A 71,864-nucleotide genomic window follows, 5' to 3' on the forward strand; every position below is an offset into this window, starting at 1 on the left:
CAGCACAGCAAGGAGACCAAGGCCACCTGTGTGGATGCCAAAGTGACGGCAGAAACAGGGCGAGTACATGTGAGTTAAGAAAGACACAAAGCAACTGCAGGAGGAATTGCCAGTGAAAAGCCACAGAAAAGGAAAGGGGGAATGAGAAGATGGAGCCCACAGAAAGAAAAATGGTGATAAATAAGTCTAAATAAGTCATATGAAGAGCAATGTCTATTGGCTCTCTAGTCAAAGGCAGAAATTGTCACATTGGATTTTATTTTTAAAGCAAGGCCTAATTGTTTCCTAAAGACACTTCAGTTACATATAAAGGTATAGTAGAAGTAAGCGCTGGAAATGAGAGGCCGTGCTACAATCAAGGATAATATGAGAAAACTGACAATAAGAAGATTGACTGACAAGAATACTATAAGGAAAATACTCCAGAATAAGACATGCCACACAGAATAAAGAATCGTTTTAAAGGGGGATCCGCCGAAGAGCACTAGCTGCCTTTCCAGAGGTCCTGAGTTCAATTCCCAGCAACCAAAAGGTGGCTCACAACCATCTGTAATAAATCTGGTGCCCCTTCTGGCCTGCAGACATACATGCAGGCAGAACACTGGATATATATTAAATAAATAAAAATTTAAAAAAAAGAATCATTACAAAATGATGACAAAGTTGATTCCTTAAGTAATCTAAAACATAGTTGTGCACCTAATGTTAAAGCTTCAAAATATAGGGAGGAAAAACTGATAGAGATACAAGGAGAAACATAAATATATATAATTATGCTTCTATATTTTGATATTCCATTTCAATCATTGATGAAACAAGTAAACAGAAGCCAGCAGTGAAGGTGCACACCTGTCGTCCTAGCACACAGGAGGCTGAGGCAGGGGGATTCTGGATTCCAGGAGAGCCTGAGCTACATAATGGGTCCCAGGCCGACCTGAAATACATAGAAAATAAACAAAACAGTAACCAGGGCATAGGAAAGCAAAAGAGCACCAGAGCCCGAGCAGGCCTGTTAGTCAACTGGACATGCGTGACGTGTTGACAACACGCGGTTGTGTAACAACAGCAGAGTACGCGCTCTTTTCTACGCTCGTTTCTACACTCATGGAACATTTACTAAGATTTGGATCAAAAGAGCACAATACATTTTTAACTTACTCAAATCAAAAGAAAAGTATTATTTAATTATGAAGTGAGAAAATTAGGTATTGCTAAGAAAAAGAGATCTGAAAAATCCCCAGCATTTTGAAACAAGAGAGCGCATTTTTAAAAAAGCAATGAGTCAAAGAAAAGTTCAAAAGCATCTAGCTGGCGGTTCACCACCACGTGCAAACCCAGGTCCAGAAGACCCGACACTCTCTTCTCGCCTCTGCAGACCCTTGCCCACACGTGGCACACACATACACTCGGGCGCATACCCAGGCACATAAAATAAATATATATAATTAAAAAATATGTGCATAGGTGTTTTGCCTGCATAATGTTGGGCATCATGTGTGTACCTGGTGTCTGTGGAGGACAGATGAGGGAGTCAGATCCCGTGGAACGGGAGTTACAGATGTTTGTGAGCCACCATTGAGTGAATATTGAATTGGATCCTTTGGGAAAGCAGCCAGTGCTTTTAACTGCTAAGCCATCTCTCCAGCCCCATACATGTATTTATATATATATATATATATATATAGATATAGATATAGATATAGATATAGATATAGATATAGATAGATAGATATAGATATTTGAAGAGTGTGAGAAAGGAGACAACACTACAGACCTTATGAACATTGCAATGTAGAGAATATTATAAATTCAATTTTGAGTCCTACACAATGCAATAAATCCAATAATCTAATCCAGACAATGCAATAAATTCAACAATTTGGCCCTAGACAATGTCATAAAGCAATAAAAAGGTATACTGAAGAGGTAGGTGAGGGTACCTATCCCCAAGCTTGACAACCTGAGTTCAGTCCCTGGGACCCACATGGTAGAAAGAGAATCAACCCCTGCCAGATGTCCTCAACTCCACACACAAACAGTGGCACATGTGTGCTTGTACACACACAATAACTAAATATAATTTTAATTTTTTAAATTATTATTGAAAACGTAATTTTAAAAGAGGCATAATGGGAAGAAGGAAGTAAAGTTTCATTCTCAGCTTGTCCAGTCTTCACTGTAAAAAAATCACAGGTGTCTGCTAAAAATTAATGAATAAAACTAACAAGGCCACTGAAACTTGTGAGCTTAGCAATGTTATGTCGTGCAAAGAAAAAATCAATGTATTTCTATGCATTAGCACCAAATAATTAAAAATTGTAAAGCAATGATCGCTATATAGCATCAAAAGTAGGAAGCAGGGCTCAAAGTCAAAGATGCATAAGATGTCACCTTGAAAATCATAAAATATTACTGACAGAATGCAGAGGCTCCCAACAACTGAAAAGACACTGAACGTTCACTGATCAGAAGAGTCAATATTTTAAGGTGTCTACCCTCCTCCAAACAGATCAGAGTCCAAGGTCCCATGAAGATTTAGAGAAATTTATATGAAAGCAGAAAGAAAAAGTGGTTGGGGAAATTTTTACAATGCCTTATTGTAGGATTTATTATAAGTGGGCACTTTATTATTACTTAGTATAAACAAAATGGGCAAAGATTCAAGGAAGCAGGTCTGAGGAAATAGTGAGGGCAGATAAGCACAGGAGAAAAGACCCCAGGTACCCCACATCATCCTGGGAAATGGGAAGGATTAAAGCGCCCGACTGTATAAATCCTTGAATAACTAGATGAACACTTTAGAGTGACGGTGACAGGGTCAGATATGAGAGAAGTTCAGTGACATGATGGAAATGTCATGCCGAGGCCCCTTGCTTTTCATGATAACTAAAACAATTAACAATAAATGAATGGCTTGGCGATATGACAGAAAACAGTCAGTTTGCTCGAGGATGGAGCTGGAGAAGAGAGGAGGAATGCAAGCAACCTTTGGAAGCAGTGAACAATTGCGAGCTTTTCATTGCTGTGTAACAGATTACTAAAATGTCAGCTGTAAGCACAAATAACAAAAACCCAGATGCAGATATTGGGGGTCAACCTGAAGATCAGAAAAGCAAAGCAGCCAAGCCACTAGAGAGCTCTTACCTTTAAGAAGTCCTCAAACTGAAAGAGAGAACAAGTTCCTGTCTCCTTCCAGTTTATATTCTTCTAGTGCTGGATCAAAGGTGTGTGACTCCCCAGTACTGGGATTAAAGATGTGAGCCACCACCACCTGAATCTGTTTCTGCATTGATCTTGTTTAACCCAGGGTGGCCTCTGTCTCCCAAATTCTGGGATTAAAGGTGTGTAATACCACTGCCTGGCCTCTAGTGGCTTAGTTTTATCTTCTGGTCTTCAGGCAAGCTTTATTTACAAAACGTAAATAAAATGTCCTGATAGTTAGCATATTATACAATGCCTATTGGTTGCCCCACTATTTCTGTGGATTAGGAATACAGAATGGGTTCCCGGCTTCAAGCTCCCTTCTGGCTACAGCCACGGTGCTGCCAGGGGCTACAGACCCACCCATGACCTGACTGGGAAAGGGTCTTTTATTCCAAGGCTATATGACTGTTGGTGGGGCTTAGACTCTTGTGAGTTGGTGGAGCCAGAGCCTTAGTTTCTTATTGATTACTTGCTGGAGGCTACCCCTCCATATAGATCCTTGGGACAGTCCATAACACAGCAGCCTGCAAAGGAGCATGTCCAGCAAAATGGAAGACAGTCTTAGATGGCACTGCCATGAATGTGATACCCTAGCGCCCTTGCCATACAGTGTTCTATTGGTGAGAAGCGTGTCAAAATCCCCGCTCATACAATACACCAGGACAGACAGCTGGGGGTGGGGTGACTGGTCTCCATCTCACAGTCTGTGCCACAGGTAAGTTCAACACTTGGTGAAGCTACTGGCCTTATGTGGGTACAAACGTAAGCCCATACATGTCAACTGTGTGTGCTTGAAATGTGCAATTATTGCACATTGCCATAGTTGTAAAAAGTTTACAAACAAAACCCGACTGGCCGATCATAGACAAATACAGAAGAGCAAAGCATCAATCCAGTCATGACAGAGGAAGGAAGTCCCACCCGAACACGTGAAATCTTTGACAGTGTGGAGTGCGGTGTTCCTACAAGAGACAAACAGTCCAACGGAAGGGACTGAGGACCTCAGAAACTGACCCGCGGGCTGTGGAAGCCTGGCTAGCAGCAGAGCTGTTCTGAGCGAACGGTGCTGGAAATGACGCGGGCACCAGTCAGCATCCAGATGGAGAAGAGGAAAATTATAGCCCTCACAAAAATACATTCCAGGTGCAAGAGACACTCAATTGCATCCACAGCAAAACCTTCAGGAGGAAATAGGAACATGTCTTTATGTCTTTCATATTGGGAAGAATATTTTAAATAATACCAGAAGAGCATACAATTGGAAACTGTAAGTTGTTAAAAAAAAATTACCAACCTAGATTGTCTTATATTGCAATCTGTATGGCAAAAAATGCAGCCAACGAAAAGACAACACTACATAAAAGAGAAATAATTTATAACTGAACAAAGGATCTGAACACATAATTAAAAATACCCTGAGTTAACAGGACAAGTATAAGCCTAAAGGACAAACAGACAAACATATAAACAAGCTAGTCACAAAAAAGATGCTGCGTCTGTGAATGATCCCAGCTTTCTCGGAAAATCAGCGACGTGCAAATTCCCATCACACTGCAAAACTTTTTCAAGTTTGACAACAGCAAGGCAGTGAACTTATTCACCCCTGGTTGAGACATAACTGCAAAAAAAAAAACCACACTCTGGAATAGCCATTTGGCAGTGCGCGCTGAGCTGAAGATGGCTGAAGATGCAGGAATCCTCATCCCTAGATCCTAAGGCAATTCACAGGGTTGAAAAGAAAGCTTCACCTCCGCAGCACATTTTGTGGTGAAAATGATAAACTCAAGTGTTTGGTGACAAGAAGACACACGGAGTGGCAGGTGTGGGGCCGGAATCCCAGCACTCAGCACTCAGGAGGCTGGTGAGGGAGCATTGTGAGTTCAGGGTCAGCCTGGGCCGCACTGCAAGACCTCAGAAGTCACGAGCAAGACGAACTGAAGCTGTATGTGGCAGGTATGGAAAGTCTTAGAGCCATGGTGTGCCAGCCAGTGGTGGCGCACACGTGTGATCTCAGCACGTGGGAGGTAGAGAGGGAAAGATCCAGAATTCAAAAACCTCACAGAGCCCAGGCTGGCCTCAAACAATCCGTTTTACAGGACCTAGAGAGATGGCTAATTGGTTAAAAGTACACCTAGCTCCAGCCGAGGACCAAGTTTGGTTCCCAGCACCCATGTCAGGCAGTTCACAACTGCTTGTAACTCCAGTTCCAGGGGCTCTGACACCCTCTCTGCCTCCTATGGAGACCTGTTCATTTGCACAGAACATGTAATTAGAAATAAATCTTTTAAAAAATCCATTTGACACTGGGCACGGTGACCTTATGGGGAGAACTGGGACGAGAAAACACAGAAGAGAGGAAAGTTGCAGCCAGGAATTCTTGCCTGAGCTGATGGCTTATGCTAAGCAGCTTTATTAATAAATACAACATCGTCTATACAGTTCACAGGAGAAAAACAACAGATTCAACAGAAAACTATCAGATGATTGGACCATGTCATCAGAAAACTGATCAAGTGCAAAAATAACACACAATATGTCAAGCTGTTGTTATTCTAAGTGTGCTACGGACTGAGTGGTCAGTGGCCTTGGGATTGATAACCACACTATTTAAGGAGGAAAACATCAGATTATCAACGCCTGAAACTGCCACTCCTCAAAAGCCATTGCCCAAGGCTACTACTGACTTTCCAAGCACAGTCTCAGTTTTAGACGTGACCCTCAACAAACACGTGAGAGACTACAGGCCCAACCAGAATCCATGTGGTACCTTACCAAAAGAGGCATGGTAAGTGGACCATAAGGGCAAGGTCTACATCAAGAAAGCAGCCATCTGGAAGCCAGCAAGGCATCACCGAGAAACCTGTGCAAGGCTCTCATGGAGGGGAGAACACCAGCTTTAAACACGGACTGGGGGGACAGATCTCAAGGCGGCTGTGATGTAAGCTGAGGAAGGCTTTCCTTGTCCTTTATAGTTCCTCCCTGGCCAAGTGACAGTCGGAGAGGCCGTCTGAGCCACAGCGTCAAGTAGGAGCACACATGAGATGCAATTCCTCCAGATCTACTGCAGCTTCTGGCCATTTTAATATCCTAAGAAATGAAGAATTGTGGAAATGAGCCCAGGTTCACAGCAGCCACCGCAGACACCCCTAAAATGGAAGAAACAAGTCTATTAACACATTCACCCCTTCCTCATCCCTGAACCTCATAATTTCTGTTTGTTCTTGCCCTCCTGCCCTGGCATGCTTGGTGCACCCCTAAGGGACTGGACAACACACCCTAAGTCTTAACTCTGGAGTAGCATCAGTGAGGTCCCTACACTGGTTCCCTGTTCTTCGCTTCACTATAAACTGCCACCGTCGCCACCATCGAGGTTTGTGCTTTTGGTAAATCTCATCAATTGTTCACATACATGGTCAGGGATCTGGGATGGATGTACAGCCTCCCTCGGCCTCAGTCACAAAAAAACGTTTGCTTTCTTAGAGCAGAATGCTTTCTATGAGGGTTTTGGAGAGACATAAAGTACCCACTTCTTCAAATGAGGTCCAGGAAATCACAGGAAGCCAGGTCACACGTGCTCTAGTGTGCTCTAACTAAACACAGAGAATGCCCTCCTTAGAACAGAAGGTCTCCAGTGGGTAAGCTGGACACCAAGTGGCGATTTTGACAGCACAAACTGAAGCATACACAGTAGAAGCTTCCTGACAAGGGACATGGCCGGCCTGTGCGTCGAACTGTTACCGTCAAGTAAGTATTCACGGCTGATAAAGGAAGGAAAAGCTAGGGAGTGTTGCTCTGGCTTTATTCTTGCCTAAGCAGGTGTCTATTCTGCCCTCTGAAGACAGGATCTTAAAGACATGGAACCTTCTCCAGCCCTCCTTTGGTGATGTGGCCTTGGCAGCTAATGCGAGCAATTTACCGAGGACACATTCACTCTCGGAGCTAAGGAGGGGCTGTGGCAGTGGAGCTCTGGAGTCATCCTGGCTCACAAGAGCTGACTGTTAAATTTTCCAGAACTCTGTGAGCTGCTTGTTAAAGACATACATCATTTGAAATTAAGTTACATAAACTAACCATTACCTCACACTGAAAACAAGGACGCCGGCTGCTCGAAACTGACCGTCGTTAGTTGGTGTTTTCTGTGGACCTGTGCTCTGGAGATCATGGGATTAATGGCAATGTCACAAACAGAGGACCACTGAGGGTCCTCCCCACTGAGATCCACGGACTTCGCAGGCCATAGAAGCCAGCCCCCAGCCCCATAGTCTCTGGGACCTGGGTGATAAACAGTTGTACTGGAGACCAGGGGCCTGAGGGAGATCAGCTAAAGTAACCACATCCTCCAGAGCCTGCCCCGGCTCAGCCCTGGCGTTCTTTCCTCAGTGCGTTTGCTTAAAGGACGCGGTGGCCAGATGGTCTCCCTCAGACAGAGAGGCTAAGGAGCCGGTTGAGGAAATATTTGTCCAACCTGGCCTGGCTTCCTTTTCCACAGGAACAAAACTGGTTCTGAGGAGGGCAGCTGGCGTGTAAGTAAACAGGGCAGCTGTGAAGCCAGTTCCAACTGGAAAAAAACATTTAAGAACGGTAACTTATGTGTCTGGCTCGCATAAAGAGAAAGTGTATAGATCAGACACTGGGGCCTCCTGCCCTCCCACCTCCCATGGCAGGCCCACAGTGTCGGCACCACCCGCCCCGCTCCCTTGGGTCAGAAGCAGCACCTGGCTGTGCCTTGGCTCCTGGACACTTCTTTCATGGCAGAACCACTCACCTCTCCACCCACAGTGCTCAGTGCCTCACCTCCAGGTGCCCTTCCAAGGTCCCCATTCCAGGGTCTTCTGCCCTGAGCTGGACAGCCCCCGTCTAAAGCTGGCCATTTCTCTTGAGTGCCAGTGGTCAGCCAAAATGACCATGACCCAGGGGCCTCAGGAATCTGCCCCTTCTAAGCCCTAGGTGTTTTCTTTACTGGTAACCACACAGAACCTAGCAGGTTTAGGAATTGAGCTAGATTTCTGACCCTGGTTGGAAACATATGATTCCCTTTTCCACCCTAAACCTGGGAGTGGATTAAATTCACATAACTATACCGTGCATCAATGAACAAGTCGGAACACCGCAGATATGGTTCTTTGTACTGGTCACTATTTGTTCTAGTGTGAACTCAGGTGTGCACAAATCATGTGTGTGACTGTGTATGTGTGTGTGCACGTGTGTGTGCTATTTCATGTGCACTTGAATGTGTGTCACTGTATGAGTCCTGCTGTCTGTGTCTTGATATGTGGAAACGATCGAGCACAAGCCTGGGGGAGCTTTTAAAGAATGTCATCATCCTCTAAAAATAGAGGAAGCGAAAGTCTTTGAAGAAAGGATTAAAAACAAAACAAAAATACAGCCTCCCAATACACCCTCCCAAATGTATTTCTTTTTTGAGATTCACTGTGTTCTCCCAAATCCTATGAGCAACAGAAAAATACCAAAGATTTGCATTTTTCTTTACACTAAGGGCAACTGACTTCATGCAAAGACAGCATTGCATTATTCAGCCGCAGCAGAGGGAAGCAGCACACATTCCCAGCTTCCCTTGCTTCTCCAGCTGCTGCCTCTGCAACACCTTGATGCCTCTCCTCACACTTGGGGTGGGGGGCTGCCCTTCCCCCAAAGCAGCCCTGAGCTCTTGGAATCAAGGAGGAAATGAGAACCGAGGGAAATGTTTACCTCCAGCAGCGAAGATAAAGGCTCTGGGAATAGTGCAGAAGTCTCCTAGGAGACTAAATCTGCAGATCAGAGAAGTTGAGCCCAAGATTTTGAGGGTCTGCCAAGAACTCACTTGGGGAAAAAGTGGCCACTGGTCAGGAGTATCACAAATTAGCAGCAGAAACAAAGACAAATTGTCCCCAGGGAAAGTACCTTCATTTTAGTGTGCTGTGATTTTTAATTTTTTCTTTAGATTTATTTCTTTTATTTTATGTGCATGAATGTGTTGTTCATATGCATGTCTGTGTGTCACAAGCATCCTGGAACTGGGACTGTGGACTGTGAACTGCCATTTGAGCGCTGGGAATTGAACCCAGATCCTCTGCAAGAAAAAGTATTGTAGCCGTTGAGCAACCTCTCCAGACCTTTGATGGGATTTTCAAAGATTAAAATCAACTGCATATGAGCCCATTATTAAAGATTACCAAATACCAAAGAAACCAACTTCGATGGCCAGCTTAGCTCCACATCCTACGAGGGCTCAAAATGGTATTAAATGGGTATTCAAATGGGCTGGAGAGAGCTTCATGAGGACCCAGTCCTAGCAGAGGAGCTATTGACAGTCGATGGCTTCCAGGGATGGGGGAGTCAGCTTTCTTTAGAAGCGTGGTCCTGGGTAATTGTCCATGCTCTAGTGGATGGCCTTACACCGTGTGCATACGGATAGCACAGAGGACAGAGACAGGAAAGGGAACATGAAGCTGGGGAGGACTTGATAGGAGACTGGGAGGAGTTGGAGGCGAGAAGAGGGATTAGATACAACCAAAATACATGAAACTCAAATAATAAAAATACTATATTCTAAAAACTGCTGATCTAGACTTTTTTAAAGTGAAGAACATATGTGCTAAAGAGATATGATATTGAAACACAATAAAAGTGAACTCTGACACCAAAATTTTAAAAAGAAAGTTTCAGGTAGAGAATATAGAGTCATATAAATGTTTTGATACACTTGAGCCAACAGAATGACAAATGAGCACGGTACCATATGACCAAAAATGGCCAAGCTCGTGTGGGAAAGAATCAAGCAGACACTTCACAGATGAGAGAAATAATGATTAAGATTAAAACATGATTTAAAAAAGGTCAAGTAAAAAAAAATCAAACTTGGCTGAAAATAAAATTAGTAAACTAGAAGATAACTATGAAGGAATTATTAATAACAACAAAGGAGAAACATTAGAATGTTTGGAATGAACACATCAGTATGGAAGTACCATGGTTTGCATACAACGTGACTGTAAGACATCCAAAGTCAGAACATTTTTCTAACGGAAACTCGTGATTTGCATTGACTTAGGGCTCACTAAACTCCAGAGCTGAAACTCTGGAAGTGGTCCTCTACGAAGGCCAAAGAGACCAGAACATGGTTTCTGTACCCTAGTGGTGGTGCGCAGCCAGAAGGGAAGAGAGAAGCCCTGTGTGGACCTGGAGGGCCCAGTTTGGTGAACACTGCACCTTTAAATGTCACGTCACCAGAGCCGGCAGACTTATAGGCACAGTGCTAATAAACTCCTGTTCCCCTCAGGCCTGCAGGCTGGCTTGCTTTTGACTTCCATTTTTCTCAAGGTCACAAATGACTTTGTAGTTTGCTCTGCCCCATTTCCCTTTGGATCAGTGTCTGTTGGCTTTTAACTCTCCCTTGATAGCACCAAAGGAGTCTCAGCCAAGGCTCCTGGCCTTGATGGCAAGTCCCCCTCCTCACCTCCCCGAGAAGCCCTGAAAGATTTGCTTAACATTTATTATCACAAACATGAAAGCAGCTACCTCCAGCCAACTGGCATTTGAACCTGCCTTGTTCCCTCCCTGGGGCTGGCATTTCTGGAAGGTCTCTTAGTCCTCCTCTTCACTAAGTTGGCGAGGTCTTCCTCTAGGCAGGAAAGGGGAGAAGCAACCACAGAACAAGGGTGTAAGTAGAGAGGCTTCAGAGCAGAAATGTCAGGACTGACACCCAGGGGACCTGAGGAGTTGGGAGAAGGTCGGCTTGGTCTACCTCAGCTCCCCAGGGCTTCTTTCCCTCATCATTTCCCCTCCGTGCTTATCCCCGCTGGCTGGAAGGCCTATACCTCTAATCCGGCCCCTAGTATGGGTCCTCCCCCGGCCCACCGGACCCCTAGACAAGAAAGAGCTTTCCAACCCTCTCACTCCAAGCTCCAGGAACAAACATCATGGAAGAAAGGATCACGGGAAGCCAGAGGATGGTTTGGAATGTTGGGAAATGTCATCTTCTGGACGTGATGTGGCCGGTGCTCTCACGAACTATCCGCAGCTCCAGTTACCCGCACAAGGTCACGCGGATGAGATCAGTCAATGTTCCCACAGGCAGCGCTAATTGGACTCAGTGGGTTATAAAACTTTAATTTTTTGCTTAAAAAAAAAGATAGTACATGAAGGTGGGAGGGGGCATGTTGGGGGATACATGATACATTTGTTACATGTATGAAATTATCAAAGAATAAATAGAAGATACTAAGAAGGGTTCCCTTCTAGAGACTTTGGCTTTTCTCTGCTCTCGCCTTTGCCCTTACTCAGGGTCTCTCAGGGTTGGGTTCCTTCACACCCTATGTACTCCCTGCCTCAGCTAAGATGTAACCAACTACTATAATAAAGAAACCTAAAAATGCGGATGGCTCAAATATGAGAGATATTTATTTCTTGCTCACAGAAAGTTCAGGTTTTCTTAACTGGCAAGCAGCTGTCTTCCAAGTAGTGGCTGGCATCCAGCCTCTTTCTCTTCTGTGACTCCGCCATCTTCCCGAATCTTGTTCTTTGGCTCCCGAAGCAGGAGGAGAAATCTCAAAGGACAATGGTGGGTGGGGACTGCTAGGGGCCTGGAAATGGCGCATTTCCTCATTCCTCATTGGCTAGATCCCTCACGACTGTGAGGGACTCGCAAAGGCTGCAGGGAAGAGTAGAGTAGCTGTGTTTCTGGCTAGAGGAGGCTTTGCCAAGGCCGAGCCTCTCACGGTCTTCGGCAGCATCTTCCGCAGGCACCTCTCCAGGCTGGCTCTACTGTGTAGGTAGGCCCAGCTGCTGCTTTGCTCCCTTTCCTGGACTGGGATGATAGTTCAGTGTCACCTCCACGCGGATTTCAAGTGTGGCAGCCACTCCCTCAGGCACTCACTCTCTCAAGAGGTTTCTGAGGCCTCACTGAGCATCAGGTGCTAGCACTGACTGATAGAGTGGGTGTGGCGGCAGTGGCATCATCACTTCCGGTAGTACCTCTCTAGCGCACCACCGGGGTTGCTTTCCTTTGTGATTGTGTGGCCTCAGTGGCTTTGTAATGGTTAACCTGATAGTCAACCTGAGGGATTGAGAAGTGGCTAGAAGGTTGATTAAGCACAATTCTAGACTGATTGTGTTTCCAGAGAGGATGGCGGAAGGGAGTAATAGTGGGCCTGGGGCATAGCTGGGGATGCAGATGAAATAAATGCAGGGAAAGAAGGAAACGGTCACTGCCTTCTCTCTCTGCTTCCTAGTTACCATAGTAGGAGCCTCTCTCCCCACTGCACCGTCCTTGCCATGATACACTGAAGACTCCAAATCTGCCAGGCCAGGTAAATCTTTCCTCCCTTAAGTTGTTTATATCAAGCATATTGTTAATATGATTGTTATATATGAGTGTGCATAGTTGTCACATATATTGTATATGACTATATATTATTGTTAGTATAATTCTTATATTGTTAGCATACTATAATTAGTCATTGTTGTTACGGCAGGAGACATGACTAAACATGGCTGTTGCCATCACTTTGTGTTACCTGTTCCCCTCAGCCCTGGTGGGGGGAATGAGGGCTTGCAGAGAATTACCGTACTGGATGTCTAAGCAGGTTCAGATAACAAAAGGCCTTTGAAAGCAACCCTGTGGTCCAGGCAGCATGGAAAAGTGGCATTGATGGCCAGAGGCAGCCATGACGAAGGAGGCGGCCCACTAGAGTGAACAGGAGGAACTGAGGAGTGGTGGAAGTCTCCGCTGCCACCGTGAGATCCTCTCTGGCTGGTGCAGGAAGCTGAGGTCACGCAAAGTCACATTTGTGAGTTTGGGCTGCACACATCATTGGGAGAGCTTCGGAAGTGGTACCCTGTTACTGTAAAGGCCCACATCCCTTCCTGATGCTGGAATCTATGCAAATGCATGCAAATCCCTTCCTCAACTGTGCTTCTATCAGGTTCCAGGGCTCTTGGGCTAATCCTGAGAGATGGGAGCATGAGGGCAAAGACGATGTTCCTATGTCTTAGGGACTATGTCCCCTAAGGGGAAGTAAATGGTCTTATCCCACACAGGCCTTGGGTTCATTAGAAATGCCTGTTACAAAATCAAAATAGCTGAGACTGGACCCAGAACCACTGATTCCAATCTGCAGAAGCAGGGTGCCTCAAGTGATCTGGATATGTACAAGTTTTGAGACTGATAGGAGCCAGGCTCTGCAGGAACTGAGAGGAGAGCTGCTCCAGCTAGACCAAGATCCCAAATTCTGTAGTGTTGGGAGTAGGCAGCTGCATACTGGGGGCTGACTCCTGCCGTCCACTGGGCATGCAGTGCTGGTGGCTGGCTCCATGCAGCTGCAGTGCTGGCTCCTGCCGTCCACTGCGCATGCAGATGCAGCTTCTGCAAACGTCACATGGATGAACTTGTTTTCCTCTCTCCGTAGAATCAATTGCTACTTATCAAAGTAGGAGGGGGAAAAGTCAGCACTCTGGGGTCCTGGGGAAGTAAAAGGGGTTTCTCAGGGTTTGAGCTCCAAAAAGAGAAATACTCCAAGGGTTGATATGTCTGTCTTTGGCACAAACTTGCCAGTAACTTCTTTACATAATCTCGTTGTTTATGGGAGGTGGGAGGGTCCTACTCCAGATGAGAGAAGCACTGAACCAGATCTCAGCCCTGAGCTGTTATACAAGATTTGTTTGGGCCTTAGAGTCTTCTGGCATCACGCTGCTCCAGGGAGTTAACTGTGAACCCATCGCGACCCCTTCTGTTCTCAGGCAGGAATGTGCACAGGCCCTGCTCAGAAACCTGGGGTTTCATGAGGATGGAAGGCTGGAGGGTGGGTAGGATGCTCAGCTTTGACCGAGTCGATGCACAGTTGCCTTCTGACACCTGAGATGAAGCAGTGGAGTCAGGAGTTCCAGCCAGGCACCGAGGTCAAAGAGGCAGAGGCAGCCCATGAATTTCCCCTGTGGAAAGCCAGGTGTTGGGACAGAGGGTGGAAAAGTTAATGGCTCTCCCAGAGCCTGGTTATTTACTTCTTCAGACACTTCCCAAATGACTTGTCCAGGCCTAGCTGGCTTCTCAGTAGAGCCTGGATGGTGGAGAGGTGAGCAGTGCCAACAGGCCTCAGGAGCCCCAGAGATCCCCCTCTGTCCTCTCTCTGGTAAGCAGTCTAGCCTGGTTTCCATTTCAGGGGCCATGAGACAGTTACCATCTCATGGTCTTGTTCCTGTCATTTAAAGTGCTCAAGCCCAGAGCTATGGGACTACGTGTCATATACCTGTCTTCAAGCCCCTTTTCTGACACCCAGGTCTTTGCCTTTTTCTTGAGTCCCAGTTCCTTTCACCATAAGAGCCCAGATCACATAATGGCTCCTGGTAAAGAACCCCTGATTCTGTAGCCTGAGTCTTCTACTCCTTCCCAGGTACTGCAAAACCCCACGAGGCACATGGTTGCCATTCCCAGTAACCCCAGAGGGCTACCACCAATCTTTTAGACCTATATGGAAGCTGAAACTAATTGCTCCCAATGTTGCCAGCTCTCTCCAGCTTCCAGAGTATTCCAAGCAGCTAAGAATCCTTGATGGATGAGACAGCCATAATTTCCAAACACACACAGGGCAACTTTGTCACTTTGGTTTCAGACGCTCACTTCTAAGGTTGCTGCACCGTTATTTGCCGCATCCATCACTGAGCCTGCTGGGATAGACTCCGTCCAGACCTTGGAGCTTATGCCCTAGCAAGGACCACTCCAGGCAGAAGCAGACTCGTGTTCTGTCTGTCTCATCGGAACGTGCCCGCCCTCAGCTGTGTGATTGCATTTCACCTTACTAAGCAAAACTTAGGTTAATCATGATGTTAATTTTTTTCCCTTGTTGTAACTTTGTCTCTTAATGTTCCCTACAAGTTGTAATAGAGGAGACATGATGGCCTTACGGCCAATTCTGAACTTAGGCTGGCCAGTGAAAAATGATTAGCGCTCTTCCGTCAAATTCATGACCTTACATCTTGTAACTGGCAACAGCGACAAATATCAGTCTTGCTAACACCTATGGGAAGGGGTTGTTAGACACTTCCTTTGTTTATTCTCCTCCTCTGGAAAAGGCAAAACTTCACTGACTATTTCTGTGTTAACTAAACACTCAGTAAGAGTTATAATAGTACTAACCGTCTCACTTTTTGTTTTGTTTTGTTTTGATCTGGTATGCATTCCTAGTGATTCTGGAGCTCACTATATAGACTAGACTGGCCTCAAATCACAGAGATATTTTCTCTGCTGGGATTGAAGGCACATGTGGTGGTTAGAATGAGAACGACTCCCACAGACTCATATATGTGGACATTTGGTTCCCAGTTTGTGGACTGTGTGGGAAGGATTAAGAGGTGTGGCCTTGCTGGAGGAAGTGTGGGAAACCCCAAAGCCCATGCCAGGCCCAGTCTTCCTTCCTCTCTTTCTGCCGGCAACTGTGGATCAGACGTCATCTCTCAGCTACTTTGCCCTTGCCATGCCTGCCTCCATCAAGCGACCTGCCCTGATAGAAATGTAAGCAAGTCCCCGGGGAAATGCTTCCTTTTTTTTTTTTAAAGATTTATTTATTTATTATGTATACAACATTCTGCCTCGATGTATGCCCGCACGCCAGAGGAGGGCACCAGATCTCAGTACAGATGGCTGTGAGCCACCATGTGGTTGCTGGGAATTGAACTCAGGACCTCTGGAAGAGCAGCCAGTGCTCTTAACCTCTGAGCCATCTCTCCAGCCCCCCAAAATGCTTCCTTTTATAGGCTACCTTGGTCATGGTGTTTTATCACAGCCATAGAAACCCTAACCAAGACAACGTGCGTCACCATGCCTGGGCAGCCCCGTTTCTGTCTGCTGCAGGTGTGTCTCACTCACGCACACCACTCCTCCCAGGAAGCATTCTGTTACCATAGGGCTGTCATATGTTCTGGATCCTTACCATCTGTTAAGTTTCATCATGGCGCCCTCTGAGATATTCTAACCACTGCCCTTTCTCCATCACCCCTTTTACCAGCTATGAAGCAGCTACTAGAGTGATCTGTGTTCCAAATACCCTTGCAGGAGTTTGGGTGACCTCTGAAAAGGGGATTCACGATCTGTCTAACTCATTCCTTTTCTTGCCACTCTGGGCGTTTCCCCAGGCCTCGGAACTAAAACAGCTGGACTGTGGAGTTCTTTATCAATCCATCATCCCTATTATGCTCTGGGAAAACCTTAGAGAATTCTCAGATCAGCTTGAGGCTCTGGCTGCTGTGGCACTCCAAAAATTAAAGAGGATAATCCCCACTCCTGTTTTTAGCCTGTCCTCAGGGTCTGGGCCAATAACCCCAAAGCCTCAGGAGGGCTTAGAAGCCCTAGACTTTAATAACGCCCAAGGGCTGATAGGATTGGGGAAGCTCCTGATAAGCTCAACCTACCAACTTCCCTTGTATTTATCATTTCAACTCATGGGTCTTAGAGGCTGCAGAGGAACAGGCCTGCATGAGGATCCTTCCATTCCCAAAGTCCCCTTTCCGACCTTATAAAACCCTCAAGTCCCCTGCACCTCAATACAGGCTACACTCCCACAGGAGACTGCTGCTCTTCACTGTTCTGATTAAAGGACAATCTGCCAAAAAAGAGAAAAGAAAAAAAAGTAGATGTGTCCTAATAGAACAGAGTTTGGGAATGCTAATTAGGATTTCAATCCCTGTCCTGTCTCAAAGGGGCATTGCATTATTCTATCCATTTGAATGAGAGAGGCATTTAAAGGAGCAAAGAACTCTACCACACCCTCCCACCCTAACTTTGGCCTTCTGTGGAAAGTGGGGGACATCCCCTAATCAGCCCAAGCAAAGTCCCACACTGTGACGACAAAGACCACCAGCCTACAAATAACTTCTCACCCACTAGTAAAAGTAAATTAGCAAGTCTCTGTCCAGCATAGGGGCAGCCAGCTTCTAGCTAGCGACAAGTACTGTCATGTTGCTAACACAGAGGTGTTCCGTCAGTGCTGAGGAGCTTCTCGGCGGTAAAGCATTCACCTGGGAAGCCAATGAGCATCCTTAATACCACAAAAACAGAACAAACACAAAGGCAAACCAGAGAAATCCATCAGTTTGATGCTTCCAAAAGTGCCTTTGGGTTATACCAATTTAATAGTATAGAGCCAAGGCATTGGGAATCACCCACAACCATGGAAAGAAATATTCATGAGCCCTACTGTCTCCTGACTGAAAATCCCCTGGGTGAGGGCTTGAGACACTGTGTCTAGGACCCCTTGGACTTTATAAAGTGTGGTCCCAGAGCAGCAACAGGGGACCTGAGAATATTAATGCAAGCTCTCAAGTGTATTACCTTGACTCCTCTCAGGGACAGTCACTGGGACCCACTGTCTATTCCCGTCACCTTCATCTTCTAACCTTAACCATCATGTGTGAGTGTGTTTCCATCTCCCTTAGCTAGGTCAGGGTCCAGACTTGTAATGCCTGCTGGAACTAAACCACCTGGAACATGGCAGCTAGCTTGATGGTACCTTCTGTAGTTAGCTAATGCTAGCACGTTCTCGGGGCAGTGTTTTAGACCTGCGGCCCACAGTCATTGATGAAGCTTGCACGAGTGGCTACTGTTGACTCTTCTACCCCAAGCAGCTCATTGTGGGCAAGGAAAGTGTTGCAATGACTACACCCATTGAGACGACACCATTGGCAAGGAACTCACTAACGTCATCTTAGAATGAGCAATGCCCAGGTCTTCAGGATTTCTTGGATGCCACAGCTTTGAGGAGAGAACAGACTCTGGGTTCACAACCTTCTGGTGAATATCCTTCTGATGACTGCAAGCCGTCCGAGCAGGACGTCTCCACTCCCAGACTGTGGTTTCATCAGCACTATCCACATCACCCTGGAATACTCTGGCTGTGCCTTCCTAGAGACTCCAAGGCTAGCAATGACATCTGCTGGAGGTGTCTCAATGCTGAGCACCCACCCACACTAATCTTCACTGTCTGTCTAGCCAGATTTAGCCATCTATCGCTGCTTCTCTCAGACTTGAGGAAGCCTTAGATGTTGATATGACAGAATTCCAGACCAACCTGGTACCTTACTGCCAGCATCTACTTCCCTAGGGCCACGTGGGCCCCCGCCATCCATGCTGAGAAAGCCCACCATGAGCGCAGCTTTCTATAGCAGAGATCACCATGCCTGCTTTGAGCCAACCAGCCAGATGGCAAAGTGGAACAATAGAGATCCATAGCTTGTTACCGTGGTACCATGGTGATATGGTTATCAAAGGTGTCAATATTTCCATTGTCACCACTGAAACCAATTGCAGTATCCAGTTTGTAGACTGATGCCCTACCAGCTTCAAGTACAGGGAGGTAGGAGACAGGTGGATCCCTGGGGCTCACTGGCCACACACTAGCCTACCTAGCCAGAGAAAAGCCCTTTCAAAATCAACAAAAGAAGTAGAGAAAACATGTGAAACAACACCCAAAGTTGCACACACACACACACACACACACACACACACACGAGGGAGAGGAAGCTAAAGAGGAGGATGAGGAACACTGCAAGCTCTCCTCTCCTGCCCAGACCACTGAGGCAGAGCCTGTGGAAATGCGGCCTAGCATTTCCCATTTTAAGAACCTTCCAGACTCATGTTTGAGAACCACTGTGCTGTATGATTCCGAGTTCTGTGTCAAGTTTGTGGGTGGTTGATGCAAAATTCAGAGTCCAGCTATGGCCGCCTTGGAGCCTACCAGGCCAGAGCAAGTAACAGAAAACACACAGAGAGACACCTCAGTCTCCTGAAGGTCACTGGCCTACTGGGAGGCGAAGCCTGGAAGAGACAACTTCTCCAAGGCTGGTGACATACCTGGCGGCCGTTTCTGTTGGCTGCTCCGCAGAGCTCGGTAGAGGCCCTTCTGAAAGGTTCTATTCAAGGTTGTTTGATGAACAAACAAGCTACATTTGCCTTTCCTTGCAGACGGTGCTACGACCAGAGCCAGGAAGTTGCAGCTATGGCCCAGGACAGGGACTAGGAAACAGACTGAACCTCACTTTCTGGAGAGCCAGGCCTCTGTGGAGGAGCTGGCTGGCAGATTCCAGAGAGGAAATATCTACCAGAAATGGGGTCCTGGAAATAAGAAAACTGGTTCTTCCTGCACCCCAAGCCCTGTCCCTGAGCACCAGGCTGTGATGCCTGCTCACCAGATGGGGGTTCTGAGGAACTCACTGGGACAATGTGGACAGGTCAACCACTCACTGGCAATCCAATAGGGATGTTAATACCAAGATGACAACCTAAACCGTCTAGGGTCTGGGCACTTGAGGGCTAGCACTGAAGACTGCAGTGGCAGAGCAGAGGAGCTGCGGGCATGCATCTGATTCAGAGCTGCGGGCATGCATCTGATTCAGAGCTGTCAGATGCGAGCCTCCTGGGGAACGATACAGCCCCGCTCCCTTCCCAGAGAAAGTTCTAGCTTCTGCTTTGTTAGTTAGTTAGTTAGTTTGGTTGGTTTCTGAGATAGGGCTTTGCTGTGTATCTCTGCATGTCTTAGAGCTCACTATGCAGATCAGGCTGGCCTCAGACTTAAAGGATCTGCCTGCCTCTGCCTCCCAAGAGCTGGGAGTAAAGGCGTGTGCTACCCACCCACTCAGACCTTGGTTTATGCTCCTAACTACAATTTATCTTTCATTCTTCAACTCATTTGGGTGCCAGGGGTTAGCCTGGTATCTAAAGTATCTTATGGGGCTGGAGAGATGGCTCAGTGGTTAAGAGCACTGACTGCTCTTCCAGAGGTCCTGAGTTCAATTCCCAGCAACCACATGGTGGCTCACATCCATCTATAATGAGACCTGGCTCCCCCTTCTGGCTTGCGGGAACACTTGGAAGAAATGCTGTACACATAATTAATAAATAAATATTATATAAAAAATAGTCTCTACCTTCTAACAGCAGAATTTCTGCCTCTTGACTAGCAACCACCAGGTTTTCTCTAAAAAAAAAAAAGTATCTTATGGACAGGATGGAATTTGAACCTCAGAACGCATCATCGAACACTATCACTTCTCATACTCCAAAGAAACCATTCATACTAGCACGTGACAGTCTAACGGGATTGTCCTTTCCCAGACTCGGTTTCCCCTGTCTGAGGAATAAGAAGGATGCCATCAATCTCAGAATTATTTTTCACCTTATGAATCCAGTGAGGGAGTTCAAGCTTCCTTTCAAGTTCAATTTTCCTTCAAGCCGAGAAGCCGGGTAGACACAATCATAAAATGGTAGAAGTGGGCCTGGGTTTGCATTTTCTAAATTGTGTCCCCAGAAAGAGATGTTGAAATCCTGTCTCCTCATGAATGTGACCTTATTTGGAATGTAACCAAGTTAAATGGAACCTGAGATACCAAAGAACGCTGGGAAGCAAGGCCAGATTCTCCCCGGAGCCTTACCAACCAACCCCCCATCAATAACTTGATTTCAGACACCTGGCCTCTAGACTGAAATAAAATAGATCCCTATTGTGTAGCTTCTCTGTTTATATGAATTTGTTTTGGGAAGCCTTAGGCAGCTTCTGCTACCTCTCCCAAGCCAGAGCACCGCCACTGACCTTCCCTCAGCTGGAAAGCAATTGTTTCCATGTGAAGCCTGCTTTACCCTTTACAGAGTAGGGACAAACTCCAAGTTTCCCTCTGTGCTCACAACAACCCTGATGGGCTTGTTGACTCCGTTTTAGGAAGAGTAGAAACTGGTAACAGGGGTCAGCGCTCTTGTGATCTCGTGACCAATAAGCAAGAGACCCAAGCCTGAACCCAAGCACTCTACATACGTACTTACTTTCAGATAGGTACTGTATACAGCTCAGCTCAGCCTTGAACTTGTTAGCCTTCTGTCCCTGCCTGAGTGTGTGCCACCTCGTCTGGTTCCCATCAGACCCTTAAGCCAGGCTGCTTTTCTTAAATGTTTTGATTGGGAGGTATAATACCTCGCTTACAGCAGGATGCACAAACACAAACAGGGCAAGGAAGCATCAGAACTTGCAGAATCGCCCCGGTAGGGGTAAAACCTGAACTTGGCCCACATCCCAGGTGCCCCTGCCTCTCCTTTCCAAAGTAACTAATATCCTCTACCGGATCAATGCTTTTAACCAGACCGCACACCCCATTCTGACTTGTGTGGCTTTAGAAACTGGAGGAGGGAGCAGAAAAGAGGCAAAGCCTGTGTGAGCCCTGGACAGGGGAGATGAAGGGGCATCCGAGGCTTGGGCTGTCCCTGAACTCTTCCCAGTCCTCTTATTTGGAGAAAAACAAGGTAAAGCAAAGCTGCCAACCCCTTGTGACATTTTCAGAAGCATAAAATCCAGAGGTGACCGCCACTTTTTGGAGAAATCAAACCAGAGACTTTTAACGAGAAGGAAAGGTGGAAGGGAGGTGTGAGGATGGGCTAAAGATACAAGTATCAAGTTCCCTAGGACAGTTTGTACACCGAGGCATCTTCCTGCCTTCCTCCCATCAGGGTTTGTCTTTCCTGGCTGGGGTTAGCAAGATCCACTCCAAGATTAGGAATTCTGCTCTGAGGTCATTCCTGACCTCAGAGCTTCTAGTTCTTTCCCACTGAGTGCGGCCACCTTTATCTCCCCAGGGATCTGGGATCCTGTTCTTTTAGAAGGGTAGAGCAGGAAGGAGCTCTCAGAGAGCTGCAGCCAGGAACTTGAGTTGCTTTTCTGGAGGCCTGCGCTTAACTCCCTGGGGCTTCAGATCCTACCCTCTGAAGCCAGGGCAAAGCTTGAGTTGCCCACTCCTGTCCTCCGCCTCGGGAGACTGGGTGATGCCCATGCAGATGTGAGGCGCTCACTCAGGCTCCCAGATGAGAAGAGGAAAGCTGTCAGACCTTCAGGAAGAGGCCAGCCTCTGGGTCACACGACCCCAGGCTGCCAAGGGGGAGGCTCCATTTGGCAACTTCTGCAGATGGGGCCCAAGGGAGTGAAACAAGGGTGCTGATGGAAAGACAGGAACTCAGAAGACATGCCTGCTCAGCTAGCTGTCAGCTGCAATCAGTGACGCTCTGCCGGGTGTCCCAGCTATAACAGTGAATCCCCTAGAGAAACGCAAACAGTCAGTGGAGGGCTGGGTGAAAGGGCTCTCTCCTAGGGCATCCATGGACCAGATGGATTAGAGCTATTGTAGAGAACAGTACAATCCTTACCACAAAGGGATAAGAAATAGTTGGTTCTGGAGTCAGATATGAGTGACCATGGCCCCAGAGCACAGATTTAGGTTACCCCAAGTTCCATGTTCCAATGAGATACCAATTTCATGAAATTTTTAGAGAAACATGGCAAAGTCATAAATCAAGACACTGTTCAAATACATTGGTGGAAGCGTCTGACAGGCGGGCCACAGCAAAGCAGGGGAAACCTCTGCTATCTGACGGCGCTCTTAGCTTTAGAGCTGGTAGGCAGCAGTAGTCTGCAAAATTTAAAAGGGTTTTCACCTGACAGCCTCATGGATGCTCAGTCAAGTGAGGAGGTAGGAAAGGGCGGTTAAGAAGAGAGGGAAAGACAAGTCAATTGTAAGTAGCCTCTGGGCCTGCAAATTCCAATCTCCGGACAATCTGAAGGCTCTAAAGAGTTGATCTGCTTTGTAGAAGGTTTAGCTTCTCTTCTCCCCAGGAGTCTCTGGAGGCATCGAACTGGGGGATTGATTTTTAGGGAGAAGCTGTGGGCTGAATGCCAAGAAGATTGGCTGCTTGGACCAGGAGTTGGAAGACCAAACAGCAATTCGATTCTGGTTCTGTAACTGAACTGAAAGACCTCAGTCTGGTTCTTATCGGTCATTTAGAATACTCTTAATCACTGCACCTGCTAGGCCTGTTTCTGCTTCTGATGATAACTGTAGTCACAGCAGTTCTTTTACAGAGCAGGTCTGTGGCAGAGGGATTCTCAGAGAATCCAGTGAAGAATGGATTTCCTCAGAGAGTTAACAGAGTGGTCAGTGGCCCAGCAAGTCACTCCAAGTGAGTATGTACTGCAGAGTTGGAAGCCGAGAACTTCACAGATACTCGTTCGTGCACATTTATAACACACGACCCACAGAACCCAAAAGGTGGCAGCCCCTGGAGTGTCCACTCACAGACGGAGGAGCAAATGTTACCGCAATACACAGTAGAATATTGTTCAACCACAGAAGGAAAAGAAGAGACTGGAGAGATGGCTCTGCAGTCAGGCCCCTTTTTGTTCTCTGAGAACCCAAGTTTGGTTCCTATTACCCACATCGGGTGGCTCACAAGCTCCTGTTACTAGTTCCAGAGGTTCCCACAGCCTTGTCAGGCACATGCCTGAACACACACACACACACCAAAATAAAGAAAAAATTTAAAAATTAAAAAGAAAAGAAGTAGCCCATCAAGATAGCTCACATCTGTAATCCCAACACTTAGGAGGCTGAGGCAGAAGGATCGTTGTGAGTTTAAGGTCAGCTTGGGCTACAGAGTGAGACCTCGTCTCAATAAACAGGTGGAAAGATGGAAAGTCAGACCTTGTAACTGACTAAACCTGGAAGACAACATGCCAGATGGAAGAAGTCAGACACTATGTGTTTCTTCTATATAAAATATTCAGAGTAGGCCAATTCATAGAAGCAAAACAGATTAGTGGTTGCTAAGAAATGAGAGGGAGAGAAATGGGAGGGGCTGTTAGCTGGGTACAGTGTGTTCCCTGAGGTGACAAAAATCTTAAAATCAGAGAAAGATGGTAGCTTCACAACGTCATAAATGCACTCAATGCCACCACATTGTGCACTTTAAAAGACTAATTGTGTAAGTGTGAGTTTTGTCTCAGTAAGCACACACACACACACACATCTTCGCAAGGCATAGACGCGGGTGTGCATAGCTGCCAGCTAGCTTGTGCCTCTAAAATAAGAAGGGGGAGGCGGCTTCCCTGATGTTGCCGGGAAAACATGTTGCAGCCATGTTCTACTACATATGGTTGGATTCAGCCTCCTGGGCCAGTGTTGTTGCCAGAATGCCCAGACATATGCTAGCCATGCATACACTGATGTGCCCACAGGCTGTGGGGCAGGGGCACAGTTTCCACATGGAACAGCCCTCTGCAGTGAGAAAATATGTCTGAGAAATCCACATTTGCCTGTGTCAGGTTGTCTGTAATGATCAGCGAACACAGTAATTCCTATTAGTGCCAAGCCTCACACACCCTTCTTCATAGTCGCTTCTTCAGGCTCAAACGCAAACAAATCGGACCAGACTTCAGAGACAATGGGAAGGATTTAAAAAGCAGCCAACGGGAGTGGGAGGCTTTGGGGATCTATTCCTTAATGTAATATACAAGCAAGATACGTTTATAGCTAAATAACATATTGTGTTCCCCTGGCATCTCCTCCCACACTTAAAGGGTCTGTTGTCCTTAGGGTGGTCACGTGGTCTCTAGAGAGAGAAGGCCCAGCAGAGGAGCCAGAGCCTGCGATGGATATGTGTGTGCCATAGAGAAGGAGGACACCAGATTGCTGTTGCTGTAGGCATTTGGGGACCAGTATCCAAGCCTCCTCCACTAGTTACTGACTTTAAAGATCCCAGACAGCCTGAGTCAACAAAACAAACAGACTGGTACCGCTCCTGGGTGCTCCAGAAAAAGGCAGGTAATTTTCTCTGATGGCCAAGGAGCAGAAGCAACCAACCGTCCTCATCCACCCATGCCCTCTAGATGCAAGAATGTGACTGGTTCTTGGCCACTGACCTCTGACCTGGGTTGCCCAGCTGCACCTGAGATCACAGGCCACACAGTTGAGCAAAATCAGATTTGTTATCCAACTCGGGGGCCACAACCTGTGCTCCAAGTCAGGGCTTGCATCCATCCTCGGGAAGCCAGTAAAAAGACAAAGGAATGGTGGATAGCAGAAAAAGGAGAGTTACTCAACATGGCCATATTGAGAAGAGGGACAATGAGATCTAGAAAACCTCGCAAAGGTCTTGAAATGAGAGCCAAGAATATGCACGTCACAGCTGCCCTGGTCATGGGAGAGTCAAGCCCGCCAGTGACCCATCATTGTCTGGACTCCCTCTTGTTCGGTAAGGTTGTCTGATAAACTGTTAGGGCTGTGTGAAATCTCTTCTCCTGGAGACAACTTTCCCTCGGGCTAATGACACTTCTTTCTCCCAGCATGAGATGCCTGGGGAAATCCTGATTTCTTTGGGGGTCCATTGTCTCAGTAGTCTGATGGTCAGGTTGGTATCTCTTTATAGTACCTTCACTTCTGCCAGACAGGTTACAAGATGACCTTCCCAGATCACAAAGCTAAACATGGAAGTGAGTTCATGCTGTGGACTCCTGTGCCCTCGGTTGGCACTACCACACAAGCTATGGGCAGCACTCAGGTTTCCCTTCACCCGGCAACAGGTCCACTCCATTCCCGGATGCCCCAGGTTGAGGTAATGTGATGGGCCCTCCATGTTTCCTTGGGTTTCCCAGGCTTAAAGAGAAGCCACTGCCAGCCACGACCTATACTTAACACACAGCCGCTGCTCCCCTATACTGTAACCTTCCCGGCAGGGGTGAAGATTCTCCAAAGGGGACTATGGCATGGTTCAGAGGGCAGGAACACTTGCTGTGTCTAAATCCCCAGTACCCACATAAAAAGCCAAACATGGCTGCATGTGTCTATGTTAATCCTGAGGTTCAAGAGAGAAAAACCAGTTCCACAATTTTGAATCAAATTTGAAGCAAGCGTTAATTAAATACTAGCCAGGAAGAAGGATTCCAGCCAGGTCCACCCTTACATTCCCCAAGAATGACTATGTGTCACGTTTTGCAGGGGCTTAAAAAGGCCAAACCTTTTTCACTGCATTTCCCGTCAGGTTCAATCAGGGGCAAGGATGCATCTTGATGTATTTCCTGCCCACGTACCTCCCACCCACATGTGATCACGCACATCTGGCGCAGATGGGTCAAACAAACTTGTTTAGGGAAGTGAAAACATGAGGTTTGTTGTGTCACAAGAACTACAACTCCCAGCATTCCAGGGAGTTATCTTGTCCTTGAGCAAGTAGGGCTTACAGATTAACCTTGGCTCTTACGTTCCCTGCTTAAATTGTATCTTGAGTTAAATCTTTGACTCTGTGATGGGAACCTGTATATACTGGTACCCAATAACCATAAGTTTAACGGTACCCAGATGGGAAACAGAAGGGTCAAAGGCCCTGTGATAGCTGACATCAGAGTTATTATCTAGAAAGTCTGGAAGTGGACAGGACACAGTTTTTTTTTTTTATTTCAGGTCTCCTTTTTGCAATGTTTCTTTGAGTATAGTCAGATTACAATCCCAAATGGTTTGTGTAGAAACAATTCTTTTCTCTTAAAGCCATATAATACCTCCATGTTCTGCATTGATCAAGCCAATACCCCCTCATTGTAGAACTATTTCAGTTACTGAGTCAACCTGTTGATAAATCTGGGCCCATTTTCCTGGCATGCCAATTGTTGTTATAGGTTGTGAGGGGACAAAACATCTAATTTAGGGTTTCAGTCTTAGGAATAAGGGATGATGTAGTCTGAAACTAAGACATAGTTGTCAGGTCCAGGGAAGGCTGAAAGGCTAAGCAAAGGCTGGGAAGGGAGTTGGGCAATGGGATGTTCACCAGAGGCTTCTGGTTAGCTAACCAAGCTGAAGAACAGGGAGCATTCACATTGGCTGGACTGGTCCACATCAGCTTCCAGCAGGTCCAGAGCTTAGCCGTTTATAGTCCGCAACTGGTCTCTGGATGGCGGTGTCTGCTGGCCAAGTGGAACTCTGCCAAGACAAACACAGACTAGGACAGAAGTGAAAGTTTAGAAACTTAAAGGAAAATTTTACATTTGGAACTTTCAGGCCCACAGTCCTAGTAAATGGGGAAGGGGAGAAGTCCCAGGATCAGGGGAGAGATCCCACCCTCAGGAATAGGCAGATGGGGAAATTTAGGCTGTATTTATCTGGAGTTCCTTCAACCTGTGAGAGATGGGTCCAAGTTTTATGACTCCCTTGACTCCCTGAAGCTTACGTTAAATTTTAGTTTACAGAAAGAGATGAAAGTTTTAGCTATATTAGCATTGCTACTGTTTGGAATCTGTACTGATATGCACGTTGTAGGAAAAGCAGCCACTGCGTGTCTGTTCAAAGTCTCAGTATAAGAATAACATAGAGGGTGGAAAAGTTTGAAATATTTTCCATTTTTTATATATCTCAAATCAATGTTTTAGACTTTTGGAACTTATGTAGACTTCAAACCTTTTTCTTCCCATCTAATCATTTACAGAGATATGAGTACTTGGTTGGAAGCATCAGCTCAGCTCCCTACCCCCGCCCCTTATGCAAAAGAGTCTGAAATATTTGGTTAAAAGCGTCACCTCAGCCCCTAACGTCCTTATGCAAAAGAGTCTGAAATATTTGGCTGGGGGCTTCACCCCAGCTCCCTGGCATCCAGTTTGGAATGTCGGGTGGAAAGTTCCATGTCAAAACCCCCTCCCCTGGGAGCTGCCTCAGTATAAACTCTACCTCTGAGAAAGCCCACTAAATGGTGACTCCTCCCCAGGGAGAGTCAAGGCCACTCCCACAGGCTATTTAAACTGCACCTCCCCAGAAAACTAACACATGGTCTCCCTTTTTCCCTCTCTGGTGGTCATTCCGGTTCTCCTTTCCTTCCCTCTGTGTTTTCCCAGGGGCCAGCCAGGAGCGCTGGCCTCCATTAAACCTGGGCATCTTCTAATTGGGTCTGATTTGGTCTGATTGGAATTATTGCATCGGCAGGGAGTTTTGCCAGTTGAAAAATACTTAACATTTGGAGGTCCCATGGGGGTGGGGCTGTTTTCCCACTGGCCAAGGGCTACATGTTGGAAAACACCCTTCTTGCCTGCGCTCTCCACCAGGCTAAGATCCGCGTCGTCTTGGTGAGTTCCCCTTTTCCAAGTACATGCCACTAGGGTCCAGAGCCCACTATGTTTGTTTGTCATTTGTCGGGGTGTCTGTGAAAGCCACGATCCCTGCCAGGATCCCAACCCCACAAGCGGTGAGGCAGTCCTCGCTGAGGTGCGATTGCATGGGGCGAAGACATCTGCCCACGTATTTCTCGCATCCCTCTGTTTTTTGACTCAAGAGTCTTATCACAGTGGATGCACTGAGTCCCAAGACTTGGCATAGACTTGTGAAAACGGACACTTGCAATTCAAAGCCGTGGCAAATCGACTCTCCAGTGCCCTACTTGTCCACAGTGTGAACCAGGTGCTGGTGGTGGGCAAGGCATTGGAGCAGTCTGACCTAATGGTTTCAAGGTGGAGTCATCATCATGTCCCATTATCTTCTTCGAGAACTTGGGGATCACTGCTATAAGCTAGGGAACTCTGTCTGTCTGTCATAGTAAGTTTTTCCATTAAACATCTTAAATTGCGCTGGGTGGTGGTAGTGCACACCTTTAATCCCAGCACTTGGGAGGCAGAGGCAGGTGGATCTCTATAAGTTTGAGGCCAACCTGGTCTACAGAGCTAGTTACAGGACAGTCTCCAAAGCTACAGAGAAACCCTGTCTCCAAAATAAAACAAAACAAAATAAAAAAATCTTAAATGTCATATTCAGTAAGTCTCTGACAAGTTTGAGGACCATTATCTATTTAGTATATGAGCTAAGCAACCCTTGCTTGTTTTTAGCTACTTGCTTTAGGCTGTACCTTGAAAACATATACAGGAGACTAAATCAATCTTTGTCCTGTAATTAATCACATTAGTACTTAGCATGACTACATGTATAGTTGTGAACATATTAAGGCTTAAACATCGTTAACGATTTATAATAAAAAATAACAATTTCTGAATTGAAGCTCTTTTAGTATCAAAATGAAACTTTAAATCATAAATACAGTTCATAGGAAGACTGACAACTTTACTTTCCTGGTCCTTACATAGTGAACCGTTACAGAATATCATAGTTTCCTATATGACTCAGTTTCAAAATAGCTAAAGCTTAACAAAGTTAGCAAAGACAGGTCAGACAGTTATTCTGAAGTCAGTACAGGAATACCTCAGTCTCTGGGGTTTAGTGTTTGGTGCTCATAGCTGTGACCCTAATTCTTATCCTTTTATTTATCTATTTATCAAAATTATATAAAAACATCATAACAACATATCTTACAAATTTAAAGTGTCCCATAACCTTATAAATTTAAATATTAATGAAGTATTGTTTTAATTTCAAGAGTGACGACAGGGCACAACCACAATCTGAACAAGGCAAAACCAAGCTCCAACAGTGCAAACAATTCCATGCACAATATCTGGGGTTCCTCCAGGGACCTTTGCAGGGGGCTGGGATCATTCTCTGGCCTTGCCCTCTGCATCATACACAGCCTTCATTCTAGTTCCCAGTTACATTTCATTGTAGCTGGTGGTTTGGGTCTTTCTTTCTTTGTAATTATCACATAACACTAGTGTCTCCAAAACTGCCAGGGTCCCCTGCTATGCTTTGGCAAGCCTCAGCTGTTCTCTGTGGTCCCTTTTTGTCTTTAAAACAAACACCACTTGGGTGACTCTTATGTTACAAAGTTTGGCTGCCAGCAAGATACACTCTTATATATGAACTCATGGAGGCACCATTTTAATAACTTATTAAGTAACTTTTTAAATCCTACCTCTCATAAGTCTTATTTTCTAGAAAGGACAGAAATTGTCATACAAAAATCCATCCCAATCCAAAGTGTCTTGGAGACCTGTTGTGAGCCCTCATCAGATGGTTACCCTTAATCAAGATGGCAGTGAGATTATATGACATATTTCCTCTCCAACGCTATCAAAGATGGCTGCCAGCCATGTGGCTGCCTAAGGATGGCAGCAAGCCACTGTTGGTTACATCCCAAAATGGAATCACGCCACAGTATTCCTTCAAGATGACCTAAGCATGGAAAGACTCTTAACTATCAGCCCCATGTTATGAGATTTGAATTAACTTTTTGTTAAGCACATTCAATAAATTTACATATCTCGAGGTAGAGAAAGTTTATATAATAGTTTTAGGCACTTCAATGAAATCAATAATCCTTTAACTGTTCTGTTTTGTTCTTTTCTCCATCCTCTTGACCCCAGACACAAAGACTTTAAAAGTGTGCCTGAGTCTGAGAAAGGGAGAGGCATAATCCAATTCTAGAGCCTGGTTTTCAATAAGTAGAGCAGCATAAAACAACTTTAATATTACTCATATCCAAATGACACTTGAGTCCCTGTTGCATTAGATCCAATGTCCACAAAGCTTGGGGATAAATTCTGAGGCCCAGGCCACCATTGGCTGCAATGGAAACAACAACTATAACCAAGAAACACAAGACAGTAAGCTCACACATTCAAGAGAAACCAGTCAGAAGCAAACATGTGGTGGTCACAATCATACATACAAAACAGATAGACATAGCTTTCCCTACCTCCTCCAGCATTGTAATTCATGGGGGGGGGGGTTTGCAATGGAACCTTCTGATACAGCCAGAGGTTGTAAGAGCAATGGCTGGGCAATTTCATGAGCTGTCATGGTAAGTGGATACAGGGCATGGCGCTGGGGTTGGCACTCTAGCTGTACAGTGGTATGGTGGGGTAGGGGTGGGGCAAAGCAGGACCCACCTGCTGACTTCCGCATGGGGTCCTGGACTTTTCTTCAATGGGCCCCAAATTTGGTCCACGGAACCCCATGCCCCTAAATCTCCGCCATTTCTGGAGTGACTTTTGGAGTAGCTCTCCAGTTTATTAATTTTGCCATTCATCCATCCAGTTGGCCTGAGTCAGAAAGACAGGTACAGACAAAACAACAGAAAACACAGAGCCAGAAAGACAACAGAAGACACCAACAATTGGAGTAGTGTAGAGGTTCACACGTCTGACCAAGAGAAATTCTCTTAACAAATGAATTTGGGTGGAATGAGTTTTTTCTCTCATCCCACTGGGGCCTCCCAAAGTTATCCTGAGAGATAAACTAGTTACACAATTTTGAGTCAAATTTGACTTCTGGCCAGGAAGAAGGACTCTGACCAGGTCCACTTTTGGGTTCCCAGGGGATGGCTATGAGTCATATTTTTTTTTGGCTCTTAAAATGGCAAAACTCATAATTCTCTCATTTCCCATCAGGTTCAATCAGGGTAAGCATACATCCTGATATATTCCCTACCTATGTACCGCCAGCTCACATGTGATCAAGAACATCTGGTGCAGATGGGTCAAACAAGCTTGCTCAAGGGAATTAATATGTGTCTTATTATTTCCCAAGAAATACAACTCCCAGCATTCCAGGAAGTTATCTTGTCCTTGGGCGAGTGGGGCTTACAGATTAACTTTGGCTCTTAACAGCTGTGTAACTCCAGCAATCGTGGACAGAGACCGGCAGATCCCAGGAGCTCACTGACCAGCAAGCCTAGCAGAAAAGGATGAGCCTTAGGTTCAGTAAGAGACTTCGAATGAGATTTTAAAAAAAAATGATAGTGCAGGACACAGCATCATCCTCTGGCCCCTGCAGGTACATATGTGCCAGCTCATCCTCTCTCTCTCTCACACACACACATACATCACAGACTAATTAAAATATTAACCTAATTAAAAGAAGCACCATGTTCCTCCCTCTGTGGTCCTATTGAAACAACGGACCACAAGAAATGGGAATAGCAGGACTTGGACAGCCTCTGTGTAGTGCCAACCCAGGGCACAGGAACCCACAGTGTGGACCCAACTTCCACTATAAGCTTTGCTATTTACTCATCTGGTCTCAGGAAAGCCTATATCCTCAGGAGCAGCAAGGAAACGGAAACATTCACAACTAAACCTGGTGCCAGCCGGAGAAGGAGCTTGTCTCCCAGAAAGAGACTTCACACAATTCTGACAACTCATCAGAACACCTTGTGGGAGACACTGCAGTAAGACGATGATAGAGCAAGAGTCCATGAGGGTGTGGGAGCCAAACGAACCCCTGATCACAGCCATCACCTTCCTCTACGTGCTTAAAGACACAAGGAACAAACCACAGAGCTTGACAAGTGAGGGGGGAGATGCAAGCTGGGAGGACTGGGGTGCCAGGTGGTGTCCTAGAGTTGCAGGGGCTTTCAATTTAAAAAGAAAAGGAAGAAAATAAAAAAGCAAAGTGTCCTGGTTTGCTTTCTATTGTTGTGTAAACACCTTGACCAAAAGCAGCTTGTGGAGGAAAGGGTTTATTGCATCTCACAATTTCTAATCCATACCCAAGGAAGGCTTGAGGTGGGAACTCAAGCGGCAGCCTAGAGGCAGGAACTGAAGCAGAGGGCATGGAAGAATGCCGCCTACTAGCTTGCTCCGTATGGTTTGCTCAGCCTGCTTTCTCACACAGCCCAGCCCCACCTGCCCATGGGTGACACTGACCACAGTGGGCTGGACTCTCCCACATCAGACACTAATCAAAACAATACCCTACAGACAAGCCTAGAGTATGGTGAAGATATTTTCTCTGTTGAGGTTTCTCCTTCTCAGATAACCATAGCTTGTGTCAAGTTGACTCAAGAGCCGAGTGAGGGAAGGAGGAAAGTAGCCAGAAATCTGACATTTTCCTTGCTTACAACAGCCCAGTGCTGCTCCCATCCCTTCTGCTAAGCTAAATTAGAACGAGGCCTTGCAGAGCACAGAACACTGCAGGTTCAAGTGTGTGTGTGACCTCCAATCACTTCTTCCACTTACTTAAGATGTCCCTGATGGCATCCCCACCTCTCTCTGAGTCTCCAAAGGTCCCCAGCCCTCCCTCAGAGGCAGAACACTGAGAAAAATAGCATGGCCAGGCAGGGACATTTCCCAACTCTGGCCTTTAATGCTTCTTTTTTTCTCCCCTAAATGACAGTCCTTGTTCACAACAAACCCCATTAATTAGTGGTGTTAGCTCTCCTCCTCCAACAAACCCACATAGCCAGGGACACTGGACCCTTCTGACTGAGAGGCGCCCCTCCTGTCCTCGGCTGCTGCCTGCTTATCTCCTTCCTTTGTTGCATCTGGGTTCTCTTACCTTTAGCTGAAGAAGAATGGTTTGTCTGGGCACTGTCAACTCATTGCAAGGCATGGGATCTTTCCTGAATATCTGCCGTGCCCTGGGCGTGGTGTAGAGAGTGGGCAGAGGGATGTACCTCAGAAATGCCAATATAAGCCTGGCCCAGATTCAAAGAAGAATTAGGCAAGGGTTCCTATCCCCCCCCCCCCCCCGTGTCCTTCAGGTCTGGTTGGATGGGGTGGAGGTGGGAGACAGCTGGTCAAATGACTCCTCCAATAGCGAGGGGCGGAGCTTCACCACAACCTGAGCAATCTTGAGGAGCTGGAGAATGGAAGCAAGGATCAGGAGAGAGGGCAGGCCCAAAGGAAACTAGCAGGCTGGACAGAAATGCCTCAGGGTGGTGAAGTTTGAGACTAGCCACTGTCAGGGGTGTGGGAGAAAGCAAGCAAGTTCTCCCATGAGGATGTGTTTCCCAAAGTGGTTGACATCTAAGAGGTGGGAGGCGGGCGAGGGAGCAGATCTATCTGTATCATGATCAAAATCAAAGCAATTCCTATCCTGGGGACTGGGAATGGAATGCATTTCTTCTGGAAGCTTCCCAGGCAGCTGGCTCAGAGCCACCTGTCTGTGTCTCCGTCAGGAAGTTGCGGAAGAAGCAGCAGTGCCCCTCATGATGCTCCAGTAGCAACACAGGGAGCAGGTGCTGCTCCTGCCATGGTTTCCCGGCAGCTCCAGAGCATCTTGAGGTGGGATAGGGCAGCGGTCATCTTCTGCCCAGCGTGTGAGCTGAGACTGAGCTGCTTGACTTTAGGGTTCCCAGAGAAGCATGGCGTGTCTGAAACACTTTTATTTAAGAAGATTTTTTATCAGAGGTGTGGAATCCTACTGAAATAAACACTAGTGAGGGCGCTCTCTCTCTCTCTCGCTCTCTCTCTCTCTCTCTCTCTCTCTATATATATATATATATATATATGTATGTATGTATGTATGTATGTATGTATGTATCACTTTTGGTTTTTGAGACTGGATTTCTTTGTGTAGTCCTGGCTGTCCTGGAACTCTCTCTGTAGACCAGGCTGGCCTCAGACTCACAGAGCTCTGCCTGCCTTTGCCTCCCGAGTGCTGGAATTAAAGGCGTGCGCCATCACCACCTGGCTTTTGAGGCATGCCTTTTTAACATCAAATGTAAGATCTCAACTTGAGTGGGCTGCTTTGGGCTGTGCCCCTTGACCAGGAATGTGAGCATTCCTCTTGGGATGTTTTAGCGATGTTTCTTTTTTAAATTCAGTGTTAAAGGAATGGTTCTTTTGGAGGTCAATGTGCCCGTTCCAAATGAGAGTCTACATCCGGTCACATGCTGCTCTTATCTAGAGATCAGTAGGAGGAGGCCATCTGTACAGTTTCATTGACCAGAGCAGGCCTGGGTGTGGGTCTTTCCCAGAGCCAGAGCAGTCATTACAGGGTTCACCCCGGGCTGGGAACCGCCTCTACCATTACTGTAGGCAGAGTCTAGACCCTGTGCTCTGTTTAAATCTCCAGTTCTGGTCCCCCCCCCCAAAAAAAACAACAGATATATGATCTGTGTTCTTTCCCACACCCACCACTGACACCCTGACTAAAATCAGCTCCCCTCCAGTCTCTCTATAGATCAAGACACATTATCCTCCATCTACTCAGTGTCTGCACCCCTAAGGCGGACATTTTCTAAGCTCCTGCTATACACAGATGATGTGCTGACAATTACCTCTCAATGATGAGAATTAAACCCAGCCTATGTGTTCTAGGCCCCTCTATCAAAAAGTTACATCCTCAGCCCCCCCCCTTTTTTTTTTAACAAGGCCTCACTGTGTTGTTCTGACTGACCTTGAATTTCTCCTGCCTCTGCTTCTCAAGTACTGGGATGACAGGCATCCACTACATGTCTAACCTGTAGATGCTCAAAACTACCCATTGAGATGGCTGTTTCCACCCTACAAGCAAGGAACCTGAACACAAATGAAACGGGAATGTGTTCCAGATTTCCGGGACTCAGAACTCCCCTGTCAGACCCAGAACTCCATTTCTCCCCAGACAGTGGCATCGCCTTCCTGCCGTCTCATTGTGAGGCTCGTCCTTCGTCTCCTCAGCTCGTCAATAGTCACTTCTCTACCGGTCTAACAGAGACAGTAGGCAGCGGAGGAAACTGGAGTTACTGAGCGTCCTTATTCTGGCTTTTATTGGGCTCTAATGTGACTAAATCCTCATCGTCAGACGGTTAGATGGACCTGGGGTAAGTGTTACTGGTTTTGATGGAGCAAGAAAAGGAGACTTTAGTAAGAATCAGGTATGGGGACCTTCAAAGGCCCACTCCTAGGAGCCTACCAGCTGGTCTGTTCCTATCTCCTAAAGGTTCCACAGCCACTAAATATGGCACTACTTCCTGAGGACCAAGTGCTCAAAAATGAGCCCATGGCAACCATAGCACCACCCAATAGCTCATGAGGTTAATGTTGTTGTCCCTCCCTGTGCTGGTGAGGTTTTACCAACTTGGCACAAGCTAGGACCATCTGAGAGCAGAGAACTTAGAAGATGCTTCTGTGTACTGTAATTGGCCCCCATAAGCTCATAGGGAGTGGCACTATTAGGAGGTGTGGCCTTGTTGAAGAAGGTTGGCCTTGTTGGAGGAAGTGTGCCACCATCAAGGAGTTGCTGTGAAGTGCGTGGGGGTGGGCTTTGAAGTCTTCTATGCTCAAGCTATTCCTAACTCGGCTCACTTCCTAGTTGCCTGCAAGATGTAGAACTCTCAGCTCCTTCTCCAGCACCATGTCTGCCTGTACACCATCATGTCCCACCATGATGATAATGGACTAAACTTCTGAAACCCTAGGCCATTCAATTAAATGTTTTCCTTTATAAGAGTTGTTGTGGTCATGGTGTCTCTTCACAGCAATAGAAGCCTTAACTAAGATGGCCTCCATCAGATTGGCCTATAAGTTAAGTCTATGAGGTATATTTTTTGGGATTAATGATTGTTTAGGGAGAGTCCACCCTCTGTGGGAATTGCTACCCCCGGAAAGGTGGTCCTGAGTTGTAGGAAGAAGGAAGCTGGGAAGCCAATAAGCAGCATTATTCCATGGCCTCTACTTCATTTTCTGCCTCTAGGTCCATGCCTTGAGTTCCTGGTCATCTGTAAAAATAAGGTAAATAGTGCCTATCTCTTAGGACCCTCTCTGCTAAGGCAAAGTCTACTCTCTCTGGGGTATACAGCAGTCACTTAGCATGTGCTTCTAGGTTGTATAAGGAATATGGGCCTTGAACTCCCAGCTACTGATTAAGGGGAGGAGTTGCTGTGAAGTCCCATTCATTCCTAAAGCCTTTCTGACTTTAGACAGAGGAGCTAAGATTCTGGCCTAAGGCAATCAGTAGGCTGTAAAGCAACAGAGGAATTCCTTTAGCACAGGCCTGACTTGAGGCCATGCCATGTGACCATAGCCTCCACAAGGCAGGCACAAGGCTGCTCTAAGCCAGGGCAAACTTGTTGAGGAATATAGATTGCCCAAAGAGGTGCCAGCTCTTCAGACAACAAGCATGAAAGATTACTTTTCTCCAGGGGCCAATATTTTACCAAGGGGGAAGTGGTCTGAATCATGGCCAGAGACATTCTTCGTGCTTTAGGTGGCTCTCAAAGCCCTTCTCTGGCACCCGCTCCACTGTAAGAGGATGAGTCTGGTAGGAAGGGAGGCAGCCACAATCCACTGCCTTTTCTGTGGGTTCATCTGGGGACATGCCACTAAAGCCCCTCAGTGGACATAGCACTCAGAGCAGAGACTCCACAGTACATGTATGGGTCCTCACTGGCCTGCATCACCTCCAAGTAGCTGTAGGACTTCTGAGTTTGCAGGATATAACAATAGGCGATGCTTCTTAGCTGCTACCCAGGGTCCAATTCAAATGTGCTATGAATCTGGGTATCCCTTTGCCTCTCATGTTTGGTATGCAACATCAGTTCCCGCTTCATCCAGGAAAACACCTCCTGCCCCAACAGCATCAGCATGTGCTGGACACTCATGTGGCTACTTCTGTTGATGTGAACTTATGCTGGCTGGTCTTACGTCAACTTGACAAACTAGTGTTATGTGAAAGGAGGGAACCTCCATTGAGAAAATGCTGCCCTAAGAGGCAGCTGTAAGGCATTTTCTTTATTAGTGGTTGATTGTGGGTGGTGGTATCCCTGGGCTGGTGGTCCTGGGCTCTGTAAGAAAGCAGGATGAGCAAGCCAGGGGAAGCAAGCCAATAAGCAGCAATCCTCTATGGCTTCTACATCAGCTCCTGCCTACAGATTCCTGCCCTGTTTGAGTTTCTGTCCTGACTTCCTTCAAAGATGAACAGTGATGTTAAGGGTAAGCCTAATAAACCCTTCTCTCTCAACTTGCTTTTTGGTCATGGTGTTTTGTCATAGCAATAAAACCCTAACCAAGACAAGACTTAAAAGCAGCTAGAGACTTTTTGGCATCAGGCATCTCTAGAACTTGGGATTCTATAGTGAGGAGTATACGGATGGCATCCCTCTCTGGCAGCATCCTGGTGCATCTGAAGTGATGCTTAGAGAAATTCTTCCAGAAAAACTGCAGAGCTGCGATGTATCCCGAAATCACCCTGCAATCACGAAGAGGATAGTTGGGTTCCTCGAACACAAGGATCTCTATGTCCAAGAACTGCAATGTTCTTGAGTTTCCAAGCAGGGAATGGTGAACTTGGAATGACACCAGCCAAAGACAGACAACATTCCACTGATGACAGTTTCAAAGACTTCTTGTGTGGTCTTAGCATGGATACTTACTGCATATAGACCTTCAGAAGCTTCTCCGACACTGTAAACACTAAGACTGAACATCCTCCAACCCTGAATCCAGGAGCAGCAACTCAATTCTCGGTGACCTTACAAGGTGGTATGGGCTTCTGGTAATGGAGTTTCTCAAGGGTAGCCAGTAAGACCACAAAGATAGTAAGCTGTCTGCTCACAGTGTGGTCTGATCCTCTGGAAGTCAGGGCAAGCTCAGCTCCAACACATCCTGGCTAGCTCAGCACTCAGTTGGTGGCTTTGCTATGGTTTGTGGAGTTCACAGGTGCTGTGGGATAACCCTCTTGTACACTGTAAAGGTTTGTCACATGAACTGGTTTAATAAAAACACTGCTCGGCCAGTAGCCAGGCAGGGTATAGGCAGAGTGATCAAACTAAGAATTCTGGGAGGAGGAAGGGCAGAATCAGAGAGTTGCCAGCCAGATGCAGAGGGAGCAGAAGATAAACATGCCATGCTAATAAATGTGCTGCCGTGTGTCAGAACATAAATAAGGAATATGGGCTAACTTAAAATGTAAGAGTTAGTTAGTGATAAGCCTGAGCTATCAGCTGAGCATTTACAATTAATATAAGCCTCAGAGTGTTTATTTGTGACTGGGTGGTCAGGACAAAAAACTCCATTTCCACAAAGGTTTTCTCATGACCCATGCCTACCATTTGGTTACCTTGGCCAGGGAAGAGCAGCACTGGCCACAGGGCACTGGCCAGGAGTCCATTGCTCTCTTGCCACCTGGGGTCTACTGCCATACCTTACAACTCTTCCTTTGCAGCAGTAGCTGGTGGAAGCCCAGGAAAGCTCAAGGCTCCTCAGTGATACCTGCTGCCACAACCTGAGGTCCCCTCTTTCAGATACAGATCAGAAGAATGATTCCAGAGCTCTCAGAGCATCTCCTAAGACTTAGAACTTGAGGTCTTGCTCCTCTTCCAGCTGAAGGAAAACAAGTCTTTCTACAGAGTCAACATCTTAATGGTCTCATCCTTCTGGGAAGAGCAGACTGTAATGAACGTTCCTAATGAGCCCTCAGTGCCAAGGGGATAAAGAAAACATCTCTCCTGGAAACTTTGGGGCACCATTGTTGGTACCAATGTAACCAAGACTTTCCACTGAAATATCAGACCAGTTAAATTCCCTCTCTGGCATCGAGAGACCTCAGGATAGGCCAGAAGGTCTGGATTGTATTAACATGGCCGTCTTCCTACCGACTTCAAGTCTAGTCAAAAATCTCACTTGAATGGACTTTTGGTCTTTCCTTCATTGCTGAGCTGTCTGGGATCAAAGGTTAGGTCCCTTGGGGTTAAAGATGGGGGCTTGAAGTCACCACTTCTGTGCTCGGGTGGAATTTCAGTCAGAAGTAACTCCAACCCTCTCAGATGGGTTGGTCCAACATCAAAAGCAATCAGCTGTGTCTGGTGGTTGTGGCTTAACCTGACCTTTTCTGGGTAGGAAGGAAATGACAGTGGTCTGCATCCGTGGAAAATCCAATTGGCTTAAAAGACAAGAGTTTTCCTGTCCCGGTTGGTAGTGGGTACTCCACCCAGGATTGATTACTGAAGACACTCTGTGGGGAGCCCAAAATTCAGTTCTGATTTACTGAACATCTAATAGGCGTCTTATATGTCCAGCTAGGGACAGAGGATTCGGAGTGACTATTATGGCCATCTCTCTCAACACCTTCCAGAAAACACCTCTGTCAAACACAGACCCTCCTCACATGTGGGGTCTTTCCGCATCCCAGGAGCATCCGTGCGCTGCATTTGGCTTCCCATGTGGAGGCCAAGTTCTGAGGTCCTAGATCCAAGAACCAGAGGAATAGCGTGTCCGTTAAAGTAGGGGCCCGAGCCTCCTCTTGGGAACAAGGCACTTTTGACACTGCGTGGTCCTCTGGAATTCTACCTCACAGTCATCTCTTCCAGGTCACCTTCCTCCAGGCCACATCAGCTCTGGGAGAGGAGAAAGGCCAGGTGCAAAGCTCACTGCTCAGACACTTCTTTGTTAGGGCTTTGTTGGAAAGGATTCCTGTTGCTATTTGATCCCTTACTGATTGATGTTCCTTGTTAGTAAATGTAGCTTTAGTTAGGACACTGGGATTTTATGACATACACATTTGTACCTAGTGGGTAGATTTCCCAGAGCTCTCTGGGCCCATCTAAAAACTGTCAACCAAGCCTGGTTATCAAGACCAGTGCCCACTGCTGAGAAGTGTTTTCTCACAATGGTTAGAAGATGCTTTGCACATTTTCCTCCTCACACTGATGCCATTCTGTCTGACCGATAAGATCAAACATGCTTCATCGTGGGCATGCCTTATACTGAAGCTTCTGTGCCCCATCTCTTAGGACCCTGTCAGTCACAGGTTGGATACTCCTCTTGTTGTAAATAAAGTACATGTGGGGACTGGAACCCTTGTCACTTAGTCTCCCCTAATCCGATCCCTACACACCCTACACACCCCTGTTTCCAGCACAGCAGACTGCTGCGATTATTTGAGTATCTCCTTATTTGAGTGCAGCCCTGACAGCAGAAGGGTCATTACCCTTTGGCCCTGCCCATCTTCTAGTCTAGAGTTATAGAAGTGGGCGTGCCATTTGAATGTATTTGACTCCCATAGCTTCATAAGGAATGGCACTATTAGGAAGTATGGCTTTGTTGGAGTAAGTATGACATTGATGGAGGAAAGTGTCACTTTTGGGGGCAGGCTTTGAGGTTTCCCTATGCTTAGGATACTGCCCAGTGTCTCAGTCAGTTTCCTGTTGCCTGCAAGATGCAGGACTCTCAGCTCCTATTCCAGGAGCATGTTTACCTGCGCGCTGCCATGCTCCCTGTCATGATGATAATGGGCTGAACCTTTGAAACTATAAGCGAGCCACCCCGGTTAAATGTTATCTTTATAAGAGTTGTCACAGTAAAAACCCTAACTAAGACTGTGTGTGTTTTGGAGTCACGTAGAATGAACTTGACACCTTGTTCTTTGTACCTCTTCCCTGCCAGTCACTCTGGATCAGGGTTCCTATTTCCAGGGCAGAATAACACTATTTAATGGCCATTAAATGAGGTGACAGAAGTAAAGTGGATGCTTTAGCGTAGGGAGACACACCCCTTCCTGTAGCCTTACACTAAAGGTACCATCCACCCAGACACTTCTAAATTCTCCAAATTCAAGTCCTCTGAGAGTTTCCCACTTTGTATTTCTTTAAATTGAAGGGTGTTTCTTGGGTGTGGACATGAGCCAGCTATTTGAGGAAAGAGCATTTAGACCTATGGGTCATCTGAGCTAACTAGATTCAATGTGAGCTACAGTCGTCATGGTTCTCAAGGGTTTTCCCTTAGTCCCTCAATTCCAAGTTCAGTTTCACCGACTCATTGGTCGCTCTGTCTCTCCGCTGGAATGCCTAAGTGGTATCTAACTTTGTATGCCCAGAGTGTAACTTGGGTTTTCCATCCAATTCTGCTCTTCCCGCATTGGGCAGTGGTGCTGCTGTCTACCCATGGGCTGAATGAAAATGCTGGCAGTCATGCTGGACTTTCCTCAGCTTTGTAAATTTGATCCATCTATAAGACATCTCAGTTCTGTATAAAGTATCCCTGTCCCCTTCTACACTAACCCAATCTGACATCACCCCTCCTCTTAGCTGGGCAGAAGTCCCCTTTCTCCATAAACAGGCCTACTACAAACTAAAAGAAAAAAATCATAAACAAGAGAGCTGGAGAGATGGCCCAGCAGTTAAGAGCCCTAGCTGCTCTTCCATAAGACACAGGTTCAATTCTCAGCACCTACATGGCAGCTTATAATCACCTCTTACTCCAGTTCCAGAGAGTCTGATGCCTTCTTCTGGCCTCCTTGGGCACTGCACTGATGTGGTACACAAAGGCACATTCGGGCCAAACACTCCTCATATGCATAAAATAAAATAAAATCTTCTTAAAAAGTGTAAGTCAGATCCTAGTGTGTCTCCTTCATAAAACATGTTTCTAAACATTTAGGCTAAAATCTTTCCTGTGGTCTAAATGCCTCCTTGCTGTCTAGAGCCCGCCTATCTCTCCAGCTTCATCTTCCCCTGGCTTAGGTGTTCCACATCTGTAAAAGGCGTATTAACAATAAGAAGAATCCCTAACTTTCCATCTGTTCCAGGGGCAGAAAGTGGTCGCCATCAGCAGGAGGCAGAGCAAGTCCTCCCGGCAGCCTGCTCTCTTGTGCACTAGTCCAACACCCGACTACAGAGGGTGTTTGAGCCAAGAAAGACAAGCACAGCCTCCCTGAGGGGACCAGGGTTGCTGAAAGAGTTAAAAGACTTTTTCTCCAAACACTGGCCCTCCCTCTCCTGTGTCTGCTCTATGGGCTTAATGAGAAATCCAGGCACTTCACAAGGGACTGTACGAATAACTTCAGGGGCATCGCTAACTCCTTCGGCAGCAAGAGACCTGAGGCTGCCAGCGCTTCAGGGAAGATAAGTACGTGGAAGGAAGGTGGTTTTTACAGCATTGGGCGGACAGAATTTTGTGGAGCTCGGTGTGAGCTCCTCCCGTAGGGCAGAACTGAAAAAGCCCGCTTAGGCTCCTCAGCCCCTCTTCAAGATATTTGATTAGGAATTTGGGGGCGGGCCCTGGCGGGGCACAGACTAGCACACTCTCTGTAGGCACTCACTCCTCTCTCTCTCCTCCTCCTCCTCTCTCTCACATTCTCCAACCCAAGGAGGCCAGACAGAAGGACGGGGTCACTCTGAACGGTTCAACCCAAGGTAAGTGTAGTAATATTACTTTAGGTTTTGTCCCTTGTAATTCTACAAGAAGAGAGAAAGGAAAGGTGCAGACTGGGGAGTCGAGTAGGCAAAGATGGGTTATTCCTCCCACCTGGTCCGTGACACCCATGGATGCTGAAGAGGGGTTACGGCAGGGAGCGTGAGCTTCATCAAGTTACTGGATTCCTAACAGCTCCCTGTGGGTGTTGAGAGCTTCCATTTCACAAGCATGATAGAAATTGAGAGAGCCTCTCTGCTGCTATCCATGAATCCCAGCATGCTTGGGGCTTGGGGCACTTTGGAAGGTGGTCTTTGAATGTCCCAGAAATCTCATAGAGAGGGGCAAGGTACCCAAATGTTAGGGGGTAAGTTTTGTGTAATATGTGTATTGTTGGGATGAAAGGGGGAGAAAAAAAGAATTGACCATGTCTAGGGAGTCATGGCTGCTCTTCCATAAGACACAGGTTCAATTCTCAGCACCTCCATGGCAGCTTATAATCATAAGCTGGAATGAGGTCCCCCTCAGCCCAGGAGATGGCTTTTAGTTTGACCTCAGCTCAGATAGAGAGAATTTCCCTAGAGTGAAGAAATGACAAAGTACAGTAGCTTCTGAGTCAGAATCTCCAAGTCTGAGTGAACCGCCCCAGGGATCCTCACACTGCACAGAAGGTCACTAGCACAGAAACAATTTAAGGGATTGCAACCCTGAAGCAACATTCTAGATTGGTGGGGTAAGGAGGGGCTTGCACTGCTACCAAGCAGCTATGCCTCTGAGGAGAGGCCACCGTGGCTGGGCATGGAGCCCCCTGGAAAGTCGAGTCTTGAAGAGGAAGGTATCTCCTTTCTGCCAAAGTGCCTAGTCTGGAAGCGGGTGGAATGGAGACAGAGGCTTAGTGTGCCAGCCCTCTCTAAACAGCCACCTTGGTCGGTCCTGCAGCAGCCCAGGGCTGTGCATGGAAAAAATGCTATCTTGGCAGTAGGCCGCTCCATCCGTCTTCTCTCCTGGCCTGAGTCAGGGACCAGCCAGCATCCTAGGCTCCTCAGACACACTGTGGCTCTTTGTTCAAGGGCTGTGACCGCCCAAGGATGAGCCAGGGTGCCCATTCTGAGCCGTCCAGCAGATGGTGGGATGAACAGACCTCTGATGGAACTGTTTCCAGGGAGCAGCAGGGCCTGACAGGGATGGTGCCCAAACATTGAGTAGTTAGAGCGTCATAGTCAGGGCACCTCTCATCAGTTCATATAGAATCTAATGTTGTCTTTAAGCTCGTCTCATGCCCTGTCCACATTGCCAATCCCAGCATGGTCCAACAGTGAGAGCGCACCAGGAGACTCTGTTAGGCCAGGAAAGGTTCCAAGCACTCTCTGTCTTGACAGCTGTGTTCTGGGAGGTCCCCCTGCTCACAGGGACTGTGCAGTGCCCTTGCCGCAGGAACCCGGGCTAGGGTCCCCAGGCCAGATATGACACCCTGGTCTCCATCTTCTACACCTCCAGCCTCTCTCCTGGAGACCCCAGTGTGCCTTGTTCTTGTCTTGTTGGCGTAGCAAGCTCCAAGGAGACAGGTTCCTCAACAGTGTGGGTGATAAATAAGCCTAGAAAGACAGGTGACATCAACTAGAGGAGGTAGCTTCAAAGAGGAGAAGGGATGCAGCAGGCATAGTGACACATGCCTTTTACCCCAGCACTGGCAAAGCAGAGGCAGGCAGATGTCTGGGAGTTCCAGGCCAGCCTGGTTTACAGAGTGAGTTTCAAGACAGTCAAGGCTGTATAGAGAGACTCTATCTCAAAGAAAGAAAGAAAGAAAGAAAGAAAGAAAGAAAGAAAGAAAGAAAGAAAGAAAGAAAGAAAGAAAGAAAGGGAAAAGAAAGGAAGGAAGGAAGGAACGAAGGAAGGAAGGAAGGAAGGAAAAAGAAAAAAGCAAAGAATGAAAGAAAAGAAAAAGAAGAGGGATACTAAATTCCACTCCTGGCTATAGTTCCATTTCTATCCAATTCTCAGTGCCCCTGATCCATTTCAGTTGCCTCTCACGTAGCTATTGCAATCCCCATGGTGGGTGAGGGGAGTATTAAGTCTTCAGGACCACAGGAAACAGAAGCAGACCAGGCCAGACACAGTACAGTCAGCCCAGAAAACAACCACTAAAGCCGTGCTGGGTTCCCAGCCTGGAAAGTCTGGCAGTCAGGGTACACATGCAGCCGCAGAGCTGCTAACCAGTGCATTTTCTCACCCAGAAGACTCACAGACGATGGCGCTCTGGAGAATAGCCCAGACCTTGTGGTGGCCACAGGGGAACCACACCCTTCCACACACTCAGGACCAGAAACCCCCAGGCTGCCTGAGAGATCAAAAGATCTTCCAGAAGTCACTCAGCTATTCCCTTTCCACGTCTCAGTCAATTCTGAAGGCATCCTGGATACGGAAAGAACCAGGAGACGCTTGGGTTTGAGCTTTCAGAAAAGATTTCCCTGGGAGTCCAAACTAGATGGGAATTCAGACCTCAAAAGTATGGCGACATTAATGGTACAGGAAGGTTTACAACTTGGGGGAGAGGATGTTGTGTGCTTCTCAGCTTCAACAACAGAACCTTAGGGTGCTAAGAGAGGTGAAGGACCTGCCCCCTTTTCCAAACTGTGGCCCCCCCTTCCCCAAACTGTGGCCCCAGGCCTCTGCCTCTCAGATTCCATTCTAACCTCAGACTCCTTTTGTTTTTGCATGAGCAGAAGTGAGAGAGCACTGACCTCCCCCAGACACCGGCCCTGTTCCCTGGGTGTGCAGACCCTGTGGGAGGAGGCACTTGGAAGGAAATGCGCACCTCCCGCCCTCCAGTGCTTGACTGGGTAGTGTCATCTGTGTAGCTCAGACCCTGTGGCCACCCTGAGGCGCCGTCTCCCCTCTGGCACCTTCACTTATGCCCCCACTTGCTCTGCTCTCTCCCTCTCTCCAGAGACAAGATGCAGTGGGCCTCCGTCCTACTGCTGGCAGGGCTCTGCTCGCTCACCCAGGGCCAGTATGATGAAGACTCTCACTGGTGGATCCAATACCTCCGGAACCAGCAGCAGTCCACCTACTACGACCCCTATGACCCTTACCCCTACGAGCCCTCGGAGCCTTACCCCTACGGCGTGGAAGAAGGCCCAGCCTATGCCTATGGTACACCTCCTCTACCAGAGCCCCGGGACTGTCCCCAAGAATGCGACTGCCCACCCAACTTCCCCACAGCCATGTACTGTGACAACCGCAACCTCAAGTACCTGCCCTTTGTGCCCTCCCGCATGAAGTATGTCTACTTCCAGAACAACCAGATCTCCGCCATCCAGGAAGGTGTCTTCGACAATGCCACTGGGCTGCTCTGGATTGCTCTCCATGGCAACCAGATTACCAGTGACAAGATAGGCCGGAAAGTCTTCTCCAAGCTGAGGCAGCTGGAGAGGCTCTACCTAGACCACAACAACCTGACCCGGATGCCCGGCCCACTGCCCCGATCCCTGCGAGAGCTCCACCTGGACCACAACCAGATCTCGCGGGTGCCCAGCAACGCCCTGGAGGGCCTGGAGAACCTCACAGCCTTGTACCTCCACCACAATGAGATCCAGGAAGTGGGGAGTTCCATGCGAGGCCTCCGGTCCCTGATCCTGCTAGATCTGAGTTATAACCACCTCCGCAGGGTGCCCGACGGTCTGCCCTCAGCCCTGGAGCAGCTGTACCTAGAACACAACAATGTCTACACCGTCCCTGACAACTACTTCCGGGGCTCCCCCAAGCTGTTGTACGTGCGGCTGTCTCACAACAGCCTCACCAACAACGGCCTTGCTACCAACACCTTCAATTCCAGCAGCCTTCTCGAGCTCGACTTGTCTTACAACCAGCTGCAGAAGATCCCTCCTGTCAACACCAACCTGGAGAACCTCTACCTCCAGGGCAACCGGATCAACGGTGAGATCTGGGGGAGGGAAGGGGCCCCTACAGTGCTAATGGGGATACAAAAGAAATGAGCACAGGGAACCAAACGATCAATCAAAACCCTCACCACCAAAGCTTGCACTGGCCCTCCAGCAGAGGTAAGAAAGCCACTATAGAGCTGGCTGGCTCCAAAGGCCACTTCCTAGGAGAAGCAAGTTTCAAGGTGAGCACAGCAACTGTGGGGAGGCAGGATGAAAACAGTTAGCAGGGGGTGTTGCCAGGAAGAACTGGTCACTTAACAAGTCATCTGTGGGGAACATCCAGGGAGCATGCGTGAAAGGAAGGGAATCTCGTGTTAGGAGCAGTGAGAGATGAGTCTAGAGAGTCTCTAGAGTAGTGGTTCTCAACCTGGGGATCGAACGAACCTTTCACAGGGGCCATATATCAGATATACTGAATATCATTTCATGCATTCATAACAGTAGCAAAATTACAGTTATGAAGTAGCAACAAAAATAATTTTGTCATTGGAGGTCACCACAATGTGAGGAACTGTATTGAAGGGTCGCAACATTTCTAGGTTGAGAACCACTGCTCTGGAAGGATATTCAAGAAGAGATTTTTGTTATCTTTTGGGGTCTGACTCAAGAGGAGGTCGGGCCAAAGGGCCGAGGTCTCTGAACATCCTTACGATCACCAACAGATATAGCCTCTCTGTTGGCCCCATGACTCCTGCCGGTGCAGCCTAGTCTCCTGGTTTGGGTGTTTATTTTTCAAACTTACCAGTTGATGGACAAGAGTGGGCAGCCTCTCAGAGCTGAGTGTGGGACTCTTTCTTGCCAGTTCTCCCTGGAGTCCAAGGAGCCTGTGGTGGCAAAGGTCCTCCCTGAGGCAACGTGAGCAGGCTTTGAACAGGAGCACGGACTGGGAGTTTTATAAGAATTTCTCTGCACAGACGGGACCACAGGAGGCTAAGAGCTAAAAGATGAATGTCTGACTGACAGTGGCCTTTCAGCCTCTTTCTGTTAGGATCTCACGCTCAGAACATGCTTGCCTTATCCCAGTGGTTTCTGATCTCAGCTGGGAGGCACTGAGCCAGCATTTAGCTTCCCTCCGCTGTGACCCAGTGTGCTCTGGGCAAGGGAGGCCTGTGAGTGACCACACAGAGGACTTTGAAGTTCCTTTGACCTGCAGAGAAGGAATGAGCCATCAAAGCACAGGAGAGACCCAGTCCTGTCCTCTCCCTCTCCCCTTCTCCTCTCAGGGGGACAGATCAGTCATTTGGCAAGATGTTAACAGCCAGCCAGCCTTTCTCAGAGGGAATAGGGGAGGTTGCAGAGGGGCTGTGAAGGGAAAAGGTGTCTGTCTGGTCCTTTCTTTTGAACTGCAAGGCATATTACATTGGTTTTTTACTTAAAGTCTCTCTTTTCGGGGAGGAGTCTTGTTAGTCCCAAGGTGATGGCGGGAGTCATTTACTCTATCTTAAAGATATCACACACACACCCCCCAGAGTTTGGCATTTTCTCACGATTTGTGTCCCACCCTGCAGTCACCTCCCACCTACTCTGAATCCAGAAGAGCTGACATATGAGAAATGTCACATGACATGCTGTACCTCGTCCAAGTGCAGCCTTGAGCATGTGGCAGGAAGGCTCTCTGGGAAAGAGCACAGAAGCTAACGTCTAGCCATTCATTCAGAGCGATGAGACAAGAAGAGGCTGTGCCACCGCATCTCTCATCCCCTTTCTGTCTTTATGCAGAAATATCCGGTCAGACACAGGGCGATCCCTCTCCTGAAGGCAGATCCAAAAGTAAATCATTCAGGGAGTTGCTCCAAGGCCCTGAAGGAAGCTCTCTGTTCAAATCACTAGAAAATGGCCGCATCTACCCCGGATCCCTGTGTGACCAGTTTGGACCTAATTCATCCTTCCCTCTCCTGGTTATCATTTATTCTCTCTCCCGGCTTCTTTTTAATAAGCAGAGTAACACCGCGCCATAACATTCTTGTGTTAGTAAATCTCGCGTGCACAGTGTACGATCCAGTTTCACAGTCAACCCATGGTAACACGCGGTCAGCTTGCCTTCTTGTGGCCATTTCAGAGTGGACAAGTCCAGTTTGGGTGCTTGTTTTCTGAATTTCCAGGATGGGCAAGTAAGGTATAAAGAAAGAAAAACCATCTCTCCAGGTCACCCAGCCTAGGGAAGAAAGAACCCTCAACCCCTGCCCTTTGTAAGAGCTCGTAAAGGCAAGCATCTCTGAGAACAATGGGCAGCCCACCCGGCTCCCTAGCCTGCCCACCACATACACTGAGGAAAGCAGGAAGGAGCTCTTCCTGCGCTGGCAGCCGGGGACCATGTTGGGGTGAAGGTGTAAAAAGAACACTTACGGGGTGGGGAGACAACAGAACAGGAGCTCCAGACCTGCGTGCAACTCGGCACAGCCCCCCTTCCCTTCAAAGCCTTCCTCACTTTTTCCAACCTGGCCGAGAGTGCGGAGGCAGAATCATGGAATGTTATTCAGAGGCTGTGGGATCCAGTGGTGCGGGGCAGGATTGGAATTTGGAAAGACTTATGTCAGTATTTAATCTGGGCTGGAAAACGTCTGCCAGGGCCTCCTCGCAGAAGCCCTGACCTACTCTGTGGGTCTGAGGAAGGTAGTGGGGGGGCTCTCAAAATCCCACAGACATCGGATCTAGATGTTGTGTCTAGTTGCTCATAGATGTGGCCCACATTTATGTACCCATAACTGAGTCTTGGATTTTTAGCACAGTCTGCAGGCTCCCGGTTGGGATGTCTATCTCAGTCCCAAATAGAATAATAGGAAGTGACAAAGATGTTGGCCACCTCATGTCTCCCCAAGGTCCCTGTACACAGATAACAGACCCAGCCTCCATCTGAACTATACCCACTAAATCTGTTCCCAAAGATCAGAGGGAAAACAAAAAAAAATCCAGATCTTCTCCCCCCCAAAGGGTATTTCCCAGCACCCCACTCTTCCAGGGGCCTGATTATTCTCCAGCCCATCTTGGTCAGTTCTTAATGGAGATTAAAAACTGATGGTGTTAATTCAAAACCATATTCCTCCTCAGCCTTCTGTGCCATCTTCCTTGGCAACCTTCATTTTCACACTCACTGCCTCCCCGGAGGAACCCCCTCCCCATTGTCTCTGAAAAGTGGGTTAGCTCCTACCAGCCCTGTTCTGATCGTAGTTCCAGGCACCTCTGCAAGAAGAGGGGAATCTCTGGTGTGACAAAGGCAGCCCTGCTCTACCCCGGGCTGCAGCTGCCAGTGTTGTGTGGATCATAGCTCCAGACCCCATTGGCACCTCTGACAAGAGCGGCCTTCTGGGGCCCCAAGTGGAAGGCGGCCCCCACAGGCTTCACCATGTCCGGTGCCGACGTTGCCATCTCCCTTGGAGTTTTGACTGGGATCTGGATTTTTTGTTTTCCTTTCAAATGACTGGCAGCAGACCAGAGACCGGTAGTTGACTCTGGTTGACTCACCCAAGAGGACAGCAGGGATAACTGTGGGAGGCTTTGTGTTGCAAGAAAGTTATGATATCTGTTCCATGGCTTAGGGGAACTCCTCTCCAAAAGAGTCCTCTGTGACTTCTGAGAGTAAAAAGGAGCAAGGTCCTGAGGGGATGGCTCTGCCTCCACCTCCAGACCAGAGTTCAGAGCCCTGGAACTCACAAGGTCCAGAGGAAAGGACACCCAAGGACATTCGGGGACAAAGCACAGGTGGAAGTGGGAATTTGGGGCCTGTGCTTCAGAAGCTAGAACCGCACCCCAGTGGTGGTGACAGCCCGCCTATAATTCAAGCCTCAAAAGACAGAGGATCCCTAAGGCATGATAACTGGCTAGCTAGCAAGAGCAGACGTACCAGCAAGCTCTGGGTATGACTGACCTTACTTACCTCAGGAAAAGAAGGCAATTGACGAGGATTCCTGACAGTTGCCCTTGGCCTCCATATGCATGCACAGATGTGCACACACATACAGGTGTTTCACATACATGTAAACATGATACACATACACATGAAAATGGAAAAGGGGAAAAATAATGAATAACAGGGGCAGACTACAAGGTGTGGTGGTACACACCCGAAATCCCCCACTCAGCACGTGGAGACAAGAGCATCTGGCGTTCAAGGCTATGCTTAGCTACATAGTCAGTTTGAGGCCGGTCTGGACTATATGAGATCCCATCCCCAAAAGTAAGTGACCCATGTAATCATATGCAGGAGGCAGGGGAATCACTTATTTGATTTTGTTTTGCTTAGTATGTTTTTTTTTTGAGACAGGGTATCTCTATGCAGCCCTGGCTGTCCTGGAACTCACTGTGGAGTTCAGTTTGACCTTGAACTCACAGAGATCTGCTTGCCTCTGCCTCCCTGGCCTTAGACTAAAAGGCCTGCAACACCACACTTGGCTGTTCATTTGACTTTGGAGCACTGTGACAATGCTCGGTTTCCAGCCTACCTTCCCCTTCCAGGCTCCTGAAGGCTTGGCACACAGACACTCCTCTCTAAAGCCCGGATTTCTCTCCTTCACTTCCTACCACTTTCTAGACCTGTGAAATGACAGGAAATATTCAAGAACGGTGTCCCTCCACTTCCGGAGCGTCCTCCTGGTGGTGTGTCATTAGCAAAGCCCTCCTCCCAGAGGCAGCCGAGCTTTCGCAGCCGCTGTCGTCCATACCTACACTCTGCTTCCCCCTGCTGCCCACAGATGAGAAAAACACAAGGCTTAGTGGGACGACCGCTCAAGGACATGGGGGGCGGGCAGCGGAGCAAAGTACAGGTGGGGGTAGGGGAACCGGAGGCTGAATTGCAGAAGCTGAAACGGGGCCGGGTCTGTTCCCAGCACTGTCCCAAACAATGCCAATCCGTCTGACTCCAGCTCTAGCCCTGATACTCCACTCTTCCTCCCCACCCCTGCCCCAGTCTTTATTTCAGGGATTCAAAAGGGCCCTCCCTCTAAGCCGGTTTTTTATCTGACTTCTAAGCTGGACTTCTTCCACCCGCCCATCCTTTTTGTCCCGCCAGAGTTCTCCATCAGCAGCTTCTGCACGGTGGTGGACGTCATGAACTTCTCCAAGCTGCAGGTGCTCCGCCTGGATGGGAACGAGATCAAGCGCAGTGCCGTGCCTGCGGATGCGCCCCTCTGCCTGCGCCTCGCCAGCGTCATCGAGATCTGAGGGGCCTCGCTCCCGGCTCGGGCTCGGGGCATGCGGCCCACAGTCACCCGCTGCATTCGGCTTGGATGGTCTGGTTTGGCTTTTGCTGGATGGTCTGAAGCAAGCAGGTGACACAAGTCTCCTTTCAATAGGCAAGGTTAGGTGGATCAGAGACCCTGTCAGATTCTGCAAAGGACAAAAGTAGCGGAGGAATAGCCTTAGAGTCCAGCCCCCCAAATCTTCCTATCACTCAACCTTCCCCATGATCTGATCTGGCAGAGTGTAACCTTGCATAAACAATAGCATATAACCATTTTCAGACAATCTGACTTTGGGGGCTGTGCTCAACAGCACGGTCCAGCCGCTGCTTCTGCAGTTACTCTGGGCTCCTATTCATTGCTCCTCAAAACATACCTCTTGCACAGCCACCCCCTCCTAGACCCAACCCAGCCACTCTGCCCTCTCTCACTAAGGCCTCTTCTATGCCCTAGGCAGTCAGGAGACACACTCCTCCTCAGGCCCCCATGGTAGCTGTTCAGCAACCTGTGGAGAGAGGCCACACTATTGTCTGAGGCTAAAAGGGTGCCTAAGATCATCACTACGCCTCCCTAACCTCCTGTTTAAAGCCACCAAATCGAAGGTCATCAGCAGACTGATGATGTCATGGCTTGACAACCAGTTCTGTAATGGAGGATCAGATTCAAAGCAGGGAAGGGTTACCTGGTACCATCACATCCATAATGTGGGTAGGGAACAGTCACACCTCAAACAGGCAGAACTGAAGGGGCAGGCCCTGTCCCCGGTTTCATCTGCCCCAACACGATCTGTGCCCCTTCTTGGGCTTTAGTCTTGAGGCGGCAGCAGCGTGGTTTTCAAAACATGAGAAAGACCCATCCTTCGATCCAAGTAGGGAAGTTTGGTGCCCGATGGCAGAAGCAGACTCCACCAGCCTTGGGCCCACCTGCTAGCCCAGCCTAGGGAGTGATCTCAGTAACTGCTTTGTCCCTAAGGCTGGAGCCTAAGGTACCAGCTTTGCCAGAGATGCTCGCTTGGGTGCAAGAAGCCCAAACTAGGCCAAGTCTTGCTACCCTGGGCATGGATTCCTGCTTTACTAGGTGAAGCCACGCCTCTTGCCCAAAGGTGCCTGGGATTTGTAGTGTGGCTGACAGCAATCCTGTCTTCTTTCTAAAGGTGATGTTGCCTGGGCACAACCCACAGGCTCTTCTAGATCACACTGGGATGGAGCTGTCTGGGCAGCCAGCAGCAAGGACCAGTTGAGGGATGTTAGCCTGAGTCAGGTCTCTGTCCAGACACCTTACAGCCCTGATTCTGCGTGCACTTGGGAGCAAGTGTCTCTGAAAAGGGGAGGGGTGGAGGAGGGTGCTTAGACTGTGTCCTGGGCTCCAGAATCTCCAATCCACAAAAGCCAGACCAGCTTGTTTCAACAAGGGAGTGCCGCGTGGGGGGCAAGGCTGCCCTGCCCAGGGCTCTTGGGACGCACCTGCACGTGAACACCGTCATGCCTCTATAAAGGGTCCTCAGCATGGGGCGTGCATGAGTGGTGGCTAACCTGGCTAATAAAGTTATTTTATCCATGCATCTGCAAGGATGGAGTCATTGGTAGCAGCCCTCAGATTTGCCTCAGGACACCTAGTCACACAGGCCTCGAGCTGTATTCGTTCTTTCTTTTGTATTCTTCTCGAGTAAGTGTAGCTAAGAGCTTTTAAAAAGTAGCCAATACAAAAAACTCAAGTTAGCAAGTGTGTTATAAACTTAAATCTCACTACTTACACACCCACTTGTCTTCCAGGAGAAAGAAAAACTGGTTTTGAGGGTTGCTTTTTTTTTGTTGGTTTTGTTTCTGTTGTTGTTGTTGCCCCCCCCCCCCCCCCCACACACACACACTAAATGCTTTTCTCCCGCCTCCCTTGCCAACTCTGTAATTCTGGACCTAGCTGCGCCCCGTACTGTTATGTTAATGGCTTCTGCCCTCTAGTGGCTCCTGCCCAGAACTGAGAGCTGTCTGACCTAGCAAAGCTCACTTGGTCCTGGAAGAACTAAGTCTGCACCCACCTACCTACTTTCCACTCCTCTTGGTCAATGTTTCTTGGAACCCTTCAGGTGCCAGATGCCAGGCTAAGAACTTAACATTGTCTTGAAGTACGAAGGGTGTTTGCCTCTGCACCTTTGGTGCAGAGGAAAGCCGAAGTGGCTGAGGATAAACACATGCCAAATTCTGACTGCCCCAACTCCTTTTTTGTGAAAGTGAACTGGGGAATGTTTTAGGAAAGAGTGTGAAAGATGTGAGTGCCTTGGAGATTCGGTATGGGTGCCAGGGAAGGGTGAGGCGATGGGACACTTATGAAGGGGTCTAGCCAAACAGCTGCAGGTTCTTAGCAGCTCAGCTACCCCAACTGCATTAACTCTTTCTGATTACTATGGCAGACACCTGACATCAGCAACTTAAGGGGGTAGGGTTTATTGCAACTCTTAGTTTCACAGGGTCTTGCTTGTTCTACCACAGGAGTAAAAATGGCAGCAAGTATGTGGCAAAGGACCATTCACATCACAGCAGAGCAGAAAGCAGAGAACAAAGCAGCAGCTAAGATCTGAATATAACACTCAAAGATTTGCTTCTAGTGACCTTCTGCTCTCTAGAATCTACCTCCTAAATTTCCATTGTAACTGGAGGCTTCTCTCCCACCCACCAGTTCACTCTAGGGCTTAATATTAATTACAAACTGGCCCATTAGCTCAGGCTTATTACTAACTAGCTCTTACAACTTAAATGAACCCATTTCTATAATTCTATATTTTACCATGAGGCTCATGGCTTATTAACTCAATCTTGCTTCTTCAGTGACTGCTGAGGTCTCTCTGACTCTGCCTTCTTTCCCCTTGTCTCTTTGCTTGAATTTCCTGACTAGCTATATTCTACCTGGCTATTGGCCAAATTAGCTTCTTTATTATCCAATGGTAATAAGACATATTCGCAGCATACAGAAGCATCATCATTCCGTAGCTCCCAAAGTAGACCCACCAGCTGCAGAACAAACATGAAAACAGGAGACCATGGGGGACATTCCAGCTCCAAGCCATGGCATCCCATCCTAGCCTACAAAGGATTATGGGCATCTCATATGGTAAAATATACTTTAACCCAACTTCAAAAGTTCTGAGGTTTTTGTTTTGTTTTGTTTTTGTTTGTTTTTTGTTTTTTGAGACAGCATTTTTCTTTGTGTAGCCCTGGTTGCTCTGGCCTTTGCTTTGTAGACCAGACTGACCTTGAACTCAGAGATCCACCTGCCTCAGCCTCTTCGGTGCTGGGATTAAAGGCATGCACCAACACCACCATCTGACTCCAACAGTCTTAACAATCCCAACACCTTTCAGAATACGGATGTTCAAAGACTTTGCTGGGACTCAAGGTGACCTTTTAGTCAGGAGGCTCAATAAGTCAAAAGAACGCTACCTGTTCATAGTCTATGGCAGAGGGGTGAGCTTTCCTATTCCTACAGGAAGATGGGGAGAGAGAAGAGTTGGAACTAAAGCAAAACCAAAACCCAGCAGGGCAAAGGTCAACTCCTGCAGCTCCATGTCCAGCATTTAAGGCAGCATGATGTGATTCCAGTGGACACTGGAGGCCCTGGCCATGAGCCCTTATAACATTTGCGATACACATGGTCTTTTTGTTTGGGCCATGCTCCTTAGACATCCTGTGTTCCTGGCACCGACTACATCATAGGGTATCCATCACAGCTTAGGTGTTGCCTTTATTGCTTCATGAATTCATTGCTTCTCACAGCTCCTCGACAGGAAATCCAGACTATCACCTGGCCTCACAGACATATCTCTGGAATCTTGCGGGAAATCCCCATGACCACATAACCCTTGCTTTCTCCATACCTGCAAAAGTAGCCCTGTGTAAACAATGCCAAGTTCTGCTGCCAGCTTGAGCGGCAGGGGGTGGAGGCGGGGGGGGGGCTTCCTTGGACTGTGCTACAGAGGTCTCTGGGTGTCTCGGCAGCTGGACCCAGGAAAACCCCTTGGGAGCACAGCACCCCATTGGCATGCTCTTTAGAGAAGTCTTTCAAATGAGCTTGCAGCTTTACACCCTGAAACCTACATGAATGAGATCTCAGTAATTTTTGCAGTGTCCCGAGGAACCTTCCAATTGTCTTAATACGAAGCACTCAGCTTTTTCTATGGTCATTTCTTTATCTGTAACCTTAAACAGCTCCCTTTCCTGGCCAAACTGTGTGTTTCTTGCATCCTTCTGATCATTTTTTCCAACCCTAATCCTCATTGTAAACCTGCCCCAAAGCACCCAGCAATGGCCATGCCCCAGCTCAAATGCTATCTTGATATTTCCTCCACTAGATTATCTGTCTATTACATTTCCATTTTACAACACTTAAAATTTCAGAGCGTGGGAAATACGTACATAAATTCTTTGCTGTAATCCAACACAAATAGCTCCTTGAGTCCTTGTTCACATTTAAAACCTCACGAGAGCTGAACATGGTGGTGCAGCCTTTGATCCTGGCACTTAGGAAGAAGAGACAAGTAGATAGATCTCTGTGAGTTTGAGGCCAACCTGGTGTACAGAGTGAGTTCCAGGACAGTCAGAACTTTGTAAAGAGATCCTGTCTCAAAAAAACAAAACAAACAAGCATGGAAAAACCCTCACAAGCCAGGCCTTTGTTGTTTGCGATTCTATTGGATTCGGGTCTTCTGAACACCCATCAGAATCACCCACAAGCTGTTCTCACAGCAGTCTAGGGCTTCTGCGGTCTGCATCCCTCAGACTTCCAAACTTCTCTTGCAAACCAGTTTGAAAGGCCTCAGAACCATGTGGGCTGAGCTAATCATAAGAGTGTCCCTACTTCCCTGACACTGATAAGTTACTTCCCCTTGTACATCAGTACTTGACAGAGACAAGTCAAGAAACAAAGGATGAATTTGGGCTCGTGGTTTCAGTCCATCCCTTCATGGCAGGGGGAGCGTATGGCAGGAGCTGTGCACAGCCCGGCAGACCAGGGTAGGAACCTTCAAGGTCAGCCCTGAATGGCTGCTTCCACCAGCTAGATGGTGCCTCCTAAAGGTTCCACATGCCTCCCAGAATAGCACCACCAGATGGGGAATCAAGTATTTAAAGTCCACGGGGGCCATTTCAGATTTAAACCATAGCACCGAGCAAGACAAGCAAGGAGAAAAATGAAACCCACACAGCCCTGCAGCCAGACTCCCCTCATTTTTAATCTGTTGCTTCACAGGGGAGACACACAAAGGGGCTGCCCCTCAGCTCAGCCATTTTCCTTCATGCTACCAGGTGGCCAGGGCTTACTCTGTACTAGAGATCAGCCTTAGTTCCTTTTCTATTGCTGTGACAAGACACCATGTCCAGGGAAACTTATAAACGGGGGCACCTGATTGGGGTCAAAGTTCCAGAAAGTAGAGTCCATGCTGATGGAGCAAGGGACAATTGGTACTGCATATCCTGATTCACAAGCAGGTGGCAGAGAGAGCTAACAAGAATGACACAAGTTTTTTGAGACCCCAGAGCCCACCTCCAGTGACACACCTCTTCCAACAAGGCCATATCCCCCAATCCTTCCCAAATAGTTCCTCCAACTGGGAACCAAGCCTTTAGATATATGAGCCTCTGGGAGCCATTCTCATCCAAACCACCACAAGGTGTAATATATTATCTCGTCTGCTGCTTCTTGTCAACTACGCCACAGCCGTTATTGTATATAAACTATATACTATATATTGTTTTTACACACAAGGAAACCGAGACACATGGACCATAGGCCACCCAGCAGGGAAGCATGTCAGCCAGATCACGGTGTCAACCACGCTGTCTTCAGCCTGACAGTGATGTGCCCTTGTTTCTGCCACGCTCTCTGCTGAGCAGAGTATCCTGGGGGTTAAAGACAGAGAAGGGCTGATGCAAGTGGAGAGAGACTTACTTACTCTTCAGAGGATTGATCTGAATCCATTCTGCCAGCCTCTGTGGGCTTTCAGTTAAAACTCCCTCTTCATCAGTGGGGGGTGGGGTTCCTACATTAGCATTCATTGGTAAACAACAGAAACCACAGCCTGAGGATCAGACATTACAAACTGAGAAAGAGCTGGGACGGTGATCACAGGCCTGTGAGAGGATACCAAGGGCCTGCCTGAGATGCCAAGAGGTAGGAAGTGGGACACAGGAGCCTAGATGAGAGGGAGGAGTGACCTGGACATGGATAACACCAAAACATGGAAGGAAGCTTCAAAGTTGCTAGGCAACAAGAAATGGCCGGACCACAGAGAGCAAAGGGGAGCATTTAAAGCAATGAGGCAGGGTGCTAGGTAGGGGGTCAAATCACCCACTACCTTAATTCTCTTTTCAGACTCAAGTCTTTACCCCTATACCAAGGGCAGCTGTGTAGAGGCCCGCTGTTTTGCCTTTGGCCACTAGGGGGCAGTATCTCCTCTCACATGGTCAGAGACTCCAGAGCCTCTCCAAGCTGGACGACTGCAGATTTCCCACACCTTTGTTCTCATTGTCAACCAGGGCCTTTCTGTGCTGCTGGGGGCAAGTGAGGCCTGTGGGCCTCTTCCCAGAATCTTGTTCTCTTTGTGCTTTTCTTTGGTTTGAAACAATCTTGCTATGCTAAGCAGACCAACCTTGAACTCCTGGCTTAAAAGATCCTCTTGTCTCACAGCCCTGAGTGGATGGGCATAGAGGGGTCACTATTCCCAGCATTGTAAAGTGTTTTCTTGACTGCCTAGCTCCTTTATAACAGCATCACACTAAAGTCCAGGTTAGTTCACTAGTTAAACAGTTTACTGTGATGTCCAGCTTCCAAGATGCAAAATATAAAATTTTGATAGAATGTGTGTTTCTTTATTAATACAATTAACAAAATTCATTCAGAGGTCTATTGGCTGCAGGTTACTGTAGCAAAGGTATTGTTGAGTGCACAAGGCATGTTGAAGTATTTCCAACAACTGCAATGTAATATAAAATATATCTGTGATTTCGAGCCAGGTATGGCGACACATGCCCGTAATCCAAGCCCTCAAGAAATAGAGGTGCAATGATCAAGGCTAGCTTCAGAGTCCAGCCTGGGCTACAAGAAGCCATGTCTCAAATCAAATCTAGGATTTCAGTGTGAGTTGAAAGGAGCCTCGGGTGCTGCTGCCTTTACCATCACAAATGCTAAAGTTTGATTAGCTGGGTGCCAAATTGAGATCTGTTTCCAGTTCAAGTGCACAGACCTTATCAAAGGAAGTCAGGCAAAGGCAGGCAGAGAGAGATTCGGATCACACAAGGAATGCAGGACGACAGCATCAAGCATGAACTTCTCCTTCCTATGGGCACAACTCGACTCCTTGACAAACCAGTGCTGTGTGAGGCCCCTGAGCCAGATAAGGCACCTGCAGCCCTTTAGTCTAAGGAGGCATCATCCTAGAGTTCTCAGGGCACTTGCTATGGAGCTTGGGGGGGCTAAGAGTCATTTTGTCTTAACAATTTAAAAGACACGGTTCCTTCAGAAACTCACAAGGCAGTTTGATAAAAGTACCTAACAAAGTATACGGATGAGATATTCCTTCTTATTCCTCCCCCTCCTCATCTTCCGTATGATGAGAGCTGGGGTGACCATGCAAGCCACAGAATGGCCTGAGCATTCTCCTTTATCTGCTGACCCCGCTGTGCTAAACTAAACTGTCCTCAGGAGGCTAGCGCTCCTGGGTGGACCGCACACTTTTTCAGAAGGTTCCATTGTACAGATAGATGTGACTCCAGCTAGCGGCTGAGCCCCTGGGTAGCGCACGGTGTGCTCACACGAAGCAAACACGTTGCTCAATCCCGTAGCTGCACAGGTTTTCACCCCTGAAAACCAGTCCATGCCCCGAGGACAAAGCCCACATGTGGAGCAAGAAGGATTGCACGGCAGACTGAGCCAAGCCGCTGCTGCGGCCCCAGCTCTGGGAGCAGAGGAAGGGAAAAATCTACAACCAAACGGCTAGGCAGGACAAAGGGCCTGGCAACCACACCCAGCCACACTGGGCCCCAGCAGGAATTGCAAAGACTGAAGACAAATGAGCAGTTTCCACCTTCGTCTGGGCTGCGGGGACAAAGAGCACAATTACACCGGACCTAGGAAATGGGTCAGAGTCCCTGGCAGAGCTTGTAGGAAAATCGAGCGGCAAGTCTTGACATCTTCATAAATCCACAAGGATCAGCAATAGCATTCGGAGTCCACCCCCAACAAACCCCACCTCTCCTCCCTGGGTGCCATGCTGAGCCTCGGGTCCTGAGATTGGGCTCCGGAGACAGTCTGAGACAACAGAAGGGTGCCATTGGCTTAGGCTTAGCCAGCAGTTTTAGGGGAAGATGGGAGTCAGATAAGAGCAAACAATTGCAGGGTTACCAAAGGTGTGGCTAAAGTTGTTGCATAGAAAGAGCCAGAAAGCCCAAGTGGCCAAACAAAGCCATACACATCAAGGATTCAGAACTCACAGCTCGATGCCCAGTAGTAAAGCTAAGTCAGGGGCAGAGGGGGCTGTCCTTTCAACAGCATGGAAGTAGACCCTGTGAAACCCAGAAGCAGCTCCAAGGTCACGTCCATGAAGACTATGGTAACCCCAAACTACCCGGGCACAAACACTGAACTGGCAATGCTGAGACCTGTGCCCTGCTTCTGAGTGGAGTCTGGCCCTTGCTGCCTTTACTTCTTCACCTCATCAGCACGGGGTCCACGGGGCCCTTGCTTTCCCACGCCCTAACTCTAAATCAGCCTGGCAAGGCCAACTCCCATACCAGTGCTCTAGAAGCAACTGAGATTGCACAGTGAGCAACTGGAAGCCTCAGGTCAAACAGTAGGAACTAGCTCTGTAGGATGTAGTGGGGAATCACCATAATAATAAATAAATAAATAAATAAATAAATAAATAAATAAATAAATAAAAGCTCAGATGTTAAGCAGCCAAACAAGTGGCAGATTTTTTTTCCCAGGAAGTCTGTGGTGTGGGGACTGTGAGATGCCACCCCAATGGCAGTGGAGCTGAGGAGGAGACACCACCAGGGTATAGAGAATTCTTACGAGATTGGGGACTGCCACCTGCAAGTGCCTCCCTCTTAGAGGGCACAGGCACTTCCTTCTGGTGAGAGCTGGCACTGCTTGAGGCTGATCTCAAACCTACATTCATCAGTCTCCCAGGGCTGGCCTGACGAAGTCCCAACACATAAGGTAGCCTAGCAGTTTTCAAAATCAACGCATGCTCTCGTTTATTCTGGAGGCCGGAAGTGCACCGTGTGCTTTCAGAGCTGTTTCTTATGGAAGTCCTGGAGTCTACCTTGCTTGCTCATGGGCCCTGGCATCCCTTGGTTGGCAGCAGCAAGACTTCCATTTCCACTGTCCCCTTCTTCCTCTGGTATCTTCTCTTTGTCCCTCTTCTGAGACACAAGGCACAGACTTAAGGACCTCCCTAACTCAGTATGCGTGCATCCTTGACTTTTAATAATAGCATTTGCAAGGATACTGTCTCCAGATGAGCTCACAGTCTAAGGCTCTGGGTGGCCACGGGCGACAAGTCTGGTACCGTTCAACCCCGACACCATCCAGCAGGAATCCGAGGCAGACTGAAAGATCTCTGTGGGGGATTCTACACAGATGTTCCTGCAATCCAAACACCACACGCTCAGGTGATCGTCTGCTGGATGACGAGCAAAAACGACACTCCCAAATGGGTATTATATGACAGGAAGCTCCCCTTCGGTGCTGGTGCGCACAGGGATGATGCACAGATGTCCCTGACTCTACATCTTTTTCTTCTCACTCATCATGAACTATCACAAACACACGGTGAAACACAGAGACCGATGCAATGACCATTCAGATTCAATCCAGGCCAACATACTTTCAAATCCACATCCTTTGAATGGAACCACACCCGAAGCCTCCTGCTATCTCTTCCTATTCCCCCCGGCCCTCTCCAGAGGTGAGTTCCTTCTCTTCCGCAGTGGCCTTCCAGTGTGGCTCCAGGATCCTAAGAATGTGGTAGAGAGCATCCTTCAGCTGTGATCTTTTGATCTTTCCCAGGCCATTGACATGTGGTACACTAGACTCTCAAGCGGCTGGGCAGCCATGTGACCATCGAGGTCAGCAACCACGACTCTACAAGGTACTGTGCTGCTGAGCTAGGAGGCCTCAGGTCTACTGAACATGCTTTCAACCTGGGGTTGGCTTATTCGGTTGGCTTGCCATCATCAGCCGAGGAGCACCTGGACTTTTATTACATATTTATAGATTTGCAGACTAGCTAGAGTTGTTTGTTCCAATTGGCACCATAGTCTAATCGGCTGATCTAACCAGCTACCCGGGGCGTGACTTCACACAATGTCTGCCACTAGCTTTGCCCCACAGAACGTCTGTTCAAGGTTTATCCATATCGATTCTTGCAACTCCTGTTCCTTAATGCTTTCTCTACTTTCTCCTTGAAAGGCAGCTGTTTTCAGCATGTTACTGCTAGTCCAGCTGGAGCAGTGGCATCTCTTTATCCCTGCATTTGGGTCTCACCAGGGTTTTTGAAAGAAGCCTTTTCCACTAGGTATCCGCAGTGCCCACCCACCCCACCCTCCCTCCTAATCCCCCTCCTGCAATCATCATCCCCACCCCAACCCCAGTGATCACCATCAAAGTGTCTTGAGTTACCAAATGTTCTCTGGAGGGCAAAAGCACCAGTGGTGGAGATTCTCTGGCATCTACAGTGGGGGTGGAAGGGGTAGGAGGATGGATGGGAGGTGGAGGGATACTGCTTTCACTAGCTGCCTTACAGTGATTCTTCACAGTCACTACTAATGCATAGTAGAAGGGGGAGCGGGCTGTGTCCTGCCACCTGGCTAGCTTAACCCCTGAAATAATTACACAGAAACTGTATTCATTTCAACACTGCCTGGCCATTAGCTCTAGCCTCTTATTGGCTAACTCTCACATATTAATTTAACCCATATCTAGTAATCTGTATGTCACCACGAGGTTGTGGCTTACTGAGAGAGAGTCTAACCTATGTCCATTTCAGGCTGGAGATTCATGGCGTCTGCCACACTTCCCTTCTTCCCAGCATTCTATTCTCTCTACTCCACCCACTTAAGGGCTGCCCTATTAAAAGACCAAGGCAGTCTCTTTATTCAACCAATGAAAGCAACACACAAACAGAAGAACTTCCTACACCATTTCCCCTTTTTCTGTTTAAACAAAAAGAAAGGCTTCCACTTTAACATAGTAAAATTACATATAATAAAACAGTTATCAAGCAAAAATGATAATTACAATATTTAGATCTATTTTATCTTTTATCATAACAAAGGAAAACTATAACTATAACTATCTATCTATTCTTCAACTCCATCAAAGACTCCAGAATGATATAATATTACCTAAGTAAACAACAAGTAAGCAACTTTCAAAACTCTAAAAATGACAGAGACATCTCGCTGCCTGTACAGTCACCCAAAGTTTTTCTGTACCATTGGGGCATCTATCCTCGGCCCTCAGGCCCATAGTATCCAGCAGACTCCCCCATGAAGCAGGAAATTTCAAAGACAGTTCAGTCACTTTCTTCCATGTCCTGCAGAATGTCTCACAGACTCTTTCATGAATCAGGAACCCTGAAGAACCATCTCACCTTTAGGCAAGTTCATCAGTCCTCTCTCTGTGGGTTCTTCCTGTCCAGTTTATGCAACAATCCAGGCAAGAGCAGTTTCTTGCCCAAATGGCTATCAAACTCGATAAGGAGCATCTTCGATTCCCATCCTCCTCCTGAAGTAGCTGGTGCTGCCAGGAGCAGACGTGTCTCATTGTCATGGAAAGCCCTAAGTTATTAAAACAATTTTAAATGCCATATTCTGTAGTCCTTGAAAGATATGAAGAATGCCTATCCAACTGAAATATATCTTTATACATCTAGAAAATCCAACCAACATGACCACAAGCCTGACCATTATTGATGATTATCCATTAACAACCTATATTTCCTAATTATACATTACATTTTTAAATAAAAGACACAATCACAATACCTTAATCAAGAGCCGAAATACATATACATATAACAAGATTTATATCAATAAATGTCAAAATCTTAAATTTATATCAATAAAGCCAAATCCATACCAATGCAAATTATTCATATCTATATCACACCATATGCCCTCACACCAGTTGGTCCTGGGAGCCCCATGTCCGGACTCCTTACCAACACCAAATACTGCTTCAGACATTGTCACTGTGAGGGGTGTGAGTTGGTATCGATGCTTCTTTTAGCTGGAATATTTCCTCTTCTGTTTCAAAAAGCAAACAAGCACAAAGCAACTACCCTGGTCTATTCCTTCTTGTTGCTGATGCTAAGTCTTTGTTAGATTCTCCCCTCTCTGGGGTTGCCAAGGCGGGTGCCCAGCAGAGCACTGAGCAACAAAACAGCTCCTCTGCCCCAGCCCAGACTATATCCCTCCACCAAGAAGACCCATTCCCCTTCTCGGTGTTGTGGGGAAAGCTGAATGGCTTGCACCTTTTCTAGTGACCTGCTCTTGGGGGATGCATGGATTAGAAGGGCAATGTGGCTGGGAAGAGTGCTCTTGTAGAAGCATGTGTGTGTGTGTGTGTGTGTGTGTGTGTGTGATCACCTTTCTTTCCCGGTGACAGAGGGACAGTAGCACCCTAGTGTCCAACCCAGGGTCCTCCTGAGAGCAGCTGCTGCAGCTGCAATGACTGCAGTGGCATTCATGAACACCGGTGGCAGGCAGGTGCAGTTGAGCAAACAAGGGAAAGGGGTATCAACATTATCCCAGAAGGAAGGCAGCCCCGCAGGTGAGGCAGAGATGAGGCCAGTACATCGAGACCGCTCAAGTCCAAACCCGAGACATTCTGTGTAAGTCCACGCTCAGCCAACAACAGAAAAGGGACAAAGGGTCAGGACAGTGGTGGTTAGAGTGGGGACGTCCACCTGACGGCTCCATTGGCACATCACTGGATGACCCTTCATGGGAGGACAGAACCGGCTATGTCGGAGAGCCATTGTTTAACGCCACAGCCAATACCACACATCAATGTTTCATGTGTTAGTTGAGCAACTGGGACTGTAAATTCTTTAAAGGCAGGAATCGTGTCATATGAGAGTCCTCCAAATGCTCCCCCAGCAGTTAGCACTGAGCTGCGCTCATGAGTTTTTAATAACACCCATGAGATCATATTCTTTTGGGTCCCAAAAAAGAACAATGAATAGTAAATGGATTTACTGGCCCATGAGCCTACCTCACAATACTTGTTTTTGAAAAATATAGATATTTTATATATTTGGAAAAATATATATTTATACTTTTTCCCCAAGTATATAAAAAATGCTTTTAATTCTGTGGCCCATGTTTTTTCTAAAATGTCAGTGTAGTAAGGAAACAGATACATTTACTGTACTTTACAGAAATGGTAATTGACACCTAGTATGTTTAATTGACTTGCTCCTAAAAACAAACTGAACCCTGAAACACAGGTCCACTGACTCCCCGGGAACTCTGTCCCACAGCCGTGTGCTCCTTGTTCTTCTTCCGGTCCCCAGTCACTTAGCCTTAACAGGTACCCCAGACACATCCTGGCTTTTGTTCTGATAATACAAACCGTCAACAGAGGTCCACTTCTGACTTCAGCAGAGCCGGCAGGTAACAGAATTGGATAACAGCCAGGAGTTTGTGAGCTGTGACTAGTCCATCTCTGTGTACTGTTTCAGAACAGACAAAAGAACGCAGTGGATAAGTCTCTAGGTGAGAAGGGATTCCAAACAGGTGCTCAGCATATGCTGGTGCCAGTGTAAACACACACACACACACACACACACACACACGTACTAAGAGCCACTCCAGGGGTCCGCGATAAAAAGGCAATGTTAAATTTTATTAAAATAATGTAAATAATATAAATAATAGTAAATAAATAAGGCATGTGATGCACTGATAATGTCAGACTTGGGGAGGCTGAGGCAGAGAATCTCAAGTTCAAGGACAGCCCACGCAGTGTACTGGAAGCTGGCCAGCTGGAGGAGGAGACCTGTTGTTAGACACTTGCTGCTCTAAAAGTTTTGAGAGCGAAAAATTAGAGGGGGAAAAAGGCTTTGAGGAAAAGGAACTCTTTCTTGCCGAGAGATATCAAAGCCGGATCTATCTTAGAATATCAACATGTAAAGATTTTTACTGTATTTTGTCCTGGATCTTATATTACTTTATTAATAGAAAATTTAATGTCCCTAGAATCTAGTCTCCTTCCTAGCACCTAAACCTCAAAGGAAAGCTGACCACACATGAGAAAGGAAAACGCCTCCTTTATTATTACAGCTCAGGTAAGATCTTTATGTATGTGGCCATTGCATAATGGGCCTTCTGTAACAATACTATTAGAAGCTAGGTGCCATTATTAGTATTTTACACAGGGGGACGCCAAGGCTCAGAAAGGTTACATATTGTTTAGGGTAATAACATAGGCAGTAAGTGGCAGAGGATGGAAGCAAATCTTGGTCATCTGTTTCTCAAATCTTTATCTGGAAGCTATGGTGCTAAATCCTGAGTCGTGTGGGTGTTATGTATTTATGTATGGAGAGATTAGGGAACACACAAGCTATTTTTGTTGTCATTATCCCGGGTTTACTGAAAATACTACAGCACACCTGAAAAGATTCAAATGACTCCATGTAGTGTTTTGACATTCATCCCAGCTGAGTGACCAGCAGGTAGAACAATGTGACAAACCCCAAAGCTCCGGGTGTCTTTTTGGTGTCAGGATCTGCCTCAGTGACGGCCTGACTCAAGACTAGATCTCAGGAACATCACCACCTCCCCTTCCTTTCTCCCTTCCGGCAGTCTGATGGATCCATGGTTCGCAAGTCTCAGAGCCAGCTGGATCAGACGCAGCACAGAGGTAGCACACTCTGCTGCAAACGCTGGGAGTGAGAGTGATGTCCTGGTGAGGAAGTCCAGGCTGCCTGGTGTTCCTCCGGTGGCCTAGGCCACCTTCCTTCTGCTTTCCGAGCAAAGGCAGCACGTGGTGGTAAGTCCCGGTAAAAGAGAGAAGAGGGAGAGATACTTTATTTTACAAAGTTACCCACCGATGTTCTCAGAAACCAATTCACTATTACAGGATCCCAGCTGGTGTCCACAGCTGCAGAGTTTGTTATGTGGATTTAATGGGTGACTAACAGTAACAAGAGGGGTACTCGGGTGACCACCAACACCACCGACGTACAAGACAACGAAGAGGGCTCAGGAAGGGAACCTGGGAAAGCAATGCCAAGAGCAGGCGCACTCTGAACTGTGGATTGGAAATGTTTGAGGTTCTAGATCCCAGTGCTTCCGGGTAGCTCACAAAGGGCCGGTCCGGCCGTCCATGAACTTCGAGGAGAGTCAGAAAGTTTGGAAATGTTCAAAGCTTCAGGGACTTAGCAACTCAGGCAGCAGGTGGCAGGGGAGGGGGGGAGGTGGGAGCGCACCGGAGGCACCGGCATCGCCGCCGCCCTTCCTGGAAGGTCGTGTTTTGCGCTGCCCAGTGGAGAGCGACCCACGCTCTCAAACCTAGGGTCCCCACCCACCTCCCCCGCAAGCTTTGATTGGCCCGCTTCGTCCCTAGACGAGCCAGTCAAAAGCTTGTTACCAAGGCGGAGCTTCCCCAGACCAGGCGGAGGCTGCAGCCCCAGTGTTGTTGCTGAGCAAGGAAAGCAGCTTTGCAAGCCTGTTCAGTACTTTAAATCCTAGCCAGATGCTACCGTGGGACTGACGGAGGAGGGTGGGTGGCCGCGGGCTCCACCCTAGTTACAGAGCCTGGAGGCAGGGAACTTACACCTGCCTGCTCTCCTGCCCCAGCCTGCTCTTGCCCTCCTCCCCTCTGCTTGCCCTGGCTGGGCAAATCTGATTCAAAGAAACCGGTGGAGGGATCGCCAGGTGCCCAGCTGTCCCAGCTGAAAAACATCGTCATCGCTGCCTCACCTCTGAGCAAAACAGAACTGTCTCCGTGGGGAGGTGCTGACTCCACCAACTCACAAGTTTAGGTCCCCCACCTCCCGACTATAAAATGAAGACCAAGTGACTCCTATGGGCAGGACTGGACCTTTAGGCCTCAGGAAATAGGAGGCTTAAATGGCAAGACGCCTAACCAGTTAAGCCGACTATCCCATCTAAAAATCTGACTAGCAATGCCCAGGACGCTACAAAGCAAGAGTCTGGCCCAAAGTGCCTCAAGTCCCAGGACAGACTTTTGGTTGAGCTAGTGAGGTGAGGAAGAGTGTGCATGACAAGAGGGCTAAGTAAGGGACAGGATAGTCTAAGAGCAAGCTTCCAACCAGAGTGCCATCCCTAACAGGCGGGATGACTTGAGACAAACCTACGCCGCTACAAAATACTCCTTTGGCCTCACACCCAATTCCTAAATCCCTGTCTCAGTCTCTAGACTCATCTTATATGCATGCATGTTGACCAGGTGATGGTAACAATATCAATATTTAATAGCAGTTATTAAGTTTAGTGTGAGCCAATACTATTCTGGGTGCTTCATAGCTATCGGCCTATCCCCCACCAGTAGAGAAACCTTTTATCTTCACGTCAAAACCAGTGAGAAGCTGTATAACTTGTCTCCTGTCATGGCTGTAAGTGGCACAGTAGGAGGTGAATGTATGTCTTTTTTTTGGGGGGGGGACCCTTTCAATCTTGATCTTGATCATCACTTTGTAACCTTCCTGCCAGGTGTGGCTGTGCCTTCTTGTAATACCAGCTCCTGGTTTGGCTGAGGCAGGAAGGCCATGAATTTGAGGTCAGCTTGAGCTACTTAGTGAGACCTTGTCCCCCTTCCCTGCAAAGTAGCCTTTCCTCCAGTATTGCCAAGAAAGGTGTGACTCAGCCAGATGCAAAGACTCAAGCCTTTAATCCTAGCACTCTGGAGGCAGAGGCAGGCAGAGTTCAGTGAGGTTAAAGCCAGTTTGGTCTACATAGGAAGACCCAGGCCAGGACTGGGTGAGGTTAAAGCCAGTTTGGTCTATATAGGAAGACCCAGGCCAGGACTGCACAGAGAAACACTGTCTCAGAAAGTGGGTGGGTGGGGGGCTCATTCCCTATCTCTGTAGAGGTCCCTAGGAACAAGGTCCAGCCCCACTCAGAGCACTGGGAAGGAGATGGGGAGAGGACTAGAGAAAATGGGATTTTTCATGTTAGTGAATTTTACCACTATTAAAAAAGAAAGAAGAAGAAGCCTTAAGACAGTCTTCTCACCTATATGCCTTATCCTGGTCAACTGAGCCAGTTTAGAACATCCCAAGGGTCAGAAATGCTCCCCTAAACTGTGCAACTTTGTTGTCTCATTGCAAAATAGGGCAGACGCCAACTTGGAAGTTGAGGCGTGATAGGCAAAGGTACCAGGAGCGCCTGAGAACTTGGCAGGCAGTCCCATTTTACAAGCCTTCTCTTTCTCCCCCTTCCCTTCTCGCGCATGCCCCTCCCTACTCCCTCCAGCCTGCACCCTTTCCCAGCTCACGGGGCACACCATCTGTCTGTCGCCCCCCTTCCTCGGGACTTAGGTCCTTTATTGAGACCTTTAAATAATTAAATGCCCCAAAGCTTCCCCTGCATTGATCCCAGCCCCAGGCCCGGGGTGTTATTCAAAGGCCAGAAGCTGGACTGGAGAGCTGCCAACCCCACCACCGCTATTCAGCTCCCCCCACCCCCAGCTCAGCTGCCAGCCTATGGCTAATAGGGCCTTTCTCCTGCTTCTGCCCCCTCGTCTGCCAAGCACAGTCTGGGGGTGGGGGTGAGGGGTAGGGAGGGAGAAGGCCATCAAGTCCACTACACGCTCATGCTTGGTCGGGGAAAGGACAGGACCGCAGACCCGGGGAGGGTTAGACCAGCATTACCATCCTCCCTGGAGGAACTAGGACCACTGCCGCCAAAGTGAGACTAGGAGTTGTCAATCACCTGAGCAATGAGGGCTTGGTCAGCCTCCTCATTCATGCAAATAACCCTGGCGAGTCGCTTAAAGTTTAGTCTATACACAAAAGAACTGTGCGCCTCCCTCCCGCAGCCCCCCCACCCTCCCCCACCCTGCCTGCCAACAACAAAAGGCCGGGGCCCAGCGGTGCGTGAAGAGTGAAGGGGCAAGCCCCTCCCTGGTGACGTCCCACTAGACAGATGGCAACAGTTACCCTGCACCAGTTGCAGGCCGTCTTTCATCCTCCTCCCCACCTCACATAAAGGAGGAAGGCCGGGTGGCTCAGGAACTCTTCTTTTTCTCCACCCTGATGAGGGGGAGAGGGGCGGGCAAGGCCTGGAAGGTGAGAGGCAGGCTGGCTGTTTGGCTGCCAAACAAAAAGATTGCGGAATGGCTGATGATGGGCCCAGCTTGCCCATCTGTGCGCCTCTGGGGAGCTCTGCCCCCAAGCTCCTCCTCGGCTTCTGGCCAGCCTTAAGGAGAGCCAGGGCCTCTGGGAAGAGAGGCCACGGTCTGGGGCAGCTCACTAAGCCTCAATCGTTGGGCTTTGTGTTCTCAGGCTGTCACTGCGAGAAAATCCCTTGACCTGCATTGTTTTGCCGCTTCAGAAATAGGTTAAATGGAAAACCCAAGCCCTGAGGGGCAGATGGAGTTAACTAACAGTGTGGTGTTGGGAATGGTCTAGAAGGCCAAGAGTGGAAGGCTTCCTTCTCAGCTCACCCTCTGCTTGCGGCATAATTCTAGACCAGTCATCATGAGGCTGTCTGTGTTGCAGTTTCCTCTGTACCCCGGGGTATCAACACCCACTCTGATACCTCAAGCTACGGGAATACGGGTCTTTGCTCTCGTTGTCCACACACTCATGCTATCCGGGCACAGGTATGGCACTTTCAATAGTTTTCAGAATCCTTCCCTGGTCATTTTGCGAAGTGACTGAGATGGCAGAGAGGAAAGGTGATGGAAACACCTTTGAGAGAGCACAGGTAGAGCCAGCGCCTCACACCAGGCTCCTGAATTCTGCTTTTGTCTGCCTTCAGACATTAGTCTAGCATGGTCAGTGGTGCCAAGAGCTTGCCTAACACAGGCAAGACCCTAGGTTCCATCCCCAAACCAAAAATGAGTAACGACCACAATGAGACAAAACTGTTCCAAATCAAAGGGGTGCGAGTTATCATCTCGATACCCATGAGCTCGGGCCTGAATACCCAGCTGCAGACTGACTGAACTGGGGGGGGAGGGGCTGCTGAGGGGACACCAGGGGAGAGTGCGAGCTGCCATGGTCATTCTCCTCTGGGCTAGCACTCGGTCCCTCTCTTCTGCCCACACTGACCACCCATCGTTCACTTTGACCACAGTGGAGGTGTCTAAGCGGGTTTGGGGTTCTAGTCTTGGCATTCAGACGGTGAAGATGTGTTTCCTGCAAAGGGACTTCTCGCGACATCTCTTTCCCAACCCTGCTCAAGCTAACCTCGCCCGAGCCTGATCATCCCCTGGTCCAGCAATGAAGGCAGCACTTAGAGTCATCGTACTGTTCTAAAGCCGGAAGAGTCAGTGTCTTGGGTCCGGTACTTTATGTGTAAGTATCCTGCCACCTCCTTCCGACTGGCAACAACCTGAGGACCAGTTCTTGGGTTCTCTCTCCCTGCCAACCCCAAATTGTGCAAAGATCCATCTCTGCCCTTAAGAGGCTCTTATCCAGTGACACTCTTTGTCTGCTAAAGGACTGAAACTCTAAACCATATATATGGTCCTTCAAGTTGTCATGCGCACCCAGCCCTGTGTGGACCCTGGGCTCTGGCAGTAACCCTCCTCAACCTTCAAATTCACAGAACACCGTGACCTTAATAAGCACATTGACAGCCTGCTGAACCCTTCTGGCTATCTCTACATCTTGTCTTAGGACAGAGGCAGTGCTCTCTTCCCCCCCTGAGAGGTACCAACAGGAAAGCCTATTAGCCAAGCCGTGGCTATGACAGGGAGGCATTTGCCTTTTGTAAAAACAAGAGAAGCCACTGGGCCCTAAG

The 71,864-nt window shown here is 47.8% G+C and overlaps 1 protein-coding gene across 1 annotated transcript; it reads left to right on the forward strand.

Moving 5' to 3' along the window:
• Positions 1 to 42,366: 42,366 nt before the first annotated feature.
• Fmod (fibromodulin) lies at positions 42,367 to 53,434 on the forward strand. The gene is made up of 4 exons (XM_075988014.1): positions 42,367 to 42,470; positions 42,712 to 42,757; positions 45,703 to 46,691; positions 51,705 to 53,434. The coding sequence occupies exons 3-4, from the start codon at positions 45,710 to 45,712 to the stop codon at positions 51,854 to 51,856; spliced, it is 1,134 nt and encodes a 377-aa protein (XP_075844129.1). The 5' UTR covers positions 42,367 to 42,470; positions 42,712 to 42,757; positions 45,703 to 45,709; the 3' UTR covers positions 51,857 to 53,434.
• The last annotated feature ends 18,430 nt before the right edge of the window (positions 53,435 to 71,864 follow it).

This window comes from Microtus pennsylvanicus, chromosome 10 (genome assembly GCF_037038515.1).
Source record: "Microtus pennsylvanicus isolate mMicPen1 chromosome 10, mMicPen1.hap1, whole genome shotgun sequence".
Taxonomy (NCBI): Eukaryota; Metazoa; Chordata; class Mammalia; order Rodentia; family Cricetidae; genus Microtus; species Microtus pennsylvanicus.

What these genes read in the sequence shown, in the direction of transcription:
- Fmod (XM_075988014.1), top strand. Translation starts at nt 45,710, where the DNA reads ATGCAGTGGGCCTCCGTCCTACTGCTGGCAGGGCTCTGCTCGCTCACC. An exon ending in CCAGGGCAACCGGATCAACG is followed by an intron (nt 46,692 to 51,704) that starts GTGAGATCTGGG and finishes TTGTCCCGCCAG; the next exon opens with AGTTCTCCATCAGCAGCTTC.